Source organism: Xenopus tropicalis, chromosome 10 (genome assembly GCF_000004195.4).
Source record: "Xenopus tropicalis strain Nigerian chromosome 10, UCB_Xtro_10.0, whole genome shotgun sequence".
Lineage (NCBI taxonomy): Eukaryota > Metazoa > Chordata > Amphibia > Anura > Pipidae > Xenopus > Xenopus tropicalis.
The window spans coordinates 42,611,281-42,671,977 of NC_030686.2; the positions used below are offsets into that span (position 1 = coordinate 42,611,281).

Below are 60,697 nucleotides of genomic sequence, written 5' to 3' on the forward strand. Positions count from 1 at the left end.
GTGTCTGGGTCTGGGTTAGGTTAATATTTTGCTTATTATATTAACTGATTGAAGATCAGCACAGGGGCATAGAAGGATGAGGGTCGGGGGAAATGGAGACATAGGATTCTAGGTTAAGTAGAGGTAAGGGCTTGGATTAAGACTGCAGAAAACAGACACTGGGATAGAACAAGACTAGGACATTAAAGCAATAAAAGGATAGGTTTAAAAATAACTGTAAAAACTATAGGATAAGTGTAGGGTAAGGCTGTAATTTTAAGATTATAACTTGAAATCTATAGGTTACAAAACAGATGGGTTAATATATATATATGTGTGTGGATATATTATTGCTTCACATTTGGAACCTACACTAAATGACCATTCGGGGGGGTAGGAATACAAAGCCACTGCCCCAGTGTAAGAGGTACAAGTGGCTCCGGCCATACAATGCCATGGGTTGGAGCTCAGAAGTCAGATTGTCAATGTACGATTTCAGCTTCTCAGTGGCTTGTAAACATTCCTGTAGAAAGCTACAAATAAGTCATTATTCTGCAGTCAAATCAGCCGTTCAGGCGAGTGCATGTAAGGGTTAATTCCGTGTAACCACCTTTAATAAAACAGTATATAGTTTCAATATATTACAAAAAATGAATCACATGATTAATTGGCTCCCTATCTGAGTTAAATGCTCTCCGCATAGTCCAATCCTGGCTTCTGCTCAAACCCGTCGCTCCCCAGAGATTCTGTCACCGTCGCTGCGGAATGGCGCCCCCCCAACAAAGCAGGAGAAACCCGGTACAATCATGAGGTTTTTATTGATCTCTTGACAAGATAAACATGTTTGCATAAATAAAGAAATCTATCTGTATATATATAATATTTATAGTACCTGATCTATTATTGTATTACTGGAGGGATAAATAGATACACAGCGAGGAACACTGACAGTAGCGCGGGGGGAGGGATTAAGGCCCACTGAGGAAGGTCCCACCCAAGCCAATAGCGGCTCCTTGCCTTCATGTTGCTGCCGATTTCTGTGCCGCACTCAGCGCCGGAGCTGCAGATTTTAACTCATGAACTGAACTCCCATCCCAGGGAATACGGCGGGGGGGGGGGGGGGGGATAATGCACTGGTGGGACACAATTCTTCTGCACTCCCGCCCATTAAGCACTATGGCACCTTCTGCAAGCAATATACAACTTTCATCCCCCCCCCCCCCCCCCCCCCCCAAAAAAAAAAACCCCCGTTATTCACAGCATCAGATAGGTCACATGATCAGATTATACAGTTTGTGTGACTGTCAGAGGACAATGTTTTAATAAATGAAAAGGATATTGGCTAACTAATCAAACTAATCAGGGGCGGAGTTCTGCCTTTGATTGGCGGCTGGCACAGCCAACAGACCCTTGTAATAGAGCTTCACTGTAATAACAATACCCTGCTGTACCTCTGGGGGGCGCTGCAATAGGCGTGGGCTGAGACTCCCCTGAATATCAGGCAGCTAAGGGTCTGCAAAGCTGGAACGATCCTCTGATGAATGCAAAGTCTGCTGAATGGAAGAGCTCTATAAAATAAAGTGGATGTTATGGCATTGCCAGTGGATAAACACAAGAAGGAGATCACTAAAAACCCAAGGAAATCAAAGCAATTAAAAAAAAAGCTATTGCACTGTGGCAAAAAGCAGCAATGTAAATGTAATAAAATCCAGGAATAAAACATTTTTAAAAATCAGTGTGATTTGTGCTAATCATGTGCCGCGGGAGTTTAGGGCTGAGGCGCCAGTGTACATGTGCCGGTTCCTGCGCTAGCGGGGGGTGCTTACTTACATACAGGGGAACCCACATGAGAAGGTGCCAATGTGCTTTGGTGGCGTTTAGACTGCCCCTAACCAGAGTACAAATGGAATGTTCCACGTGCCATAGCCCTTGTGTGTGGCCTTTGCAGACCGGCTACGGCTATAAAGCCAAACTCCCACCTATCCGCTGGCACCGACTGTACAATGTTCCCTATTATAAAGTACCAACATATTCCATAGCGCTGTACAAGAGGATAATGCACGCCGTTACACTTGCCCATCAGACCCACAGAACAACATGCATTTATAAGTGTCCAACGTATTGGGATTAAAGGGAAACTGGCAGCGCTGCTTACTGCCTGCCCCCCCCAATAACTGCCTGCCCAACCAACCATTTGGCAAATCTGGGGCCCATTCAGACCAATCGCTGACTCTGCCCCACCCTGACTAGCACTTTCCTGTGGGTGCTGCAATGGCTGCAAGATCCTTATCTAACGGCAGAAGCGACTCACAGAACAAGTACAAACGGATATTGTGGGGTTCTGCTTCTTTTCCTACTGGAACCAGTGCTTAATATTGGTCCTGATCTGGGGCACAATCCACAGGTCCTTGTGCTTAGGGTCAGCCCCTGATTAAACCAACTGTAGCTACAAAGGTACCAAACGAATCCATTTGGGGAAGGGGATATATAGAAAAGCAGAGATGTGCTCTATTACCAACAAAGACCTTTGAAGATGCCAGAGGCTTTTGTGCATAATAAAATTTGCTCCCAGAATTCCTTTGGGGGTGTTTTTTTGCATTTTTGCTTCCTGGTTTCTGGCTGGAGCCAGTTGATTGGCTTTGAATACAGGAGAGAAAAATCCACGTCCTTTCCCGCCCCACTCGTACCAGCTGTAAATGGCATTTCTAGAGTTGAAGCCGGATGATAAAAGCGACTGTAGCGGTCCGTTAGCGGAGGGGAGCGGCGACTAGGTAGATAAAGGCAGACGGATATCCCCATGATCTCTTCTGCGGCGGCGACATATGCAGCCAGAGAGACGATCCCTTGCCTCCATGTTATATACAACTGTACCACAGACTGGGCCTGGCCTGCCCATCCTTGTACATTAGTGCAGTCCATGCTACTTGCTTGTTAATCAGTCAGTATGTGCACAAAGGATGCTGGGAAAACACCTCTCCTGTGTAGCTGCCCTTCAACGTAGCCATTCTGAAATGAAATCAGATGGAGAAGTGGGTTAGATGGCAGGGGCCCTCATCCCTGTGACTGGCTTGCTGATGGGGACTGAGTCACTCCAACATGGAGGACATTAGAGCTGACACTCACTACATACTCTGCGGCAGAGCTACAGGTGGAGACATAGGGAAATGGAACTGAAGACCAGACGCATGTTGTGTAGCTACAACGCCCAGCTGGCTGTCGGAGGGATGGGATGCTGAGAGATGTAGTCCTACAATATTTGGTGACCTCAGCTGCCCTTGCCTTGGTTACAGAGACAAATGAGCTCCCCCCTTGTTCTGGTTACAGTTATTGGAAGCAACACACCAGCTGGACCAGAATCGTTCCAGATACTGAAGCCCCTCCACTTACCCACCAGTTCTGATCCTCTTCATCAGTCACTACAATGATCTCTCCTGTGCTGAACGTCAGCTCGTCGTCGCGGTCTGCCTTGCAGTCGAACAGAGCCTTCACCCGCCGCAGCTTGGGCTTGCTCTTTCCACAAGCAAAGAACAAAATGGAGGAAGGGAAGGCAGGTGAGATGCAGAAGGTCATTGTGCCGGGGCAATAGTGTGTGTAGGGGGGTAAATACTCAGCTCGTAGCAGAAATGTTACTATTGGTGCTGCACAACTTTGGGTTCAGACTCTTACCAGACTCATTCGGCGAGGCATGGGCAGCGGCGGCTCTTGATTGGTTGGCGTGACGTTATACAGCTCTTGCACTGACAGTGGAGAGGTGCTGTTCCCGCGAGGAGACCTTAGGTTTCCGGACCTTGGATATCCTTCCATCCTGTGATCTGCTCAAAAGTACAGGTACTGTTTTATTATTACAGAGAAAAGGGAATCATTTAACCATTAAATAAACCCAATAGGGCTGTTCTGCCCCCAATAAGGGGTAATTATATCTTAGTTGGGATCAAGTACAGGTACTGTTTTATTATTACAGAGAAAAGGGAATCATTTAACCATTAAATAAACCCAATAGGGCTGTTCTGCCCCAATAAGGGGTAATTATATCTTAGTTGGGATCAAGTACAGGTACTGTTTTATTATTACAGAGAAAAGGGAATCATTTAACCATGAAATAAACCCAATAGGGCTGTTCTGCCCCCAATAAGGGGTAATTATATCTTAGTTGGGATCAAGTACAGGTACTGTTTTATTATTACAGAGAAAAGGGAATCATTTAACCATTAAATAAACCCAATAGGGCTGTTCTGCCCCAATAAGGGGTAATTATATCTTAGTTGGGATCAAGTACAGGTACTGTTTTATTATTACAGAGAAAAGGGAATCAGTTTTCAAATTCTAAATTATTTGATTAAAATGGAGTCTATGGAAGATGGGCTTTCTGTAATTCGGAGCTTTCTGGATAACGGGTTCCCATACCTGTACCACCATATGGCTATGTACAGCACCAAGAGGACTTTGACTACAATTTCATAAGTCTGTCCTATGATTCAATTGCATTGTGGTTGATCTGTCTAATCAGTGGGTTGACAGATGTGCAAAAATAAGACAAAACATAGCCTAACTATGCTTACTTTTTTATTCCAAAAAAGGGGAGAAGCTCTGACCCAAAATAACAGTGGGTCACGTAAGGTTGTGTGTTTCAGTCACTCCCTTCAGCTTCTGCCTAATGACCAGTACATCTATGTGTGACAAACAGGAGGTCATCCAATCGGATGTTAGTTTTTAAACAGCAGGCCTATAAATAACAATGGCTGCATCACCTCCTCCTATGAAACAAGGACTGGGTTTTCTACACGTACCTTTCGGTGGGACTTCCGGGACTTCATGGAGGCTGCTGAGCTTGGGGGAGCCAATACTGCAGAGAGAAGCAGAAGCTGTAATTATAAGAGCAGCGTCTGGATTGGTGGGGCCCCAGAATGCACCAGGACAGCAAACTGTGCATATATACAAGGCACCCCTAACTGCCCAATAGAGACACATAGAGGGTAGTGATGTACCCTCAAACTTACTGGTTGGTTCTTTTTCAGCAAACACTGGTTGCTATGGGTTACTAGACCAGGAGTAAACTAGTTTTATGTATAAGGAATGGGTGGCTGATGAGAAGCATTTACCTCGGCCTTCTAGACACAGCTTCCGACTGGAGAAACTTGGATGGCGACGTGCAGCAGGAACTGTAATCTGTAACACAGAAATAACGTGACTCCCGTGTCTGCAATGAGGCTGGATGGCCAACTGAATGGAGTATTAAGGTCTCTATGTTACAGGACCCCCATGGCTGTAGCCTTGAAAGCAGCACAAGAAGTTCTCACAAATACACAAACTAAAATATTGGTTGTCGTTTCCACACAGCTCCCTCCAAAGCTGCCCAACCCAAATCAGACTGATCCAATCAATTGGTTCTTTGATCAAACATTATTGGGGCCTATGGAGAGTCATTGGGAAAGGCCGATCCAGCCCAAGATGGCTGTTGTACAACAGGACCTGGCCAAGCTGGCAGCTATTTTGGGCCCATGTTTGGCAGCTTAAGTTCCTGCTCGACCGAGCTTAGTACAGGGATATACGGTGAGCCTATAGTACTTTATTGGTATCTCTATGTACAGGCTATGAACAAGCTCAGGGAGCATTAGACAAACACAAAGAGAAAATAAAAAGGTTATAATGTTGTATAATGTTATAATATGAAGCTCAGCATATTCTATTAGTATTTAAAGAAGAACTCCATCCAAAAACGTCTCGGAACTCCTGGCTGTGACTCCTGAGACAATGTTGCAGACTCCTTTGTACATTGTTTTTAAGAGTCAGAGCCAGACAGAAAGGGAAAAAGAAACGATGCAATTGCAGTTACATTCACACATAACTTTCATTATGCAAGAAATTAGTTTTTGGGTGGAGAGCCCCATTAAGCAGTTGGTCTCAGCCAATTGGTGGCGGTTAGAGAACATGACAAGTATGTGAGTATCACAGCGGCTATCTAGTCTGCTTGTTGGCTTGCCATATACCTTACCGAAGTGTAGACTGGCCTGACTGGAAGGACTGTGTGGAATTATGGGTACAGGCTCTGACAGGGCTCTCTTGTGCTTTGTCGTCAGAGGAGGAGTAGGTGGCGTTTTCTTGACAGGAGCAGAGGGGCTGGCTGGTGGTGGAGGCGGCGGCACATTGGGTACTGTAAAATGAGATAACAGCTGCTTTAGGGGGGAGGACAGAGCCACACAGGTGACAAAGCTAACCAACATGGCCTTATAGGAGCCAGCTTGCCCCCAAGCTTGAGGAGCCTCACTGAAGCAAAACTTGGCTCTGTTCAGGGGTTGGGGGTGCCAGTGGAAAGGGGGTGCAGCCCCAGTACGGCATTGCTCATAGTCTGACTGGCCCAATGGAATAGGCTGCAGCAGAGCCTGGAGGAGCTGATGGGACCAGTGGGCAGCAATGAGATTGGCTTTTCCCTTCCCAGTACCAAGTGAATGTTGGTAGGAAACCACTGCCTGGGGCACTGAAGTATGAGGGTCTCTGGTGCCACTCATGTGGCTACAGCCATAGGGGTCCCAGCCCCAAACCCACAATTCCCCTTAGTTTACAGTTGCTCTAAAATTGAGTTTGTTATTCATTATCTTATAAATATCTCACAAATACACAAACTAAAATCCTGGTTATGCTGTTTGTCGTTTCCACACAGCTCCCTCCAAAGCTGCCCAAACCCAAATATATATTAATATATATATACTAATACACGATACAGACACAAGGGCAGTGTGCTAAAAATAGCAAAATATTCCCCAATATTCCTTTTATTGGCACGACAGGAAACAGCCTTACATAAGGTCACCCTAAACACCCCCTACCTTCATCAATTATATATTAGATCAACTGATCCTCTTGCTGGAAGACAACATACAGAAATGTGACTTACATAGAAATGCACCCCCACGTACACACCGTCTCCAATGGATGAGAAAAAAACAGTAGATGAAAAAAAGGCGCGCCTATCAAGTTCAACATTTGTGTCTAAGTGAAGCCCCCAATTGCTGGCTGATCCACAAAAGACAAAAATGCACAGTTGAAGCCGCTCAAAGTGAGTTTGATAGCAAACTGGTATTTTTGCACTATGTAATAGTTATCAAAAGGGGGGAACCTGGTATTTGCTGTTTGATTCCCACCACCCTCTGGAACATAAACTGAGGCTCATCATCATCAGGCTGAAACTGTGGCAAGGAATACAAACATCTGAAAGCAGCTCTGAGATCCTGTGTGTACCCAGACTGGGCCTTTATCCAACAAACTAGTGCTGCTTTGACATCCTTAACCCAGCGGTTTCCCAACAATTCACACTTCCAGTCAAGTACATTAATAGAATAAGAGCTGCCTCAATCTTGGTACCATTGCGGCTGGGTCACACACCTGTGAGTTTCAGCCAACACCTAACTTGGATGTGTGCGACAGTTCTACCCTCACGGGTTTAAATGCTGGCGAAATCCCTACTGCTCATGTGAACTGAAGAAGCCACTCAGATGAGTGGTGAAATGTTTTCAAGTCTATTTGCTTAAGTCTTAAGGGCCGTGACACACAGGGAAATTAGTTGCGCTGCGATAAATCTCTGTTGTCGTGGGCGACTAATACCCCTGCAGTGCCATCCCACCAGCTAGAATGTAAACCGCCGGTGGGATGGCATACGCAGCACCGCGATTTACCAAAGTTGCCTTGAGAGGAAACTTTGGCGACAAATCATGACCCCGCGTATGCCATCCCACCGGCAATTTACATTCTAGCCAGTGGGATGGCATTGCAGGGAGACTAGTCGCCTGAGACAATGGAGATTTGTCACGGTGCGACTAATCTCCATGTGTGTCATGGCCCTAATTCTACTAGATAATGTACCTCTGATTGGGTTCCGAGGTGGCAGGGGAGGGGTGAACGTGGAAGTGGGAGTGACTGCATTCTCTGGGCTGCAATATCCCAGGCTGGACTCGTATCGCTGGTCCTGAGACGCTCGCCTTAGAAACATGCTGCTGGAGGCCATCTTGTCCACAAAGAGCGCATTGGGAGACTGGAAGCAGCTGTAGGGGCGCAGGGACCTCTCCTTCTTCACTGGGCCCAGCTGGAACATAAAGCAAAATCATTGACGGAGGGCACTCTCACAGAACATTCAGCTTCAGGGCTGACACTTTGGGGGTAACCCATTCAATCTCGGGGAGTTCTGCAGCCAACACATGTCCCACACGCATGCTTATTTAATTTTGGGCACACTTAAAACTACTGGCACTAGTACTTATTTGGTGAGACTACATGAAATCTCTACCATGTTCCTGCTGGAGTTGGCACTTTTAGCCCAGAATATTGCTATCCGGGCACATCCAGCAGTATTCAGCAGTGCATTGTGAGCTTTAGGCCTGTGCAGGTTTTCCCATGGAGAGCAGACCAACCTTTTCATCCAGATCATCGTCGCTCTCATACATGTCGTCCTCCCGCAACCGCCACTCGTATTCTACATGGACGCGCATGTTAAACTGATTGTTCTGGGCCTGGAGCAGCTAAAGAGACGGACAGAGATGAGAGAAGGGGCTGATGGGGAGGAAGAAGGAAGAGCAGAAGAAACCAAGAGAGATGGGAAAGGAGGGAAAGTTGGATGAGTGTGGGGGGGTTTGTGCCGTAGCACTGCCTCCATATAGATTGTGCCTGAGGGGCAGGAACCATACAGGCAGATTCCCTAAAGAGCCAGTACTACTGAGCTGAATTTTTCATTATTAAGGAGACCTTTCCCACATTCTGCTTCCTTACCAGCTCTTCGCACAGAGTGTGTTTGAGCCTGTTGGCGATATCCAGCGCTGTCTCACCGGCTTCATTTTCTGTGATCCAAAATAAAATGCTTTGAGACAAAGTTACAGCTCCAAAATCATTTCTAGTTACAGCTTCTGTGGCGACTGCACTCTCCATGGTTTCAACACATAAAATCAAAATACCAGAAAATGGTGGCATTTGATTGGGAGTTATTTGTGCCAGTCTGTTTACGCAAGGAAAGTTGGATACCATTGGTTGTCAGACTTAAGTGGTTTAAGAACCCTAAGATCTAAGCTTATGTCTAGGCTTATGTCTAGGCCCCACTCAGTATTTTGGATAGAGGAAAACATTGGTTTATCAGCCATTGAATAGATAGGGCAGCATCAAATTTAATCCCACATGTCAGTCTATTGACCTTCTGTATCTAGAATAGCAGGCAGGTAATCTCCCCACATCTCACCCAAATATATGTCTATGAAGGTTCTCATTCATCCAGGTCATGATATACAGTATCTTGAAAACGTTTCACCACTCCTCCGAGTGGCTTCTTCAGTTCAAATGACTGGTAGGGAATTCCCCGGTATTTAAACTCTTGATGGTAGTACAGTCACAGGCATCCAATCACAATGGTTCCATTGAACGTGCATATTTTGGACCGAGGGGACAGATGGTTTGAAAGAGGCGTGAAAGAGGCCATTTATGCTAGCCTGGAAAAACCATCCCTGAACAGAGGAGGGGGCCTGCGACACCGCTTGTCATCAACATACAGTGCCGCTTTGACATCCTTACCCCAGCGGTTTCACAACAGTTCACACTTCCAGTCACATACTTTGAAGAATTAACACCTGCATCAATGAGAATCTTGGTACCATTGTGACTGGATCATACCTTCTTACACCTGTCAGTTTCAGCCAACACCTAACAGAATAAGTTCAATGGAACCATTGTGATTGGATGTCTGTGACTGTACTACCATCAAGGGTTTTAATACCGGGGAATTCCCTACCAGTCATTTGAACTAAGCCTCGGATGAGTGGTGAAAAGTTTTCAAGAAAAACTCAGAAAAGTCCAGTTGTTTTAGACTTAATTCTACTAGATACTTTACACCCAAATATATCTACAGGCTAAGCTCCCCATATCACTACTCCAAGCCACCCCAGGGGGGCAGTCTCACACTTTAGGTACCACTGGCTTAACTTATGTTGCATCCAGCTCTGGTTAGAGGAGTCAAAGGTTAGAGACTGTCGACAAGCCCCTCTGCTAACTGGAGCCCATATTTCCACCCCACTCATTGCTATCAGTATTTTTCAAGGACAGGAACTCACTTATTTTCAGGTTGACTTTGGCTCGCAGGAAGAGTTTCATGCTCTCTGTCTTGTTGTACAGACAGCAGTAATGAAGCGCCGTGTTCCCTCTTACAGTCTGTTTCACCAGATTCCCACTATAAAACATCCGGGCCAAGAAATATCATTGCCAAGCCAGCACAAGACTATTGCTCTTATCACGGTTTCCCATATTTTTGCCCTATTGTGTTACTAAGAAAGCTTATTTCCTGGTAGAGGCTATCTACTCTCTTCCAGTGAAGGGATTTCAGCTTTCTCGGGAGAATAAATCAGAACATTTATCTATAATACACACAAATCCATTTGTAAAGCATTTTGGATCTAGAAATTGGAGAAACAGGTCCCTAAAGGAGGAATTTATAAAGAGAAGCCTGGTGCTGCCACCTGCAGGCAACACAGAGGAAGTACCGGATTTGTTGATGGAACCTTGTGTTGTTCCGTGGGAGTCCTGTCAGCTGATTTGTGACACAGGTGAGCACGTGCAATAAGGGTCACATGATACAAAATGAAACAATGCGGCCATTTAAACAGACATAAGGCCCTACCTGTTATGCACCAGAAAGTCCACTATATGCAGTGAGGTTCGGTCCGATAGCAGCACCGCCAAGTGCAGCACCGTCTCGCCGGGCTCCTGAGCAAAGCAGAGAGAAAGAGGATGAGTCCCATCCAATACAGCAATATGTGATAGGCCTACCTGTACCTGCCCAGCTGGTCACTCCCCCGGCCCAACTAACCAGGGTCTGTCACCGACACAACTGTAAGCAAAGTGACCTTGTGAGTGACACTGGGCATGGCAGACAAACAGAGTGCCCAAAGCCAGGGGGCACCTACCTGTGCTGGATGGGGCAGTGGCTCAGTCAGATCCATTTTCTCAGCATAGGCCTGAATTAAGCTATAGATGTCCTTAAACCTAACGGCCTCCTGCAGGTCATAGAGGCGCGTGAGAGCGTTAGTGCAGCCCCTCTTGGTGTAAGCCCACTGCACATATTTAGCATGAATAAAGTCTTTCCTCGTAGGCCTGCAAAATGACAAGAACCACTCTCATTGGACGAATGTTCATCCTACTGTTTCTATCAGTTGCAGGTCTGCATTAGTGCAGAGAATATGAACAACCAGATAAATATCCCTTTCTTTAGCAATAGCACTGTTTACTTTGGGAAGATTTACTCACATAGCACTATCCATCGTGGGCTTGATGGCCGGGGACAGCAGACTGGCTTCTACTATGTCATTAAATCCTGAATTTCCAACATTCCTCGCTAGCTGGAAATGAAATATTGAAGAACATGTTAGAGAAAGTGGCAGTTTCAGTGGGACAATCCCACATAAGCAATTTAAACTCACAGAGCAAAGCCCATAAACATGGCACTGCCATTAGTACACTTTGGGCCTAGGGGGGACTGAGCCCATAAACATGGCACTGCCATTAGTACACTTTGGGCCTAGGGGGGACTGAGCCCATAAACACGGCACTGCCATTAGTACACTTTGGGCCTAGGGGGGACTGAGCCCATAAACATGGCACTGCCATTAGTACACTTTGGGCCTAGGGGGGGACCGAGCCCATAAACATGGCACTGCCATTAGTACACTTTGGGCCTAGGGGGGACTGAGCCCATAAACATGGCACTGCCATTAGTACACTTTGGGCCTAGGGGGGACTGAGCCCATAAACATGGCACTGCCATTAGTACACTTTGGGCCTAGGGGGGACTGAGCCCATAAACATGGCACTGCCATTAGTACACTTTGGGCCTAGGGGGGACCGAGCCCATAAACATGGCACTGCCATTAGTACACTTTGGGCCTAGGGGGGACCGAGCCCATAAACATGGCACTGCCATTAGTACACTTTGGGCCTAGGGGGGACCGAGCCCATAAACATGGCACTGCCATTAGTACACTTTGGGCCTAGGGGGGACCGAGCCCATAAACAAGTCACTGCCATTAGTACACTTTGGGCTAAAAAACTTACTAAGAGCTCTGAGGTTCCAAGTTTGTCGAGAGAAAGAGACTGGATACGGGAGTGATGCACCCCCAGCTCTCGGTGAACCCCAGAACATTCGATGCAGGTCAGGATTCCCAGATTAATGGATAACCACATGGGATCTGAAAACAAGTGGAAACATAATGGTGAAGGTAAGGCACTGGCACTGGCAAACTGCTCAATGACACATTAAACAAACCGACAGATCCCCAGCTGCCCACTATTACCCCCACTAATGGCACAAGGGCTGCCTGCCACAAAGTGCTCAGTAGTAAGGTGAGGGGGGAATCACAAGTCGACCTGCTGTACTGTCCCCTCCAGAGCATTGGGGGGCAATTATATAAAATCCAGCAGCAAGGGCTGCACCAATTGTGTTTACTTTCCATCCAATCCATTTGCATTCAGTGCAGCCCTGCCACTTGCATTTATTATTACATCCCTGGTAACCTTACCAGCAGCACAGATGTGACTAACAGAAAGATATCCTTATTTGAACATGGAAAAGTAGGACAGGGGCAGTTAATCAGATCCCCTAGATCTCCATAGCAAATACAGTTGTTGCTCACCTGGAGACCCACAGTCACAACACACACAATTCCCAGGCATCCGCCGAATGTCTTCTATGATGGCCTTGGTGAGATCTTCTATACTGTTCTCCTCACTGGGACGTTTCTCGTGGAAAGCCATGTTCAGCGCTTCCTGCTTGCTGTTTGTCAGCACAGAGATCCAGCTGCAATGCACAAAGCGGGGCAAAAGGATAGAGGTTTCACCGGGGTAAGAACAGAGGCCATATAAACCCTAAGCTTCGGGGCCATCCCCCAATTCCCTGTCTACCCACCCGCATTGCTCTAGCACCACATTAGACATGGGGCAAACTTGCCCAGTGTTGATAAATGACCCCCATTGTGTGCTGCCATTTCTGTGCAGGTCCCACTGAGAGATCAGAATAGTTGGGTCGTATTTAAGGCTACACACACACACCAGGCTTCCTACTGACTTCTACTTACGCTGTACATTCTTGTTCATCATCTGCCAAGAAATGGTACGTGCGGTTATCTGAAATAGAAAGAAAAGGGAGGATTCCTTAAAGGGGCGGTTCACCTTCATGTTGACTTTCACTTTACAGAATGGCCTATTCAACTTTTCAACTGGTCTTCATTTTTTTTTAATTTTTTTTATAGTTTTTGAATTATTTGTCTTCCTCTTCTGACTCCTTCCAGCTTTCAAATGGGGGTCACTGACCCCGGCAGCCACAAAGCTATTGCTCAGAGAGGCTGCAAATGGATAATGGATGTTTAAATAAGGAAAATAACCATTATACAGACATTGCTATAATTGTCCAGATATCTATTGGGCAGGTCAGGTAAGAACTGTATTGGGCAGTTGATGAGGCCCTCTCCCCTATTCCAATTGTGTCTATAACTGGGCCAGGAAACTGGCAGCACGTAAATAGGGGTGAATACGTCCCCCCCATGATGGGAGAGATATATTTTAGCTATTCCTACACTGTCTTGTTTACATGGTTGAACTGCTGACAATTTTTTAGCAACCCAAAGATCCCATCCCCTAAGTTATTCACTAGTACAATAACCCAAATATCTTTCAGTTACAGCAAAACGTCAATGGGGGTTCAACTTGCACAAACCAACGGTGCATCTGCGTGTGTTCTACAAAGCATTGAAGATGCTCGTTGATCTCCTCTGCCTTGGATCTGTCCTGATGGAAATGGACCTGGCACACAGCGCAGAAACTATTGCTACAGACCCATTTTTTCTGTATTCATGGTGAGCACTCTCATGGGGGGGCGATTGGCAATTTGCCACATGAGGGACAGCCATCAATTAAAGTTGCTACAATTAGTAGGCTTCTTTCATGGCAAGTCACAAACATTCCATATCAACTGCAGCTCCTATGTCACCTCTACCTGCCAGTGCTCAGCCATGGCTACAGGACTCCCAAAGTGACTGTCCCTTTAACACTTAAGGTGGCCATACACAGGCCGATTTCAGCTGCTGTCCTTTAGATTGATTCAGCAGCTTATCTGCTCGTGTATGGCCACCACCAACAGGCCTCCCTGACCAACATTTGGGCTGAAATCGGCCAGATTTCAATCAGACAGGTTTGATTTTTCCATCAGATTGGGGGCCGCATTGGCTTGTTAATGCGGCCCCTGATCTGACGATTCCTAAGCCTTCTGTTTTAATTTGATCATTTGGCCTTAGGGCCAAATGATCAAATTAAAACAGCAGGCTTAGGCATTGTCAGTGGGCAAATCGGGAGAAGATCCACTCGCTTGGTGGGCAAATCGGGAGAAGATCCACTCGCTTGGTGGGCAAATCGGGAGAAGATCCACTCGCTTGGTGGGCAAATCGGGAGAAGATCCACTCGCTTGGTGGGCAAATCGGGAGAAGATCCACTCGCTTGGTGGGCAAATCGGGAGAAGATCCACTCGCTTGGTGGGCAAATCGGGAGAAGATCCACTCGCTTGGTGGGCAAATCGGGAGAAGACCTCACCAAAGGAACAAATCTTACGGCCAGCTATACAATAGGTTTGGGAATTAGCAACCTACGTGTGATGAGGTCAAAACATTTCTTATCCTCCATGTTTGGCTTCACTTGACACGTAAGAAGGTTCAGTTTGGCCGGAGGGCGATTGGCCTGTGGAAAACATACAAACAGATGCATTACGGAACGTCATCCAGTTCTATATAGGAAAGCTAGAGGCATTATTAAAGCCGACATAGGGGAAAACCCATTGCATTCTCCATAACTTACAATAAGAATAAAAACAAATGAAAACTTAGATTGTAAGCTCTACGGGGCAGGGACCTCCTTCCTACTGTGTCTCATACCACATGGCACTTACTCCCTGTGTATTTATACTTATTTATTGTGTTTATTATAACACTTGTCCTCCCTGTGTGTAATTGTGTATATTGTAAGACTGTACAGCGCTGCGTACCCTTGTGGCGTTTTATAAATAAAGTTATACATACATACAAAACAATACCTTTACATCTCCTTTTTTATTTATTTTGCTAAAATTAAATCTACCAGCACCACTCAGCATTTGTACTTACGCAGCCTGGTACCTACCCGTCTATTAGTGCCGATGGCACCTGTAAGTGTCGCAGCCAGTAATCATCATGTGTACGTGCTGAACTATCCTATCTGGGTATTAGGGGTTTGACTAACCCATGCAAAATAATAACTTGCTCTAGTCTCACACTGAATATGCCTTCTAGTTGCTTAGTTCATTCACCATAGCAACCATACAATACGTGGGCTGACAATCTTATTACACTGGAATCCTGGGAAAAAGCAAGTATATTCGTATGTGTTTTGGCACTTGATGCCTACATCATAGGATCCCAGAAATTATCAGCCAGTTAACAATATTCTGGTGCCAGTCTAGACACGGCAGAACTACCAGGATATTAAGTGCCAGTTCAGCCATTGGCACCAAGAGGAGCAGGGTATGAGGTCCCATTACCGTTCCATGAGCAATAGTCAGGTAACAATTCTTCACAGAGCATTTCCTCTTCTGCCAGACCCTTCGGAGCCTGTAAAGGAACAAAGGCACAAGTATTATATTGCCCAGATGGGCGTTTGTCACTGAGGATTCTGGGAAGGGAACCACAGCTGAAATAGGACCAGTTGTAGGGACATACCCGTCACTCTTCTTGTACAGGCTGCCATGTTTCTCTGTCCCGTACTGCATGTTTCCCTGTAACTGATGCATATGGTAGAGGGGCGGTTTGCTGATTGAATCCTGCAGGAATCAATGCTAGAGATCAGAATGTGCCCCAGAGAATAAACTGTTGCTTACTAAGGATTAACTGGGAGCCATGCATGTACATTAAATAAACAATGGATTTGTATTTTGCTTTGATCTGTACAAAATGAGAAGCTCTGGCAACAGGCGAAATGCAAGGTATAAAGTAAAATAGAATAAATCAGTGACTTACTCTTCTGAGCTTTGGGAAGCGAGGGGGCAAAAATGGGCAAAAAAAGAGATATTAGAGGAGTTGGCAGCCAGTAATCCCAGTCCGGGCATCAACACACACACAGTACCTACACTAGGGCAGCTGCCTCAAACCTCACCATGATGCTCACCAACCCCTTGGATGTTGCTCCCAGAGGCCCCAAAGTAGGTGCCATATATAAATCTCTGGCTTGGAGACAAGTTTTGGAAGCAGAGAGACACAGTTTAACCCCAAGCAGAGCCTCATGCAGGCCAGCAGTCCCCATGGGGCTACCCAATAGCCAATCACAGCCCTGATTTGGCACCCCCAAAAAAAATATTTTAATGCGTGTGTGGCTCACAAGTAAATGTTGGGGATTCCTGCCTTAAAGATGTAGTTCAAATGAACTTTCAGTATGTTATAGAATGGCCAGTTAATAGTAACTTTTCAGTTGATCTTCATTTTTTATTTGTTATAGTTTCTGAATGATTTGCCTTTTTCTTCCAACGCATTCCAGCTTTCAAATGGGGGTCACTGACCCCAGAAGCCAACAAATCTATTGCTCTGGGAGGCTACAATTTTGTTGTTATTATATTTTATGACTTTTCTTTCTATTCAGGGCCTCTCCTATTTATATCCCAATGCCTTACTCACACCACTGCTTGGTTGCTATGGTAATTTGTACTTGAGAGCCGCTGAACAAAAAGCAAAATAATTCAAAAACAACACAATAAAAAATGAAGACCAACTGCAAATTGTCCTGCCCCTCTACTGTCTACAATCCAAGGGCTGAATATTTCACTCCAGAAAGTGAAACCAGCCAATGAGATATTAAGCTTACAGGGAGCCGACAAATGTCAGGAGCAATGTGAGCAAGCAGAGAGGAAAGCCACGGGATAATGTGAGATCTTTACCTCTTTGGGTTCCCCGAGGGTGGGTTTGAGCAGGTCCCGCAGAGAACATAACTTCTTCTTCTCCTCCTCCTGTCGGCTCTTGATCTGCAGGGAATGAGAGGAGAGAGGGGCCTGGGTGAGCGTCTGTTGTCTTTTAATCTTCCCTCTCTCAAGCCACTCATTCCTCTCTGTAGCTAAACACCAGTTTCCCACCGAGCCTCCCTGTGTAAGGGCAGCCCCTGAGCTCTCTGTACGGCAATACCAGGCTCATCATTGCTCCGGAGGAACATTTCGGCCCTGACGGCACAAGCTTCTAACCAACAGAAAAGTATAATTACAGGGTCTGTCAGGGATAAACTAGGCTGCCTCACTCCTAGGCTAAAGGTACAAAGGTATTTTGTTTTCCTCTTATGTTGGAAATAATCTTCTCTAAAATGACTAATTACATTCTATTAGGCCCGGGAATAAGTGTTAGATGTTCCTGCAGGCTGACGATCTCAACTCCCAAAGCAAGAAGGCTGCTGACTGGACCTGTGAGACCTTGTGCCTTTATATGGTCACAGAACCCCTCAGTGACTAATATCCTTATCATTTACAGTAGGGGGTACATTATCCCTTATAATACATGAGTGATGCTCAGAGTTCCCTGTATAACTCAGCCTGCAGCCTTGTGCCTTTATATGGGCACAGAACCCCTCAGTGACTGCTAATATCCTTATCATTTACAGTAGGGGGTACATTATCCCTTATAATACATGAGTGATACTCAGAGTTCCCTGTATAACTCAGCCTGCAGTCTTGTGCCTTTATATGGGCACAGAACCCCTCAGTGACTGCTAATATCCTTATCATTTACAGTAGGGGGTACATTATCCCTTATAATACATGAGTGATACTCAGAGTTCCCTGTATAACTCAGCCTGCAGCCTTGTGCCTTTATATGGGCACAGAACCCCTCAGTGACTGCTAATATCCTTATCATTTACAGTAGGGGGTACATTATCCCTTATAATACATGAGTGATACTCAGAGTTCCCTGTATAACTCAGCCTGCAGCCTTGTGCCTTTATATGGGCACAGAACCCCTCAGTGACTGCTAATATCCTTATCATTTACAGTAGGGGGTACATAGTAGATATATGTGGATAAATTCTTGCTTCACATTTGGAACATACAGGGGGTAGGAATACAAAGCCACTGCCCCAGTGTGAGAGGTACAAGTGGCTCCGGCCATACAATGCCGTGGGTTGGGAGGACGGTACTTACAGTCTGGAGCTCAGAAGTCAGATTGTCAATGTACGATTTCAGCTTCTCAGTGGCTTGTAAACATTCCTGTAGAAAGCTACAAATAAGTCATTATTCTGCAGCCGTTCAGACGAGTGCATGCTAAGGGTTAATTCCATAAATCTTTTATTAAAAAAAAACACTATATAATAAATCATCAGACAGAGTAGCCCCTTATTTTATCTAGAAAGAAAAGTAACAACATGCTGAACTGAGTAGGAAACTCCTATAAGTTCGGGCCCTGTTTGTCCTACGACCCACCATTTGCTTAATGTACAACAGTGCAGAGTACACAAATCACTATAACCCTTTTTGAAAATTGAAATACATCATTTTGTGAAACTCTAGAGATAACCCTGCAATCCACTGTTTCCAGACACAAGTGCAAAGGGGCAGTTTAAATTGCTCTTATAGTACCGAGTCAGAAATCTACTTACTTGCACTGGGAGTTATAGTGCTTGATTAGATTCTGTAGGAGGTCAACGCCTTTCTTGCTTTTAATCTCGTTCACTTTGATCAAATACTGAAATACAGAATGTGTAAGGTAAGTATTGTGCTACAGGATGGGATCCATTATCCACAAACCCAATATCTAGAAAGCGCCAAATTATGGGAAGGCCATCTCATAGATGTCATTTTTATCAAATAATTTAAATATAAGAAAAGGATTCCCTTTTCTCTGTAATAATAAAACAGTACCTGTACTTGATCCCAACTAAGATATAATTACCCCTTATTGGGGCAGAACAGCCCTATTGGGTTTATTTAATGGTTAAATGATTCCCTTTTCTCTGTAATAATAAAACAGTACCTGTACTTGATCCCAACTAAGATATAATTACCCCTTATTGGGGCAGAACAGCCCTATTGGGTTTATTTAATGGTTAAATGATTCCCTTTTCTCTGTAATAATAAAACAGTACCTGTACTTGATCCCAACTAAGATACAATTACCCCTTATTGGGGGCAGAACAGCCCTATTGGGTTTATTTAATGGTTAAATGATTCCCTTTTCTCTGTAATAATAAAACAGTACCTGTACTTGATCCCAACTAAGATATAATTACCCCTTATTGGGTTTAATTTAATGTTTTAAATTATTTTTTAGTTGGTTTAGAGCAGCGTTTTTCAACCACTGTTCTGTGAGATGTTGCCTGGTGTGCCGTAGGCAGGGCACCAATGTACTAGGGGGGCTGGCTCTTGGCACCAATGTACTAGGGGGGCTGGCTCTTGGCACCAATGTACTAGGGGGGCACTGCTGCTGGGCACCAATGTACTAGGGGGGCTGGCTCTTGGCACCAATGTACTAGGGGGGCACTGCTGCTGGGCACCAATGTACTGGGGGGCACTGCTGCTGGGCACCAATGTACTAGGGGGGCACTGCTGCTGGGCACCAGTGTACTAGGGGGGCACTGCTCTTGGCACCAATGTACTAGGGGGGCACTGCTGCTGGGCACCAATGTACTAGGGGGGCTGGCTCTTGGCACCAATGTACTAGGGGGGCACTGCTGCTGGGCACCAATGTACTGGGGGGCACTGCTGCTGGGCACCAATGTACTAGGGGGGCACTGCTGCTGGGCACCAGTGTACTAGGGGGGCACTGCTCTTGGCACCAATGTACTAGGGGGGCACTGCTGCTGGGCACCAATGTACTAGGGGGCACTGCTCTTGGCACCAATGTACTAGGGGGGCACTGCTGCTGGGCACCAATGTACTAGGGGGCACTGCTCTTGGCACCAATGTACTAGGGGGGCACTGCTGCTGGGCACAGAGTTAAATTTTTTAACATTTTCTAATGGTGGTGTGCCTCGTGATTTTTTTTCATGAAACAAGTGTGCCTTTGCCCAAAAAAGGTTGAAAAACACTGGTTTAGAGTATGGAGATCCAAATTACAGAAAGATCCCTTATATGGAAAACCCCAGGTCCCATGTGTGATGTTGATGCTGAAAAGGCACATTGCATGTTTTTTTGCTGTAAACTGCTTAAGCCCCACATTGAGAGGTAAGTTCCATTCATGTGGGTGACAGGTGCCTAATAATAAATGCTAGGTGCACCACTGCCCTAACTTTGTATTCTATACGACTTCCTAATCAGAAAAAATGAAATTAGCAAACAGTGTGCGCTTGCGCTACTCACTCTGAATGAGAATTGCCTACAGACGCGCAGTGCAGCCAAGCGAGATGCTCTCTCTCGTTATCGCTCAGCGCTGCCTCTCAAATCCCCCGACTGCACCGAGTACCTGCAGGTGATTCTCCTTCAAAGCAAACAGGCTGCTCATTGGAGCAAAAAAGTCTCTTACTTCACACATTTGTAACTGGAACATTCTTCTCTCCTTCTCCATCTCTTCGGCAATCTCGCCCCCGGCCACCTCATTGCGCACCATGCCATACTGCTTGGCCAGCTCCCTCTTCTCTTTCTCGATTTTAGTGCTGGGAGAAACAGAAACATTCTCAGGCTACTGACCAGCGAAGGCAACACGAGCGGCTTTAGCTGCGGCAGGGAATAGGCTTCACCTACTGCTGGCAACTCTCAGGAACCATAAGAGCCTGACGTGTGTTGGGGGTTGTATTATATATGGGGGTAATGATTTATTCCAGCACGAATGCATGAATCCTTCCTTACTGCATGCAATACAAGTTGGGGGAACAAGGATTTGGAAAGATAAATTCTGTCCCAAAGTCTTGAGGTCCCCATACACATGGCTAGGTTGCCAAGCGAGCGGATTTTCACCCGATGTCCCCACCTACGGGTGGGCGATATCGGGGAAAATGTAGGCTAATCCGATAGTTTGGCCCTGGGGCCAAACGATCAAATTATAATGGCGGCAATGGGGCAATCGGTTTGTGGACTGCATCAATGAGCCAATGCGGTCCCCGATCCGACTAAAGGTCCCCATACACGGGCCGATTCTAGCTGCCGATATGGGTCCCTTGGACCAATTCGGCAGCTTATCGGCCCGTGTAGGGGCAGAACCGAGGGGCCTGGCCGACCGATATCTGGCCTGAAATTGGCCAGATATCGATCGGCCAGGTTAGAAAATCCAGTCGGATTGGGGACCGCATCGGCTCGTTGATGCGGTCCCTGAACAGACTGCCCCATTGCCACGTGCAGAATTCGCCTACATGCCTCCCCGATATCGCCACCCGTAGGTGGGGATATCGGGTGAAGATCCGCTCGCTTGGCGACATCCCTAGTTCCTGCCCCTACACAAGCCGATAAGCTGCCTCGTTCCTGCCCCTACAATCAGCCCGTGTATGGCCCCCTTTACTGTCCCCATCTCGACCCACTATACTTACTGTCCCGCATTGCTTTGGCTGCTGGTCAGTTGCTTCTGACTACGGGAGGATTTCTTTTAGGGATGCACCGAATCCAGGATTCGGTTCAGTATTTTGGCAGGATTCGGCCTTTTTAAGCAGGGTTCGGATTTGGCCGAATCCACAGCCCTGGGCGAACCGAATCCTAGCATATGCAATAATAATAATTTGGCTGAACCTGAAAACCTGGGTTGGGTGCATCCCTAATTTCTTTACAACTAGGAAGCAGACCCCATGATCCGCTATAATTATGCCAGAGAGCCATAAACACAGCAGAAGATGCTAATTCAGTATATTGCCCCAAAGAGCTTACGCTCTATTGCGCTGCATGCAGATCAGCGTTGCTATAGTTTCCCAGTCAGAATACCTGCAGCGGCGCAGCGGCTTACATAACCTACTGTACAATGTGATATAGCACCATCCCAGCAAAATCAATTTCTCTCCAAGGGATTTACAAGGGACAAGAGAAACAGTCTGGATTCAGACTTACAATTTGTTCTCGTAATCCTTCCAGGCTTTTTCAAAAGGTTTCTTCAAATCCTGCAACAAGGAAACAGTGATCTGACATGAACGTCTGGAAAACAAATGCTACGTTCCTCCTTTGTTCTCTAATCCTGTTTATATCCAACTTAAAGGGTAAATATTCCTGCTTTCTCTTTAGCGCTATACAGGGGGAGATTTATTTGCTACTAAGTGGGGATAAAATGCTGGAGCATTGCCAACTAACAATTCCAGTTTTCCGGGGGAAGCAACATGGGTAGCTTGGAATCTACTGCTGTGGCTCCAAAATATGCCCTCTTTCTGCTCAGTCATGGGTAATCCCAGCTACCCCCCAGGCACTTTGGTGGCTGCTTCTTAAAGTGACACTCCCTGCTCTGCCACAATGCTTATCCTTCCCAACAGTTGTGAAGCTGGTGCTTTAATCGGGAAGGCTAATCTCTGGGAATGCCACTACAAGAAGCCACGACCACTGTGCCAGTGCTTGTTGGGGGACAATTACAGCTTTTTTTTTTTTTATTATTAAAGGGAAACTATACCCCCAGAATGAATACGTAACCAACAGACAGTTTATATTATGTTAAATGACCTATTAAAGAATCTCACCAAACTGGAATATATATATCAGTAAATATTGCCCTTTTACATCCTTTCCCTTGAGCCGCCATTTAGTGATGGGCTGTGTGCTCCCTCAGAGATCAGCTGACAGGAAGTGATGCAGCTCTAACTGTAACAGGAAGTAGTGTGGGAGCAAAAGGCAGAACTCTGTCCATTCATTGGCTGAAGGGGCCTAGCATGTATGTTTGCCTTGGCTTGTTTGTGTGCACTGTGACTCCTATAATCCCAGGAGGCGGCCTTTAATTCTTAAAATGGCAGTTTTCTATTTAGGATTACCCAATAGCAAATACTACTAAAATAGTATATTTTTATGAAAATGTTGTATTTAGATGAAGCAGGTTTTACATATGAGCTGTTTCTGCAATATATTTTTATAGAGACCTACATTGTTAGGAAAACAATGTAATATTGCTTTTCTGAGCATATATGTAATGACATTAACTATTCCTTTATTGCCATGATATCGGCAGTTGTTCCCCGACAATATGATGATGTGAGACAGGAGCCCTCTGTTGCTTTAGTGCAGGCAGCTCCCCCTGACACATCCCTGATGAGTTCTATTGCTTTGTGAACTAAGCAGAGTGTCAAGAGACTGTATCAGGTAATGAAGCTTTTGTGGTTCTGTCCAGCTGCAGTCTCAACAGAAGGGCACTAGGAGCTCCTGTCAGGCCTGGACTGGGCTTCAAAATAGACCCTGGCATTCCAAGTACCCAGAGGCCCAAACAGTCCCCCCCAGCCCAATAAATAGTGACTGTCTATGGCACCTTACAGCAGCCCCTCTGGCATTTGCCTGAACCCACAGATTGCCAGTCTGGGCCTGGGCCCTGGCATTCCAAGTACCCAGAGGCCCAAACAGCCCCCCCAGCCCAATAAATAGTGACTATGGCACCTTACAGCAGCCCCTCTGGCATTTGCCTGAACCCACAGATTGCCAGTCTGGGCCTGGGCCCTGGCATTCCAAGTACCCAGAGGCCCAAACAGCCCCCCCAGCCCAATAAATAGTGACTGTCTATGGCATCTTACAGCAGCCCCTCTGGCATTTGCCTGAACCCACAGATTGCCAGTCTGGGCCTGGGTCCTGGCATTCCAAGTACCCAGAGTCCCAAACAGCCCCCCAGCCCAATAAATAGTGACTGTCTATGGCACCTTACAGCAGCCCCTCTGGCATTTGCCTGAACCCACAGATTGCCAGTCTGGGCCTGGGTCCTGGCATTCCCAGTACCCAGAGGCCCAAACAGCCCCCCCAGCCCAATAAATAGTGAGTGTCTATGGCACCTTACAGCAGCCCCTCTGGCATTTGCCTGAACCCACAGATTGCCAGTCTGGGCCTGGGCCCTGGCATTCCAAGTACCCAGAGGCCCAAACAGCCCCCCCAGCCCAATAAATAGTGAGTGTCTATGGCACCTTACAGCAGCCCCTCTGGCATTTGCCTGAACCCACAGATTGCCCTGATTGTCCTGTTGTACATTAAATACATTAACCATGAAAACATTTGCAATGTTAATTGCAAAAGAGCTGAGAGTAGCAGTTCTACATTGTTGCACGGCTATAGGTGCCCTTTAATAGGAAGGAAGGAAGTCACAATAAAGAGGAAACTCAATTCACCAAATAAGCAGAAATAAAGGCGATGGGTTCCAGCACAGACTATTTTGTTGCCATGGAGCAAACGACTGTCAAAAAAGTAACCAGGAAGGGACAGGGCCTCCTAACGCCTAAAAAATACCCTGAAACAGCTTCAAAACGAGTGGCTGTAGGTAGCGCTACCTGTATGTGGTACAAGCAAAGGATTGGCCTTTACTGGTGCCGGCTGGGAGACCCACTGGTATTGTGCCAGGCCTGCCCAACCTAATGGTACTACTCTGGGCGGCCCCTTACCCCTCTGGGAGCCAGTCCCACCCTGTCAGTAACTCACCCCTTTCACTTCCTTCAGGTCCCCTTTCACCAGAGAGTTGAGAAAGTAATTAATGTTGTGATTAAAGTTCTGTAACTGTAAAAAAAAAAAAAAAAAAAATACATATATATATATAAATATAAGCTTTAGATAAAAACATGAACTGCATTCTGAGCATCGACACATAATAAATAAAGGGGAGCAGATCCACCATCTGCCCTTAGAGTTTTAGAACTTTTAGTATGGATGTAGGGAGAGTAATATTCTGCGACAATTTGCAATTGGTCTTCATTTTGTATTATTTGTACTTTTTTTTAAAAATTATTTCAGTCTTTGTTCTGCAGCTCTCCAGTTTGGAGGTTCAGCAGCTATTTGGTTGCTAGGGTTCAAATTACCTTAGTAACGAGGGAGTGGTTTGACTGAAAGACTGATATATGAATAGGAGAGGGGCTGAATAGAAAAACCAGTAATAAAAATTAACAATAACACTGGAGCCTTACAGAGCAATAGGTTTTTGGCTGCCGGGGTCAGTGACCCGCGTTTGGAAGCTGCTAAGAGAAGGCGGCAAATAATTCAAAAACTATAAAAAATAATGAAGAGCAATTGAAAAGTTGCTTAGCATTGGCCTTTCTACAACATACAAAGGTGAACCACCCCCATAACCTGGAGGTTCCCCTGCTATTCACACACAGGAGATTGTATTGTATAACTTGGATTAAACATGACCCATAAGGAAAAATGCTTTGTAGGTTTTTACCCCCCCCCCCAGACACTTGTATATCCTCCAACAGGTCCGGCCCCATAATGCCAGCTCCCTCACCCGACTTCACCAACATAATGGCCACATATTTTTGTTGGTCTCACGTGGACAGATGTGGCGCTCACTCCCTGCCTATACAGAACACTTCCATATACTGTACTCAGGCCAAGGCCACAGGACATACCACGTTTCTCATCGGTGTCAAGAGCTCCTTAGATAATTCCGCGAATGCACTAAATGCCATGCTTAGCGCCTCCTCGCCATTATCCCTACAGTTTGACGACAGCTTCTCCAGTGTTGTGATGTAAACTTCCAGGTGTGTGATGTGCTCTAGAAAGATTGAAGTGTAGAAAAGGCATGTATAAATACACATATACAGAGAGGGAATGTTCTGGGCACACAATAAGCTGTACCCCCATACTGTACTGTCTAAGGGAAACACTATGGCACCTCCTACCCATATGTATAAATACAAATATACAGAGAAGGAATGTTCTGGGCACACAGTAAGCTGTACCCCCATACTGTACTGTCTAAGGGAAACACTATGGCACCCCCTACCCATATGTATAAATACAAATATACAGAGAAGGAATGTTCTGGGCACACAATAAGCTGTACCCCCATACTGTACTGTCTAAGGGAAACACTATGGCACCCCCTACCCATATGTATAAATACAAATATACAGAGAAGGAATGTTCTGGGCACACAATAAGCTGTACCCCCATACTGTACTGTCTAAGGGAAACACTATGGCACCCCTACCCATATGTATAAATACAAATATACAGAGAAGGAATGTTCTGGGCACACAATAAGCTGTCCCCCATACTGTACTGTCTAAGGGAAACACTATGGCACCTCCTACCCATATGTATAAATACAAATATACAGAGAAGGAATGTTCTGGGCACACAATAAGCTGTACCCCCATACTGTACTGTCTAAGGGAAACACTATGGCACCTCCTACCCATATGTATAAATACAAATATACAGAGAAGGAATGTTCTGGGCACACAGTAAGCTGTACCCCCATACTGTACTGTCTAAGGGAAACACTATGGCACCCCCTACCCATATGTATAAATACAAATATACAGAGAGGGAATGTTCTGGGCACACAATAAGCTGTACCCCCATACTGTACTGTCTAAGGGAAACACTATGGCACCCCCTACCCATATGTATAAATACAAATATACAGAGAAGGAATGTTCTGGGCACACAATAAGCTGTACCCCCATACTGTACTGTCTAAGGGAAACACTATGGCACCCCCTACCCATATGTATAAATACAAATATACAGAGAAGGAATGTTCTGGGCACACAATAAGCTGTACCCCCATACTGTACTGTCTAAGGGAAACACTATGGCACCTCCTACCCATATGTATAAATACAAATATACAGAGAAGGAATGTTCTGGGCACACAATAAGCTGTACCCCCATACTGTACTGTCTAAGGGAAACACTATGGCACCTCCTACCCATATGTATAAATACAAATATACAGAGAAGGAATGTTCTGGGCACACAATAAGCTGTACCCCCATACTGTACTGTCTAAGGGAAACACTATGGCACCTCCTACCCATATGTACAAATACAAATATACAGAGAAGGAATGTTCTGAGCTATACCCTCATACTGTACTAGTTACATTTACCAAGTGAAAAATGCAGAATGCTCCATAGGCCTTAGAGAAACAAAAGGAAAGATCCACCATAATTATACACAGAATATACTTTCCCTTTAATTCAAAGCAATTACTCCTCCATCTGCACGAGACAATGAGTCACCGTGGGAACATGTCAGTTACACGGCTTGGGTGGGTGGGTGGATGGAGGAGTCACAGCAGCATGAACCTGAATCCTGAGTATATTTAAACTCATGCCATTAAATGTCTCCTTGAGCCTGACAGCAGAAAATACCCAATATAGTAAGGGAAGCAAAGGCATAATCACTGGGGGGGGGTTACCAATTTGTTAGAAACCCCCCTACGGTGATTATAAATCACTTACTTGAAACCCCGGGGGCCAGTGCCCCTGTGTGCAGCCAATCAGCCCCAGGCACTACTGTAGGAGCACCATGTGGTATGTCATGGGGAATGGGGTTTGGCCTCTGGGCCTGTAATGCTGGTTATGGCAAATGACTACCTCCCCCCCCCCAACCATGAGGCTCCCACAGGTCAACTATGACAAGGAGTGATGCAAGATAGAAGGCTGTAGGTTGCAGTTCAGCCATTTAGGTAGGGTTGCTCTCTATACTGGATGCCTTCCAGCTAACTGGCACCTCTATCCATTTAACATACATATATAAAGACAAGCCATTTCCTGCTTTCTCACAGAGGTCCCGCACTTGTTTATCAGCCGGCAGATCTAGGACACCACAGAACGTCTACATAGTAATTATTTTTGACAGTAACCTAGAGACATTACAGCCTTCAGCGCAGTCAGAGGAGGGGACCCAGCTGCTGCCTCTAAAATGACCCAAAAAAAAATAATGCATTAGAGCTGCCCGACCTTACAGCACCATTTTCTGCCGCTCACGCTGGGAATTATATAAATACATGTCACCTTATCAACATCTTGCACTTCAGGCATTGTGAGCCCAGGCAGAACGTGGTGCCGTCCCGATGTGACAGCAGGGGGCGAGCTGAGACTCTAATCTTTATATCAACACTGTCATGGTTTGTCTGCCGCTGCGCCTTCCCAGCAAGTAAAGGGGCACGACACTGCATTGCTACTGGATAGAAGTATTACAGGTATGGGATCCCTTATCTGGAAACCCATTATCCAGAAAGTTCTGAATTACGGAAAGGCCATCTCCCATAGACTCTATTATAAGCAAACAATTCTAATTTTTAAAAATGATTCCCTTTTCTCCGTAATTATAAAACAGTACCTGTACTTGATCCCAACTAAGATATAATTACCCCTTATTGGGGGCAGAACAGCCCTATTGGGTTTATTTAATGGTTAAATGATTCCCTTTTCTCTGTAATAATAAAACAGTACCTGTACTTGATCCCAACTAAGATATAATTACCCCTTATTGGGGGCAGAACAGCCCTATTGGATTTATTCAATATTTAAATGATTTTTAGCAGACTTAAGTTATGGAGATCCAAATTACGGAAAGATCCCTTATCCAGAAAACCCCAAGTCCCGAGCATTCTGGATCACGGGCCCCATACCTGTTATTGAGAAGTAGCTTGTAACCCTTCTCTAACTCAAACTCATTCTTAATAAATTGTTAATGATTGTGAATACCATTCAGCATTCAGTTCAGACTGGGATGTTGCCCTATGAGGCCACTGTACCGTACCCAGTGTATTTTGCTCAGTAACTTACCTTCTCCTGTGCTGTGCTGGGACTTGGATGCTTTTTTCATCTTGGTGAGCACAATGCGGTCAGCATCCAGCTCCTGAAACACACAATGAGGCATCATTAGGGCAAGCAAACTCCATTTACGTGATAGTAACAGGGATACACACACAGCAGCCATTCATATGTGTTACTGTACATATTCTATACGATATATAATGAAATCTGAAGCCCTGCTCAAGTATTACCATTATATTATTATGTTACATGGGCAGAGTTCTGAACTGCTTCTCACAGACACCTTTATCTGCCATGGGGCTATGGGCTGGTAAGGCCGGTAAGTCCCAGAATTGGCCTAATCAAAATGCACCACAATAGCCAATCTCTCCTAATGGTGTCAGTATGGACGGCCCCAGAGTAACTGTCACTTTTCTGTATTTTTCTATAGGGTATGGAAAAAGAGGGCCAGTATTATGTTAGGGGACACAATTGTGTGGTAGGCAGAGGCGCACGCGTGTGAGTGACACATCTTTACACTGGCTTATTGGCTCTCCTGCCTGCGTCAGCTGCTCTGTATCCACCACTAACTCTTTCTGACACAGTTAAATGGTGGGACCTTGGGGTGATGCAGATAGTCTACCTTGCCTTGGGGGCCAAAGCTTCTCAAAACAACCAATCAGATGCTTTCTTTGGTTATTCTGACAGTACTACTAACTGCTGTCTTATTGGGTACAGGAAAGGAAACACATCTTGGCCAATCAGAATCTCATCTAAAAGTATTGAGACTGTAAACTGGCCATACATGGGGCGACAATTATTGCCATTGCTTATCAAGCCACACAGGGGGCCCTTCCTTATCAATATCCCCAGATATCGGTCAGGCAAAGAGTGCCGACGTGGTGCTTTTTAGACAGGTCTCCATAGGCCCCCTGTATGATCCGACATTTGACCCCCCAGAACAACTTCACTTGGTTCGACCCGGACAAAGCCACACTTGGGTCAAACCAATGTTAATGACAGTAATAAAAGCACAAGTCGCTGCTTTCGTTACATTAATGACGCATCTCTGAACGCTTGGAACGAGCTCCTTTTGATACTCTCTCCCCTTTACACAAATAACAGCAAAATGTCACTGGAAACATTCCACCTCTCTCCCTCTCCAGCGCTACACAGCGAGCCCAGCTCCGACAAGCTGCCGGCCATCTGTTGCTACTTCTCATTACGGTTATTTTTTGCAGATGAATATGATCACAGATTAATCAAAGAGAAGTGACTGATAATTTATTCCCAAGGGAGACGACAAAATGGAACCTTCGGGCACAATCTGGCCTTTGCGCCTGGTTTGATAATGAGCCCCAGTGTGCCCGCTGCTTTAGAACAACAACAGGGTGAATACGGTGATGAGAGGGATGAAAAAGTAAATGCAGAAAACATTTAGAGTTAAGGCTTAAGGCACTCGGGGAGTTTAGGCAAAGCACCCAGTCTGCCACAGGCTAAATGTAAAGGTGGCCATACACCGGCCAGAAAAATACATTAACCCTAATGATAAACAATATACTGTACTGACTGTACATATGGGCAGCGCTGTATCTATGAGGAGTGGGGGCGGGCACAGGAAATGCATTTGGCTGTTGTGGGAATTCACTCAAATGGCAAACTTGGTACAGGTATAGGACCCATTATCCAGAATGCTCAGGACCAAGGGTATTCCGGATAAGGGGTCTTTCCGTAATTTGGATCTCCATACCTTAAGTCTACTAAAAAATCAGTAAAGCATTATTTAAACCCAATAGGATTGTTTTGCATCCAATAAGGATTATTTATATTTTAGTTGGGATCAATTACAAGGTACTGTTTTATTATTACAGAGAAAAGGGAATCATTTAACCATTAAATAAACCCAATAGGGCTGTTCTGCCCCCAATAAGGGGTAATTATATCTTAGTTGGGATCAAGTACAGGTACTGTTTTATTATTACAGAGAAAAGGGAATCATTTAACCATTAAATAAACCCAATAGGGCTGTTCTGCCCCCAATAAGGGGTAATTATATCTTAGTTGGGATCAAGTACAGGTACTGTTTTATTATTACAGAGAAAAGGGAATCATTTAACCATTAAATAAACCCAATAGGGCTGTTCTGCCCCAATAAGGGGTAATTATATCTTAGTTGGGATCAAGTACAGGTACTGTTTTATTATTACAGAGAAAAAGGAAATCAGTTTTAAAATTCTGTATTATTTGATTAAAATGGAGTCTATGGAAGACGGGAAGTTTCCGGATAAGGGATCCCATACCAGTAATACATTTTCCAAAGTGAAAGCAAGGAATAAACCAAATCCTTCTATTTTAGTCACAGCATGGTCCCCCCCCCAACTAGAGAGGGGGCACAGGGCATGGGTAGTGATTATATGCTTTAAAAAGGAATGTTTTTTAGACATTTTTTTCATTAAGCATATTAGGCTATTTTTGGGCTACTCTCAAAGTGGGTTTTGGCTAGTTTTGGGCTGGTTTCAGAACTGACCACTCCCTTTTCCCAGGTGCTGGCTAATTAATTCCATCCCTTGCCCCTTATTCTCCTCAACTGCGGTGTCTCGCAGAGCATTGTGGGAGAGACATACATGATGTAGAGCAGGGATCCCCAACCTTTAATACCCGTGAGCCACATTTAAATAGAAAAAGTGTTGGGGAGCAACACAAGCATGGAAAAGGTTCCTAGGGGTAGAAATGAGAGCTTTAATTGGCTATTTAATTGCCCCTATGTGGACTGTCAGCCTACAGAAGGTTCTGTTTGGCATAATACTTGGTTTTTATGTAACCAAAACTTGCCTCCTAACCAGAAATTAAAAAATAAGCACATACTTTGAGGCCACTGGGAGCAAAACATGTTGCTCACGAGCCACTGGTTGAGGAACACTGATGTAGAGGGATATTGCAGTCACTGTGTATCCACAGGTGATGGGAGTTAAGCGGGTATATGGAGCGGGCACTGCACAATATGACTAGGGTTGCTACTTGCAATAAACGTAACACTTGGTGCCGATGGTATTAGTATGGAATAGGAGAGCCACCCTAAACATGAATGAATGGAATGGATTTCTCCAGGCAGGGCCCTGTGACTGAGCCCACTGCATGGCACCCACCCTGCCAACGCACATAACTGCACCCATACATGAATAGGTGGGTTGGCTAGGGGCCCAATAAACCCAGAGGACCTTATGAAAGGGTTTGTTGGAGTTGTAGAGAAGCACAAAAATAAGAGCACCTAAATACTCATCTTCTAAATAAGACGTATATATGTAGTTATATAGGACCATATCAATAAATCCAATTTGTGCCTGTATGTTACAGCCACTTAGATTGTAAGCTCTACGGGGCAGGGACCTCCTTCCTTCTGTGTCTCATACCACATGGCACTTACTCCCTGTGTATTTATACTTATTTATTGTATTTATTATAACACTTCTCCTCCCTGTGTGTAATTGTGTATATTGTAAGATTGTACAGTGCTGCGTACCCTTGTAGCGCTTTATAAATAAAGTTATACATACATAAAATATTAAAAATATGAAAAGGTGGAAATATTTCTTTCTGATACCAATTCCATCTTCCTTTCTCCTGTCTATGGAGATCTTGGCCACGCTGGAATCCATTAAAAGCCCTCAAAGAGCCACCTGCCTCCCGTTGGACAGCCCTGATTTAGCGCATTACAATTTTTGGCAATCCCGACTGGCGAGATGTGACTGACAGCTGCGGTTCCGCCGGTAAGAGAAGCAAATAAGGCCGCTATTCACTGCTCACACCTGCGAGCACACATGCCTACATTCCACGCTCATCAGCCAGTCTATTGTGATCAGCAGGTCAATTACTCTGTGGAAGATTGAGCGACTGAAACGGTGCCACACGTGGGCGATGCCAAGCTTCCGAGGCCTACGTTCTGTTATTTAAATGTCCCTGGAATCCATACTGTTGGTCCAGAACTGGTCAGAGGCTGAACCCCTACAGGAAGAAGATGCGCGTTGGCTCTTTAACACCCCCGACTAGCCCATTCGGTTAAACTAGCAGCATTAAAGGGCCAGTATTCTAACGCATAATATCTCCTCCGCTCTCTGATACACGCCGGGGCCTATCAGCAGCTCCGACGCCCAACCTGCGCAGGTTCATAAACGCACAATGTCAATCACTTTGAGAAGCGCTCGGCAGCTGGCAGCGGAAGGGGTTTCCAAGGAGACAGGCATCCGAATAATGATGAGAGAGCCTTGGAAAGTAAATAGCAATTATTCCCCGCTTCATTCATTTGCATTGTTCGCTACTGATTCCCCCCACAAAGAGCTGTTTGTGGCCTCCACAAAGTCTTGCTGGAGTGAGAGGAAAAAGGCCTGGTTATGCTTTGTTAGTGATTAAAGGGCCGACTGGTAAAATATAACCTTTAATTTGTATTTTTAGGCATGCAGTTTGTACAATGTGCCTGGAGTTCCATCTTGCTAGCTGTGTAGTCAGCCTCTAAAGGTGCCCATACACGGGCAGATTTCAGATGCTGATTCGGGTCCTTCAGACCAATTAGGAAGTTTATCTGCCTGTGTATGGGCCTACCTGACTGATATCTGGTCAAATCTCATTTGGGCAGGTTTGAGTTTCCTTTCAGATCAGGGACTTCATTGGCTCATTGATGGAGTCCTTGGTCCCATTTACTCGCCATTTTAAAGGAACAGTAACAACCAAAAAATGAAAGTGTATAAAAGTAACTAAAATATAATGTGCTGCTGCCCTGCACTGGTAAAAGTTGTGCGTTTACTTCAGAAATTCTACTATAATTTATATAATTGAGCTGCTGTGTAGCCATGGGGGCAGCCATTCAAAGGAGAAAAGGCACAGACACATAGCAGATAAAACACCATTGTATTCTACAGCGCTTATCTGTTACCTGCTATGTAACCTGTGCCTTTTCTCCTTTTTTCCAGCTTGAATGGCTGCCCCCATGGCTACACAGCAGCTTATTATATAAATTATAGTAGTGTTACTGTAGCAAACACACCAGTTTTACCAGTGCAGGGCAACAGTGCATTATATTTTTATTACTTTAAAGCTCTTTCATTTTTTGGTGTTACTGTTCCTTTAATTTACACATTTGGGCTAGGGCAAAACAATGGAATTAGCCCCATATCGCCCACCGTAGATGGCGAGGTTGTGCATGGCCACCTTTACTGGCTGTGGCCCATCAACCAGCCAAACAACTGAAAATCATCCAGATATCTATTGGGTAGATCTAAAAATCCTGTTGCAAAAGAACCACATTGGCACAGGTGGGCCCAGGACAAGGTTCAGATCAAACCAATTTGGCCCAGAGCGTGGGTGGTCACAACTGGGAGAGATCTACTTGTTTAGTGACCTTGCCATAAGAGTGGCTTTCTCTGTGCATGGCCAGCTTGCCAGGCTGGGGGTAGGAAGGGGTAGATTATGTAGTATGTCTACAATGTCCTATTCTTAGCAACTTTTCTCTTGGTCTTGCATTTTTATAGCTTTTGAATTATTTGCTCCAACTTTGCAATAGTGGTGAGGGTCATGGACCCCGGCAACCCAAATACTAAAAGGTTAAAATGTTATTGTAACTCTTAATTACTTATCTTTCAATTCAGGCCTCTCCTATTCCTCACACTGGGTTAAGATTGGACCCTAGCAACCAGATGGCTGCTAAAATCCCAAACTGGAGAGTTGCTGAACACAGAAAAACCTAAGTAGAAAACCATACAAAAATAATAAATGAGGACCAGTTGCTCACCGTCTCAGAATATCCCTGTCTAAATTGAAGGGTACGTCAATTCTACAAAATTAAATGTACTGTATCTGATTTTATTTTATTTCAAAGTGGTATTTTCACACTCTTTGCTCCCCCATCCTCCAAGATGCCCAGCTCTGCTGCCAGCCTCACCGCTCACAACGTTGCTCAGAGCTTTGCATTCCAAACAGTTGGGAGCCCCTGAGAGACAGCTTGATTAACACTCGGCACTGCATGAAGCAGTCGCTTTCATTTCGGAGATTAGAGGCAGACAGATGATGGTTTGAAAAAATTCCAAAGGAGGATACAGTGTTTATCTGTAAAAAGTGACCAACAGAAAAACAAGTCGCAACAGAAAACAAGTTGCCGAAAATCCCTTGGAAGAACCTCCTTTGCTCTCATTGATCAGTAAGTATCCAATCAAAACACATCTTTGCCAAATATACAGAGCCGCCATCAGGGGGGCACAGGGGGGACAATCGTCCTGGGCATTTTTAGCTTTAAAGGGGGCCCGGCCGGGCCGCGCTAAAGTTTTCTTAGCTCGGGCCCACTTTAATCAAGTCCGGGCCCTCACTTCCTCCGGCTCTAGCAGTGTCCTCCGCTATGTGCCGCTACTTCTCCGCTTTTATAAGGTTGCGCCCGTGCGTGCTGACATCACACACACACGGGGCGCAACCTTATAAAAGCGCAGAAGTAGCAGGGAGCCGCGGCACATATCGGAGGACACCGCGGCAGCCAGCAGGCCCTGAGTGAAGCTAGAGAATGCTTTGGGGGGGGGGGGGCCTGAGTGAAGCTGGAGAATGCTTTGGGGTGGGGGCCTGGGGGAAGCTGGAGAATGCTTTGTGGGGGGGGGGCCTGGGGGAAGCTGGAGAATGCTTTGGGGTGGGGGCCTGGGGGAAGCTGGAGAATGCTTTGTGGGGGGGGGGGGGCCTGGGGGAAGCTGGAGAATGCTTTGTGGGGGGGGGCCTGGGGGAAGCTGGAGAATGCTTTGTGGTGGGGGGGCCTGGGGGAAGCTGGAGAATGCTTTGGGGTGGGGGGCCTGGGTGAAGCTGGAGAATGCTTTGGGGTGGGGGCCTGGGGGAAGCTGGAGAATGCTTTGTGGGGGGGGGGGGGCCTGGGGGAAGCTGGAGAATGCTTTGGGGTGGGGGGGGCCTGGGGGAAGCTGGAGAATGCTTTGTGGGGGGGGGGCCTGGGGGAAACTGGAGAATGCGTTGGGGGGGCCTGTTTAGGGGGGCACTGGCTACCAAAGTTTTAGGGGGCCCTAGGCTGGCTAGCAATAATTTAGGGGGTACATGCCCTGGCACCAATGCAAAATGTAACTACTGGACACCAATGTTTTAGGGGGCCCTGATGGGAGGGGCCATTGGGGGTGTGGGAGGAGGGGGGGCCCAGAAAACTTTATTGTGAGGGGCCCCATGATTTCTGATGGCGGCCCTGCAAATATATGCCCATGACTTTAGACGTCATATAGAGATCAACCTGATATAATAGCTTTCCATCCCCCAAACCTATGTTACTAGGGCTTGGAATGTGGGGCAGTTTTTGGGGAAGAATTACAGTTGTCGCCCCCCCAGAGTTGTAACAATTGCAAGTCAGAAGTTGCTGGGGAGGCCCAGAACATGAGTCTTTGTTGTGAGAACTCTATACTGGGTAGGGTAGTAGCACAAACCAGAAGGAGGCCAAGTACCCAGTGCCATGCAGATATTGGGCAGGTAGCTGAATACAAGTGCAGGCTTAGGCACTACAGAGATGGGTAGACTCCGATTATCGCCCTATATAAACTTGTAGAGGCAGCAGGAGTTGATGCTTACTCCTATGATGAAGCCAAGTAGGTCAAATGCATAGGGCAAGGTGCCATAGGTGGACTGTGGCCTTTGGAATAACCAACACAAGTCCATGGCTAGGTGGGATCCAAATGAGACTCAGGTCGGTGGAATAAATGAGCATTATCCCTTTACAAATACGTTGGAGTAACCCGAGTATGGGTCTCCTGAGGGAATGTGTACCACCAGATTTCTAGTAGGGTTCCCCTCCATTAAATCTTTACTGTTTGGTGTAGCTTCTTGTCTGCCCTAATCTTTCTGTTTCAATGTGGGCGGTGGGTTATGAGTCAAATTAAAGTGGTCATAATTATGTTTTCTCTAGTAACATTAAGAGCAGAATCATGAGATATGCTGGTAGAAACAAAATAATTCTACCTCTGACAATTCAGCATTAGCATTGTGCCTATGTATGGACACCTGAAAGGCACCTGATCATTTTTTGAACTGATATATAAAACTTTTGCCGATGTCGGTTGCCTCGCCTCCCACCATACATGCACCGAATATTGTACAAAACCGCAGCGTGTGTATGGCCACCTTAAGGGTCCATCCAATCATCACACAATATTAATATATCCAGTGTTTAGGTGAGTGCCTGCTGCAAAGAACAAGGGCAAGAACACATGTTGGGGTTACTGAAGACCCAGAAAGTCCATTTGGCGACAGATGTTTCAACCTCACTAGGTCTCATCAGCATTCAGACACCATGGAGTAGACAGTAGCGGGTAGGAAGAAGAATACACTCCCTTCATTGAATATTACCTAGCAAAGAATAAGAAATCCCATAGACAGCATGAATCCTGCTCCAAGCAATGTATAATCTTCTTGCCTCTTCCGTAAGCAATTTGATGTTTGAATTGCTGCCCCCACTGGAGAGCTACAAAAGTAATTACCAGAACATTTTCGGCAGCGGCCGGTGCTATTATGTGTTGAGCGTTCTCGTCCATTTGTGATGGATCGATCCTCAGTTGTCTTGCCGGCTTCCCCACCTACTCCTGCTCTCAGGCACACAGCTATAGTAGATAATAGCACCCACGGCTCCCCAGGGGCTAGGTAGGAGTCTGCCTTATCATTGTGGCGGAAAGACATGGCTGCGGATGAAAAGCAATTACTGCAGGGTGAAGGCCTAGGATACAGACCAGCACACTCTTTATAAAAGGAATGTGACCAATGGCATTTGGCTGAAGAGTTCAATCTATCCCTGTGTGGCTGAACTATAACCCGTGGGGGGCATTAGGAGTAAGAACTTGTGTAGAACAGGTTGTAGATACTGGCTCCTGATGGTCTGGAGTTAAGGTTGTATGTACATTTACACTATTGATTTACAAGTTATTGAGCCAATCACAACACTGAAAACTAAACATACCTCGGCCAATGACAACACCAAGCCTTCATGCAAAGAGCTGCTCTCACCAACATGCAACATGGGGTCGGTTACCATCTAGCACTTTCCTGACGCTTTCCCCCTAAAATCATCCCCAATGCCAAAGCTGGAAAAGCATGGTGGCCATACCTATGAGGGAACAAGGGCCAGTGGTTGGAGCTATAGATGCAACGTTTGAGGTGTAGAATTCATGCAGAGGACAAAGGCCTGTAAGTTATTTAGCGAACACAAGGAGTGCCTAGATATTGGATGCTTTACATGGCAGTGGGGCGGAAGAATAGTGAGGATAATAAGTCACTTCTGATCTAATATATGATCCTTAGTCCTATGTGTTTAGTGCTGTAATAATGTGCTGTATGTATGGCATGCCCTTGGGATTCCATCTGTATCTATGGCGATATATGTGAAGAATATAACAATACGTATAATAGTGCTTGCTACATACCATGCTATAGCCGTGCCTTAGTGATGAAAGGGAAGATAAAGCACAATCCAACACTTGCAACTCCCAGAATCCCCAGCCGTCAACTAAACCTGCTGGGTACCACTTAGCAGAAGCCATAGGCTAACGCTGGCTTGTCTCTCCGAGTTGCCTTTGGCTTAGTCCTCCCTGGCTTTGGCTTGTGCAAGCTTCACTATATCATCCAGTCAAAGCCGAAGGGTGATTACAGCAATGTTCTCTCCACTAAGCAATAAATCATGGAATTGTCTCTCCTACAGCTGATTGTACATTTTGGTTATTAATGGACACCTAGCCTGATCTTTCTCAGGAAAGCCTAATTGCAGGGAAAACCAGACATCAATCCTTGGCAAGCACTCTGATGAAAAGATAATTGCCTTTCTAACCCCCCCCCCCCTCCCCGGTGGCTTGTAATTCTAGTGTCCTGGTTTCACACTATCCCTGGCTCTGGAAAGAAACAACAATCAAATCCTGCTGCATGGGACGGTGGGCTAGGGATAGGCCCCAAGAGTGTCGGCGGGCTAGCGGCAGGCCACCGGGGGTGTAGTGGGCTAGAGGCAGGCCACCGGGGGTGTAGTGGGCTAGTGGCAGGCAAAGTGGGCTAAAGGCAGGCCACCGGGGGTGTAGTGGGCTAGCCGGCAGGCCACCGGGGGTGTAGTGGGCTAGCCGGCAGGCCACCGGGGGTGTAGTGGGCTAGCCGGCAGGCCACCGGGGGTGTAGTGGGCTAGCCGGCAGGCCACCGGGGGTGTAGTGGGCTAGCCGGCAGGCCACCGGGGGTGTAGTGGGCTAGCCGGCAGGCCACCGGGGGTGTAGTGGGCTAGCCGGCAGGCCACCGGGGGTGTAGTGGGCTAAGCAGGCCACCGGGGTAGGGGCTAGCCGCAGGCCACCGGGGTGTAGTGGGCTAGCCGGCAGGCCACCGGGGGTGTAGTGGGCTAGCCGGCAGGCCACCGGGGGTGTAGTGGGCTAGCCGGCAGGCCACCGGGGTGTAGTGGGCTAGCCGGCAGGCCACCGGGGTGTAGTGGGCTAGCCGGCAGGCCACCGGGGTGTAGTGGGCTAGCCGGCAGGCCACCGGGGGTGTAGTGGGCTAGCCGGCAGGCCACCGGGGGTGTAGTGGGCTAGCCGGCAGGCCACCGGGGGTGTAGTGGGCTAGCCGGCAGGCCACCGGGGGTGTAGTGGGCTAGCCGGCAGGCCACCGGGGGTGTAGTGGGCTAGCCGGCAGGCCACCGGGGGTGTAGTGGGCTAGCCGGCAGGCCACCGGGGGTGTAGTGGGCTAGCCGGCAGGCCACCGGGGGTGTAGTGGGCTAGTCTGCTCCTGCATTATTCAGTTTAACCTAGGGATGCACCGAATCCTGGATTTGGGCCAAATCCAGCCTTTGTTTTTTTTTTTTTTTTTTTTAAGTATTCGGTTTCGGCCAAATGCACAGTCCCGCCCAAACCAAATCCGAATTATCATAAATTTGCATATGCTAATAAGCATTTTAAAGGGTTAAATGTTAGAATTTTTCTGCTGCTAATTAGGATTCAGGTTTGGTTCGGGATTTGGCTGAATCCATCGGGGTGGGTTCGGTGCATCCCTAGATTAACCAAAATATCCAAGATTTGTTTGGCAGCTCCAACCTGACAAAACCCCATGTTCGCGGGCGACTAAGGGTCGCCCTAGGGGTGAAGACACACTGAGCTACTAGTAGCAGCTATTTTTTTAAGGCTACTAAACTCCAGAAAATCCCCTGCCATAGACAATACTGAGAATTGCCTCTGCTAAAACACACACAGAGACAATTATCAGTAAATGATCAGCATTGTCTGTTTTAGTAGCCGTGACAAGTAGCTGCTACTAGTAGCCCTGTGTGTCTTCACCCTAAGGGAAACTTGTTGAAGGTAAAGCAACTGGAGCAACTACTGGAACAATGGTCGTCCACATGAAGTGCCAATGTGATGCCAGCTCTGAGGGATGCTATGTATGAAAGCTGCTTACATAACTCTGTAACTAGGGGGCGCTGGTAGGAAGAGTAAGAAATAGAAATGGGTTGCACTATACATCCCACAATAATAATGAATATAATTTGGAAAGGCAGGTCCCTTCCCTTATGCCCCACTCCCAGGTTTAATAGCCAAATCAGGTCTTTGGGAACTTTTCTAATTCCCCTGCAGCAGCTCTATGAGCCAGATAATGGCACCAACAGCGCATACACACAGCAGCTTTATGGGTGCAACTGGCTGAGCCAGATAATGGCACCAACAGCGCATACGCACATCAGCTCTATGGGTGCAACTGGCTGAGCCAGATAATGGCACCAACAGCGCATACACACAGCAGCTCTATGAGCCAGATAATGGCACCAACAGCGCATACACACAGCAGCTCTATGAGCCAGATAATGGCACCAACAGCGCATACACACAGCAGCTCTATGAGCCAGATAATGGCACCAACAGCGCATACACACAGCAGCTCTATGGGTGCAACTGGCTGAGCCAGATAATGGCACCAACAGCGCATACACACAGCAGCTCTATGAGCCAGATAATGGCACCAACAGCGCATACACACAGCAGCTCTATGAGCCAGATAATGGCACCAACAGCGCATACACACAGCAGCTCTATGGGTGCAACTGGCTGAGCCAGATAATGGCACCAACAGCGCATACACACAGCAGCTCTATGAGCCAGATAATGGCACCAACAGCGCATACACACAGCAGCACTAATGGGAGGAAAATACTTGCACTGGGGCTTCAGGCAGCAGGAAATGCAAGCTCTATATTCCCATTTACATTCAGTTATACAGTTTATAAGAAGCAGAATTAATCAAACAATACTGCCTGCAGTTCAGCTGTATGCACCGCGGTACCCACCAGGGCTGCTAATAAACATAAATACATGATGCATTTCACCCTCCTCACATAGGGGCTTTATCAAAACGCGCGTCAGGCACTTTTTAGCTTTGGATAGGCCATAGTCAGGCCCACTACTGAGAGTATAACGCTTTGTCACATCATTAGATGCCCAGCTATACTTGGCTATCTAACTACCCCAGTCCTGGAAAGAACCTAATTATATGCCAATTTTGTGGCTTATAAGGCCACTTTTACATAAAAGACACAAAGTCAGCCAGACAATATATACAACGGGCAAAGAAGTGATTTATATTGACTTATTGTAGTTTTAGTGTTGGACTGGGATGCCAGGGGCCCACCAGAAAATCACAGACCTAAGGCCCACCCTCCCAGCTATTATTTCCCCTATCCTCACACATTATCCTAATTCTCCTAGCAGAACAGTAACAGAACTGCCAATCACTGGGCAGAGCTACCGATCAACAGGGGAGGGGTTAATCTAATCAAAAAGACTTAAAGCTGCCAATGATGGAAACCCATTGGAATTGGTTGAAAATGGTGGAAAATGGCGGAACAGTACTTCGCGGCTTAGAAAGGAAAAGGAGCAGCAGGGGTAACAAAAACCAATTCCCTGTATCTGGGGGCTTCTAAAGATCCTAAGATTCCAAGGGGATATCTATGTCTAGTGAGCTCCCTGGCTGATATGACTGAAATGTGGGTGCTGGGTTTACTTGGAAGGGTTGAACTTGATGGACTCTGGTCTTATTTCAACCCTATGTAACTATATGAAATGAACCTGCATTGGAGTATGTGGCCCTCCAACCTCAGCAGCTGTAGTTCAACAACACCCGGCCAGCCTGTGCTTGTTCATGATTGGACCTGAGCTTAGGAGCGGATAATAAGGACCATCATGTTAAGCTTCTACATATTGAAAACAGCGGTTAAAAAAAAAAAAAAAATCAATGATCCCACAGATCTGTAATAAACCGCCCGCTTCTCTAATTACAAGGAGATGATCTGCTAAAGAGACAGGCCGGGCTAAAGACCAATCAAAGTCCCTCTAAGCGCTTGCCTTCTGGTTAAACGTTCACTCTTTTCTGCTGCATTAAAATCAATGTATTCCTCCCTGAAACACAGAGACGGGGGGGAAATCAATGGCGTTTAGTGCCGTCACCGGCTGCTGCGGATAGAGATGTTCCATCGGAAGGTTCTCTAAATTGCTTCTTCTCTGTACAGGACTTCCCATAAGGCGGCTGCCTGGCCCACGGAACGCTCCATTACATCTTTAGCAGATTATATCTTCTCCACTATCCCATTACTCTGAGAGGGGAAACATTTGGGGGGCAGATCCCCTTAACAATCCTGCTCCTCTGCAAACAGAACTAAATGTGCAACGCCTGAGCACCAACAATTCAATACCAAGTCAACAACAAGATTTTGAACTTTATTCTAAATGGAGTCAGATTTTGGACTTTATTCTAAATTCTAAGGGGAACTCTGGCTTCCAAACCTATGTTACAGAGCCCCACACAACACAGAAACCCCTAATATCCCTATCCCTGTCATCTGTTCATTCAAAAAGTCTGAATACATATCATTTGTATATGCTGAAATCCAGCTGCAAAACAGTTCCTCACTTTCTGCATCATTTGGAATCCTGGCAGGGGAGGAGGGACTAAAACATTGATGTTACAAATCATACCAACTTCTCTACAGCTTACAGACAGCATGCAGGAACTACATAACCCACAATGCATTGCACTGATCCTTATTGTTCCTTACCTTATTGACATCACGTGTGCAGGGGATTGTGGGATTGGGAGGAGGCAGGCTGAAGGCTGAGGGCAGGCGACTACTGTTACATTTTCTTTGAGTCACAAAGTAGTCAGCCAGATCAGCAGGGGAACAGGGGGCGGGGCTTAGGGAACTGTTCCAAACAGTCCAAACATATTATTACATTAACAATCATGGAAAGGTTGCATATTCTTTAATTGATGTATATTGTAGTTGCTTGAAATGATGTTTACTTTTCAAAAAGCTTAAGTTTTACATAGCATAACATAGTAAGTTAGGTTGAAAAAAGACACACATCCATCACATTCAACCATAATGCCTATATATAACCTGCCTAACTTCTAGTTGACTCAGAGGAAGGCAAAAACCCCAACTGAAGCCTCTCTAATTTGCCGCAGAGGGGAAAAAATTCCTTCCTGACTCCAAGATGGCAATCGGACCAGTCCCTGGATCAACTAGTACTGAGAGCTCCCCTACCCCTGTATTCCCTCACTTGTACTGAGAGCTATCTCCCATACCCCTGTATTCCCTCACTTGTACTGAGAGCTATCCCCCCTACCCCTGTATTCCCTCACTTGTACTGAGAGCTATCCTCCCTACCCCTGTATTCCCTCACTTGTACTGAGAGCTATCTCCCCTACCCCTGTATTCCCTCACTTGTACTGAGAGCTATCCCCCCTACCCCTGTATTCCCTCACTTGTACTGAGAGCTATCTCCCCATACCCCTGTATTCCCTCACTTGTACTGAGAGCTATCCCCCCTACCCCTGTATTCCCTCCCTTGTACTGAGAGCTATCTCCCCTACCCCTGTATTCCCTCACTTGTACTGAGAGCTATCTCCCCTACCCCTGTATTCCCTCACTTGTACTGAGAGCTATCCCCCCTACCCCTGTATTCCCTCACTTGTACTGAGAGCTATCCCCCCTACCCCTGTATTCCCTCACTTGTACTGAGAGCTATCCCCCCTACCCCTGTATTCCCTCACTTGTACTGAGAGCTATCCCCCCTACCCCTGTATTCCCTCACTTGTACTGAGAGCTATCCTCCCTACCCCTGTATTCCCTCCCTTGTACTGAGAGCTATCTCCCCTACCCCTGTATTCTCTCACTTGTACTGAGAGCTATCTCCCCTACCCCTGTATTCCCTCCCTTGTACTGAGAGCTATCTCCCCTACCCCTGTATTCCCTCCCTTGTACTGAGAGCTATCTCCCCTACCCCTGTATTCCCTCCCTTGTACTGAGAGCTATCTCCCCTACCCCTGTATTCCCTCCCTTGTACTGAGAGCTATCCCCCCTACCCCTGTATTCCCTCACTTGTACTGAGAGCTATCTCCCCTACCCCTGTATTCCCTCCCTTGTACTGAGAGCTATCCCCCCTACCCCTGTATTCCCTCCCTTGTACTGAGAGCTATCTCCCCTACCCCTGTATTCCCTCACTTGTACTGAGAGCTATCTCCCCTACCCCTGTATTCCCTCACTTGTACTGAGAGCTATCTCCCATACCCCTGTATTCCCTCACTTGTACTGAGAGCTATCTCCCCTACCCCTGTATTCCCTCACTTGTACTGAGAGCTATCTCCCCTACCCCTGTATTCCCTCACTTGTACTGAGAGCTATCCCCCCTACCCCTGTATTCCCTCACTTGTACTGAGAGCTATCCCCCCTACCCCTGTATTCCCTCACTTGTACTGAGAGCTATCTCCCCTACCCCTGTATTCCCTCACTTGTACTGAGAGCTATCTCCCCTACCCCTGTATTCCCTCACTTGTACTGAGAGCTATCTCCCCTACCCCTGTATTCCCTCACTTGTACTGAGAGCTATCTCCCCTACCCCTGTATTCCCTCACTTGTACTGAGAGCTATCTCCCCTACCCCTGTATTCCCTCCCTTGTACTGAGAGCTATCCCCCCTACCCCTGTATTCCCTCACTTGTACTGAGAGCTATCTCCCCTACCCCTGTATTCCCTCACTTGTACTGAGAGCTATCTCCCCTACCCCTGTATTCCCTCCCTTGTACTGAGAGCTATCCCCCATACCCCTGTATTCCCTCACTTGTACTGAGAGCTATCTCCCCTACCCCTGTATTCCCTCACTTGTACTGAGAGCTATCCCCCCTACCCCTGTATTCCCTCACTTGTACTGAGAGCTATCTCCCCTACCCCTGTATTCCCTCACTTGTACTGAGAGCTATCTCCCCTACCCCTGTATTCCCTCACTTGTACTGAGAGCTATCCTCCCTACCCCTGTATTCCCTCACTTGTACTGAGAGCTATCTCCCCTACCCCTGTATTCCCTCACTTGTACTGAGAGCTATCCTCCCTACCCCTGTATTCCCTCACTTGTACTGAGAGCTATCCCCCCTACCCCTGTATTCCCTCACTTGTACTTAGAGCTATCTCCCCTACCCCTGTATTCCCTCACTTGTACTGAGAGCTATCCCCCCTACCCCTGTATTCCCTCACTTGTACTGAGAGCTATCTCCCCTACCCCTGTATTCCCTCCCTTGTACTGAGAGCTATCTCCCCTACCCCTGTATTCCCTCCCTTGTACTGAGAGCTATCCCCCCTACCCCTGTATTCCCTCACTTGTACTGAGAGCTATCTCCCCTACCCCTGTATTCCCTCACTTGTACTGAGAGCTATCCTCCCTACCCCTGTATTCCCTCACTTGTACTGAGAGCTATCCCCCCTACCCCTGTATTCCCTCACTTGTACTTAGAGCTATCTCCCCTACCCCTGTATTCCCTCACTTGTACTGAGAGCTATCCCCCCTACCCCTGTATTCCCTCACTTGTACTGAGAGCTATCTCCCCTACCCCTGTATTCCCTCCCTTGTACTGAGAGCTATCTCCCCTACCCCTGTATTCCCTCCCTTGTACTGAGAGCTATCCCCCCTACCCCTGTATTCCCTCACTTGTACTGAGTGCTATCTCCCCTACCCCTGTATTCCCTCACTTGTACTGAGAGCTATCTCCCATAACCCTGTATTCCCTCACTTGTACTGAGAGCTATCTCCCCTACCCCTGTATTCCCTCCCTTGTACTGAGAGCTATCTCCCCTACCCCTGTATTCCCTCACTTGTACTGAGAGCTATCTCCCCTACCCCTGTATTCCCTCCCTTGTACTGAGAGCTATCTCCCCTACCCCTGTATTCCCTCACTTGTACTGAGTGCTATCTCCCCTACCCCTGTATTCCCTCACTTGTACTGAGAGCTATCTCCCATAACCCTGTATTCCCTCACTTGTACTGAGAGCTATCTCCCCTACCCCTGTATTCCCTCCCTTGTACTGAGAGCTATCCCCCATACCCCTGTATTCCCTCACTTGTACTGAGAGCTATCCCCCCTACCCCTGTATTCCCTCACTTGTACTTAGAGCTATCTCCCCTACCCCTGTATTCCCTCACTTGTACTGAGAGTGTTACCCAAATTGTCTATCCCACAAGTCAACAGCCCCTTGAAACCCACATGGAAACAGTATGAGCCCTTTATGACAGAAAGTGAGCCTGACCAGCTTGATAGAAAGGATTTATAGCACTGATAAGAAGACGAGCAGCTTGTTCCAGTTGCACTTATACTAGCACATCCAGAGCAAGGGACAGAACTCACAGCTACCCCACCCCTTTAGTGATTCCATTGTGTAGGGATTATAAGGCCCATCAGGTGCCACAGAAGATCAGTTTAGGCTGGGGGTAATTTTCACAGTTACTGAAATTTACCCTTGTCCACCAACAGTTCAGTTGCCTATAAGCAGGCCCGGACTGGCAATCTGTGGGTTCAGGCAAATGCCAGAGGGGCTGCTGTAAGGTGCCATAGACACTCACTATTTATTGGGCTGGGGGGGCTGTTTGGGCCTCTGGGTACTTGGAATGCCAGGACCCAGGCCCAGACTGGCAATCTGTGGGTTCAGGCAAATGCCAGAGGGGCTGCTGTAAGGTGCCATAGACACTCACTATTTATTGGGCTGGGGGGGGCTGTTTGGGCCTCTGGGTACTTGGAATGCCAGGGCCCAGGCCCAGACTGGCAATCTGTGGGTTCAGGCAAGTGTCAGAGGGGCTGCTGTAAGGTGCCATAGACAGTCACTATTTATTGGGCTGGGGGGGCTGTTTGGGCCTCTGGGTACTTGGAATGCCAGGACCCAGGCCCAGACTGGCAATCTGTGGGTTCAGGCAAGTGTCAGAGGGGCTGCTGTAAGGTGCCATAGACAGTCACTATTTATTGGGCTGGGGGGGGGGGGGTTGTTTGGGCCTCTGGGTGCTTGGAATCCCAGTCTGGATGTGCCTTTTGACCCCCACTCTGTGTATCTAAGGGGAGGCCCTGGAATATGCCTTGTGTGCCATTAGCCTAACAGGACACTCACAGAGAGTAAGCTCTTCATCTCTACCAAATTTCAATCCTGCAACAGCTCAGAGTTCCCGTTTGGAGTAACTGAATCATGGGAACGAAAATCTCCCAGATAACGAGCTGGACTTCATTATACACAAAGCCTGGCTGTGGTTCTTGGCTGCATTCTCTCCTCTGAATCATTAAGGTCGTTCACAAAAGCCAAAGAAGAGAAGCGATTACAGAATTGTTCTCTAACCTGAGGAATAAATCATACATCTGGCTCAGCTATCATTGCCGGTAATTATGGAACAGTAAAAAGGGGTTTAAAGGAAAAGCGAACATAAAAATGGAACTTAATTCATATTGCGAGTTTAATTATGTTGCTATTACGTGTTCACTCAAGGTATCATACTTGAGTATTAAAATGGATACTGTACCCCCTACTGTAAATGATAAGGATATTAGCAGTCACTGAGGGGTTCTGTGCCCCCCATATAAAGGCACAAGGCTGCAGGCTGAGTTATACAGGGAACTCTGAGTATCACTCATGTATTATAATGGATAATGTACCCCCTACTGTAAATGATAAGGATATTAGCAGTCACTGAGGGGTTCTGTGCCCATATAAAGGCACAAGGCTGCAGGCTGAGTTATACAGGGAACTCTGAGTATCACTCATGTATTATAAGGGATAATGTACCCCCTGCTGTAAATGATAAGGATATTAGCAGTCACTGAGGGGTTCTGTGCCCATATAAAGGCACAAGGCTGCAGGCTGAGTTATACAGGGAACTCTGAGTATCACTCATGTATTATAAGGGATAATGTACCCCCTACTGTAAATGATAAGGATATTAGCAGTCACTGAGGGGTTCTGTGCCCATATAAAGGCACAAGGCTGCAGGCTGAGTTATACAGGGAACTCTGAGTATCACTCATGTATTATAAGGGATAATGTACCCCCTACTGTAAATGATAAGGATATTAGCAGTCACTGAGGGGTTCTGTGCCCATATAAAGGCACAAGGCTGCAGGCTGAGTTATACAGGGAGCTCTGAGTATCACTCATGTATTATAAGGGATAATGTACCCCCTACTGTAAATGATAAGGATATTAGCAGTCACTGAGGGGTTCTGTGCCCATATAAAGGCACAAGGCTGCAGGCTGAGTTATACAGAGAACTCTGAGTATCACTCATGTATTATAAGGGATAATGTACCCCCTACTGTAAATGATAAGGATATTAGCAGTCACTGAAAAGGAGTCAGTAGCACCAAGAAATTAAAAACACTGGCACTTTTGGATATTATGCTTCTTTCAGAAAAACATGTTACTTTTATTTAAAAACACCTTTTGCTAATGTTGGGTAGGGTTTTGGAGGCAACCAATAAAAGACAAGTTATGCCTGTGTTTAGGTGTCTCTTCCACTTAACATTATTTTCATGTGTTAAACTTACCTTTATATCCCATAGATAAAACCCCAATCCACCACTAAGTAGAACTAGCCCACTTCTACTATTAGTAATCTTGTCTTCCTCCTTGTTTTCAGTTGCTGCTCCAGCCCTGCAGCTCGTCTGCTTTGGTTAAACTAACACAGGCTGTGGGGTTTGGTACTACCAGTGCCGCCACTGCACCCACATACCAATGCCAACCAGAACCCCTACACCAATCCCAGTACCAAACAATAATGAGCAGTTTGTTTATTGGACGCAGGGAGTTCTCCTCAGTGGCATTATCAAGGGGGTAACTGGGATACAAAATAGTCCCTGGCATTCCAAGTACCCAGAGGCCCAAACAGCCCCCCCAGCCCAATAAATAGTGACTATGGCACCTTACAGCAGCCCCTCTGGCATTTGCCTGAACCCACAGATTTTCAGTCTGGGCCTGGGTCCTGGCATTCCAAGTACCCAGAGGCCCAAACAGCCCCCCCAGCCCAATAAATAGTGTCTATGGCACCTTACAGCAGCCCCTCTGGCATTTGCCTGAACCCACAGATTGCCAGTCTGGGCCTGGGTCCTGGCATTCCAAGTACCCAGAGGCCCAAACAGCCCCCCCAGCCCAATAAATAGTGGGTGTCTATGGCACCTTACAGCAGCCCCTCTGGCATTTGCCTGAACCCACAGATTGCCAGTCTGGGCCTGGGCCCTGGCATTCCAAGTACCCAGAGGCACAAACAGCCCCCCCCAGCCCAATAAATAGTGACTATGGCACCTTACAGCAGCCCCTCTGGCATTTGCCTGAACCCACAGATTGCCAGTCCGGGCCTGATGCCCAGGGCAGATGTCACTGCCCATAGAGTGACTGATCCCATAGGGCAAGTAAAAAGGAGAAGCAAAGGAAGTAAATATGTGATAATACAATTTCGGAAGCACGCGTGTTTCTCAATACCCCGCTGAAGCGGTTAGAAGCTCCCTACGATGCCTGACAGGCTGAATAACTGTATCTAATACGGAAGGAGAAGTGCTGCTTCTCTTTTATTACTAACTCCTTACACACAGCATGTGACTGGTGGCGTGGCGCTGCCACGTGGCAGGGTAGGTGAGGCAGCACCGTCTCTGGGGCAGTGATCTGATACATGTATCTAAAGGAGACCATACAAGGTAAGGTTTGCTGGTTAGGCAAGGTCGCCAAATGAGTGAATCTTTCCCCTGATCGCGCCCAAGGTGGGCATGTGATATTGCGCTAATGCAGGGGTGGGCAAACTTTTTGGCTCACGGGCCACATTTACTCACCCCCGGGCCGGGCCGGACCGGGCCAGGGCGGGCCCCCTTCTCTCTTTAATTCCGGCACGCCAATGACACAAAGTCTCGCGGGATGAGACTTGGCGTCGTCGGCGGGCCGGATTAAAAAGGCAAAGGGGCCAGATGTGGCCCGCGGGCCGTAGTTTGCCCACCCCTGCGCTAATGCCATCGTTTGGCCCGGTGGCACATTACAATGACCCGATGTGGTCCCCAATCCAACAAACCTGCCCAATTGTTATCTGCCCGATTTTTGCAAAGACGTCGGTCAGGGAGGCCCATTGGAGGGCCCCATACATGGGCAGATAAGCTGCCAGATCGGTTGGAAGGACCCATATCTGCCCGTGTATGGCCGCTTTAATACCTGCAGATTCCTCTTCTGTTCCCTTTCCCTGACAGCAGGCAGCAGTGAGCGGAGATTTAGCCGAGGCAGCACCAACAACCCTGTTCTACGCAGAATAAGCAGCAGGTTACTCCCCGGTGTCTCTTTAGTGATGTCTTGTTAAGGGAGACACGCGCCTTCCGGCATTCTGTAACTACACACAGACTCTGTATTTCCCTTCAGTCACTGTGCCCTCTGCCTACTGCTCATCCATAACAGCCCTACAGATATAGGATCTTTTATCCAGAATACTTGGGACCTGGGGTTTCCTGGATAAGTGGAATTTGGATCCACATACCTTAAGCCTAGTAAAACACATTTAAACATTAAAGGGGAACTCCGGCTTCTGAACCAAAATGTGTTAAAGAGCCCCACACAGCACAGAAACCCCTAATATCCCTATCACTGTAATCTGTTCCTTCAAAAAGTAGGAATAAATACCATTTGTATATGCTGAAATCCAGCTGCAAAACAGTTCTTCTCTTTCGGCATCATTTGGAATCCTGGTAGGGGAGAAGGGACTAAAACATTGATGTTACAAATCCTAACAGCTTACAGACAGCATGCAGGAACTACATAACCCACAATGCATTGCACTGTGATGTTCCTTTCCTTATTGACATCACGTGTGCAGGGGATTGTGGGATTGGGAGGATGCCGGCTGAAGGCAGGATGAGGACAGGTGATTACAATTACTTTTTCTTTGAGTCACAAAGTAGTCAGCCAGATCAGCAGGGGAACAGGGGGCGGGGCTTAGGGAACTGTTCCAAACCAGATTATTACATTAAACATCATGAAAAGGCTGCGTATTTTGTAATTGATGTATATTGCAAAGTTGCTTGAAATGATGTTTACTTTTCAAAAGGCTTAAGTTGTGTTTGGGTGGAGTTTCCTTTTAAATAACCCTTATAATTTGCAATTGATCCTTTTTTGTGTGTTCTTTTTGTTCAGCAGCTATCCAGTTTGGAATTTCAGCAGGGGCTAAGTTGCTAGGGTACAATATACCCTAGCAACCAGGCAGTGGATTGAACGAGAGGAAGAGAACAAGAGAGAGGCTTAATAAAAATATAAGTAATAGAAAATAAAAAAAATACAATAAGATCATCATATTAAGTAATAATATTTCGGCCATATGAGGTGGCAAAACAAGTCAACAACTATAAAAAAAAATGAAGACCAATTGAAAGGTTGCTATGACCAGGCCATAATATGTGTGTTTTTTGGCAGGCAATATGTAACAACTGCTGAGAACTGTCACAACCTCTGTTACCTCACACTGACCAACTACACTTCCTTAGGGCTGCCACTTTATAGGGGGAAGTGCTGAAATAAGGAAACGGGTTACACAAGAAACAAAATATATTATATTTGCAAAGTTCATGTATCATGAAAAAGCCCATATATGGGCAGAGCTGTGAGCAGAGAGACCAGAGTGTCCCCCCACAGCTGGGAAACTTCACCCCCAACCCCACAAAGTCACACTTGCTCCAATGGATCGGGGTGATGTTCCTGCAAATCTTTTCCATATAAATCAATAGGACAGCGCCCCCTATGCAAAAGCACTAGCAGAACATTGTTTGCAATGCAATAAAACCTCTAATATTCATATGTTAAGCCAGTGGGAGAAGGGCAACCAAGAGACCTGTGCATCATCCCAGGCACTAGTCCATGGACAGTGGAACTGACTTCCAGGGTCCCGCAACGACTAACCCTCCATGCCAGGGACCACCCCTCACCTCCCTGTCCACCACCATAGACAACCCAGGCCCTGCCCACTGCCTCCCATTACACCGCTGCCTACATACCTGCAGCACTAACCCAGTGTCCCATTGGGCCAGTCCTTAGTTGCTTAAACTGAGAGTACAGCCCTATGTGTACATAAAGGGATAGAGAATGAATGCTCTATGTATAAAATGTGCTATTGGGCCTCTGTGTACTTGGAATGCCAGGACCCAGGCCCAGACTGGTAATCTGTGGGTTCAGGCAAATGCCAGAGGGGCTGCTGTAAGATGCCATAGACAGTCACTATTTATTGGGCTGGGGGGGCTGTTTGGGCCTCTGGGTACTTGGAATGCCAGGACCCAGGCCCAGACTGGCAATCTGTGGGTTCAGGCAAATGCCAGAGGGGCTGCTGTAAGGTGCCATAGACACTCACTATTTATTGGGCTGGGGGGGGGGGGCTGTTTGGGCCTCTGGGTACTTGGAATGCCAGGACCCAGGCCCAGACTGGCAATCTGTGGGTTCAGGCAAATGCCAGAGGGGCTGCTGTAAGATGCCATAGACAGTCACTATTTATTGGGCAGGAGGGGGGCTGTTTGGGCCTCTGGGTACTTGGAATGCCAGGACCCAGGCCCAGACTGGCAATCTGTGGGTTCAGACAAATGCCAGAGGGGCTGCTGTAAGATGCCATAGTCACTCACTATTTATTGGGCAGGAGGGGGGCTGTTTGGGTCTCTGGGTACTTGGAATGCCAGGACCCAGGCCCAGACTGGCAATCTGTGGGTTCAGACAAATGCCAGAGGGGCTGCTGTAAGATGCCATAGACAGTCACTATTTATTGGGCAGGAGGGGGGCTGTTTGGGTCTCTGGGTACTTGGAATGCCAGGACCCAGGCCCAGACTGGCAATCTGTGGGTTCAGACAAATGCCAGAGGGGCTGCTGTAAGGTGCCATAGACAGTCACTATTTATTGGGCTGGGGGGGCTGTTTGTGCCTCTGGGTACTTGGAATGCCAGGACCCAGGCCCAGACTGGCAATCTGTGGGTTCAGACAAATGCCAGAGGGGCTGCTGTAAGATGCCATAGACACTCACTATTTATTGGGCTTGGGGGGGGGGGGGGCTGTTTGGGCCTCTGGGTACTTGGAATGCCAGGGCCTATTTTGACTCCAAACCTGCCCGTATATATAAATACAAACAAAAGGAACGTTTTGGGCACCAAAAAGTTAGAACCCCTATACTGTACTGTATATGGGAAACATGATGGCAGCTCCCACCAATAGGTATAAATACAAATAAACAGTGCACAAAAACTATACCCTCATACTTCAGCTGCTATGGGTGCTGAGATCTGTAATTCAACAACATCTGGGAGACAGCAGGCCATAAGTATGTGTTTGGAGTCCAGCAATAAAATAGTCTGGCGCGTTTACAATGTGATCCAAACATTCTTGATTCATTTGCACACATTAATACAGTGCTCCTGCGTGCATCTCTTTCATTATAATATATCATATCCTGTAATAGGTCAGATCTACTGGGAACGCTCCGTCACCACTGAATGAGTAAGCCTTAGCTCCATACAGAAAGGACACACTGTGCCTTCAGCCCTGGGAATCACTAAACTCATTCTGACAAGCCGCCCTTAGTGTAAAGGTCCAAGCAAATGCAACTCATGGACACAGAATTGTAGGTGAAAGTGACTGTGCCAATGGGAAGGGACTGGGGCTGTGGGATAGCAGGTATAGTAGGGAGAGATGGTGCCTATAGTAGCAGTGGGATAATAGCCTCTGGGAAGGGACTGGGGCTGTGGGATAGCAGGTATAGTAGGGAGAGATGGTGCCTATAGTAGCAGTGGGGGGATAATAGCCTCTGGGAAGGGACTGGGGCTGTGGGATAGCAGGTATAGTAGGGAGAGATGGTGCCTATAGTAGCAGTGGGGGGATAATAGCCTCTGGGAAGGGACTGGGGCTGTGGGATAGCAGGTTTAGTAGGGAGAGATGGTGCCTATAGTAGCAGTGGGATAATAGCCTCTGGGAAGGGACTGGGGCTGTGGGATAGCAGGTATAGTAGGGAGAGATGGTGCCTATAGTAGCAGTGGGGGGGGGGGGATAATAGCCTCTGGGAAGGGACTGGGGCTGTGGGATAGCAGGTATAGTAGGGAGAGATGGTGCCTATAGTAGCAGTGGGGGGATAATAGCCTCTGGGAAGGGACTGGGGCTGTGGGATAGCAGGTATAGTAGGGAGAGATGGTGCCTATAGTAGCAGTGGGGGGATAATAGCCTCTGGGAAGGGACTGGGGCTGTGGGATAGCAGGTATAGTAGGGAGAGATGGTGCCTATAGTAGCAGTGGGATAATAGCCTCTGGGAAGGGACTGGGGCTGTGGGATAGCAGGTATAGTAGGGAGAGATGGTACCTATAGTAGCAGTGGGGGATAATAGCCTCTGGGAAGGGACTGGGGCTGTGGGATAGCAGGTATAGTAGGGAGAGATGGTACCTATAGTAGCAGTGGGGGGATAATAGCCTCTGGGAAGGGACTGGGGCTGTGGGATAGCAGGTATAGTAGGGAGAGATGGTGCCTATAGTAGCAGTGGGATAATAGCCTCTGGGAAGGGACTGGGGCTGTGGGATAGCAGGTATAGTAGGGAGAGATGGTGCCTATAGTAGCAGTGGGGGGATAATAGCCTCTGGGAAGGGACTGGGGCTGTGGGATAGCAGGTATAGTAGGGAGAGATGGTGCCTATAGTAGCAGTGGGGGGATAATAGCCTCTGGGAAGGGACTGGGGCTGTGGGATAGCAGGTATAGTAGGGAGAGATGGTGCCTATAGTAGCAGTGGGGGGATAATAGCCTCTGGGAAGGGACTGGGGCTGTGGGATAGCAGGTATAGTAGGGAGAGATGGTGCCTATAGTAGCAGTGGGATAATAGCCTCTGGGAAGGGACTGGGGCTGTGGGATAGCAGGTATAGTAGGGAGAGATGGTGCCTATAGTAGCAGTGGGGGGATAATAGCCTCTGGGAAGGGACTGGGGCTGTGGGATAGCAGGTATAGTAGGGAGAGATGGTGCCTATAGTAGCAGTGGGGGGATAATAGCCTCTGGGAAGGGACTGGGGCTGTGGGATAGCAGGTATAGTAGGGAGAGATGGTGCCTATAGTAGCAGTGGGATAATAGCCTCTGGGAAGGAACCCAATTCCTAATGGAAATGAAATTTGGGGGCTGTATGAGCTCAGTGCAGTCCCGGTTTCCTATCAGTACAATGCTGGTGTCTGTCCCGCTGGGCGGCTGTTTATCCTGTATCAGTATATTTAATGGAGCGCCACTCCGAGTGATTAACACCCAACAGGGATTATGGTTGCCGTTTCCCATAAGCCCCTAAGACTAAGAGCAGAGAGCGACACTGCAGATGCACAAAGTGCTGTGTGAGCCATAAAGGCCGAGGGGTTTTTGCAGAGAAAACAGGGTTCTGTTACCGCTTCCCTTTCTGAGCGCACTGGGGCTGGGGGGATGGAAAAGGCTTTTACGTATATGTTTAAAGAGGGTCCTATGTGTGTGGGAGCAAAGCTAGCTACCTGGCTGGGGCTGCACTATGCTGGGGCCTCCTTGGGGATCAGAATGGGACACCTGCAGCTGCGGGACAGGGTGATACGGTCAGTTCTGTACAGAATTCAGCTGCCGATTGGGGTCCTTATCTGCCCGTGTATGGGCACCCTAGGTGGGCTACCCGACTGACATCTGGGCTGAAATTAAAATTACTTTTTATTATTTATTTTTCTATTCAATCCCTCTCCTGTTCATAAACATATCCCTTTCAATCCTCTGCCTGGTTGCTAGGTTAAATTGGAACCTAGCAACCAGCTGCTGAAATTCCACACTGGGGAACTGCTGCACAAAAAGCTAAATAATTCAAAAACCGCAAACAAAAAATGAAGACCAACTGCAAACTGTCTCAAAATAGCATTCTCTATATCATCTAAAGGTAAACAACCCCTTTAAACCCTTATTCGCTCCCCCCCCCCATGAGAAACCTTAGCTCTACACTTGCTTGGGGGCATTTTGGCTGTACACCCCCCCCCTCCACATAGTCTTGCATAAAAGCATAAATAAATGTCTTGAGTCAGGACCAGGGATTTCCAGTTCTCTCTGCTACTGTGCAGAGGGGAATCAGGAGGGGGAGGAGCATGAGAATGGAATAATATACTATAATCTTCCATCACAATATTCGCCCCCGTGGCCCCCAGTGACGGCGATATTGGTTATGTGGCGCCACATTGAGCTGCATTTTTATTTCTTAATGTGGTTTGGTGGAAAAGCCGCACATAATGGGCATAAATAGGAGCAGTTATGTGTCAGAACTGCATGGGGGGGGGGGGTACCTAGGTACTTCCTCGCACAGCCACTTGCCCTGGATTCCCCTTTGTTGCCCCCATAACAGGCTTCTCATACAGAACAAGCTAATAAATGGAAGCGCAGCACTTTCCAGGCCCATAAGCCCCCTCTTAGATTGTAAGCTCTACTAGCCAGGCACCTCCCTCCTCCTTTGTACCTAACTAACTGTGTATGGGACCTGTTATACAGAATGCTCAGGACCTGGGGTTTTCCAGATATTGGGTCTTTTGGTAACTTGGAACAACATCAACTAAAAAAAATGATTTACACATGTTGTCTGGATAATGGATCCCATCACATATATTAAGTACAGTACTGTGTATACAAGGGCCAGTGTGGATATTTAAGGCTAAGGTACCCTGCACTGTGGATATTTAAGGCTAAGGTACCCTGCACTGTGGATATTTAAGGCTAAGGTACCCTGCACTGTGGATATTTAAGGCTAAGGTACCCTGCACTGTGGATATTTAAGGCTAAGGTACCCTGCACTGTGGATATTTAAGGCTAAGGTACCCTGCAGTGTGGATATTTAAGGCTAAGGTACCCTGCAGTGTGGGTATTTAAGGCTAAGGTACCCTGCAGTGTGGGTATTTAAGGCTAAGGTACCCTGCAGTGTGGGTATTTAAGGCTAAGGTACCCTGCAGTGTGGATATTTAAGGCTAAGGTACCCTGCAGTGTGGATATTTAAGGCTAAGGTACCCTGCAGTGTGGATATTTAAGGCTAAGGTACCCTGCACGTGCCAGCACAGAGCGGAAGGCAAGCAGCGGGCAAGAAAAAGAAGGAAGAGACCACAAGCAAAGAGGAGTGTCAGCAGTATGCCCGCTCCTTCAGCAGAGCCACCAACACCTTCTGTTTATGGTAATTCAACTGTGTAATCCTACGGTCACGGCCACCTTCCCAGAGTGGGACCTGCACTGCAGGGATAGACCCATCGGCAGGGAAGCAAAACGCATCTACATTTACACAGCAGCCTATGGCACACAGGGAGTGTTCTGTATCAATGGCTTTTTCCAGTTGCCGCTGGTGTCCCAGTTGAGGGCTACTATCTCTGAAAGCTTGTGCCAGTCTGTAAAAGGTTAAATAGCAGGCATAACAGGCAGCAACTTTTATACAACAGTCCACCCATACACCCTCTCTGTGCATCAGTGCTGCCCTGCTGATTGGTGGGCACAATGTACCAATCCCCACCAACCTAATCCTGCCACAGCGCCCAACATGCCCCAGCCCAGCTGCAGTCAGGGTAAAACCAGCAGAGCCTTAGGCCAAGTGTAGAGGTAATGGGAAGGTGCATCAGCAATGGAGCTGGCGCCATGCAAGGGTTAACTATCAGTCACTCCCCCTCCCCAGATATCAACTCTAATTCCAATCACCTGAGCTGTTAATTAGCCCCAGTTTGGGCGGCCATGTTTGGGCTACAGTGGAAGGTTGCAGAACTTACAGTCAGACCCCCCCCCACTGTCACTGGGCCCTGTAAGGGGAGGGGAAGACCCAAGTGGCATGAATTAAAGGCGTATTTACACGGTAATGGCTGCCATTTTGTTACCCCACTACCCAGGGTGGGCAAAATACTCAATATTGCCCCCCAGTCCAAATGAATGGGAAATGCCCCTATGCACCAGGGGTGTATCCCTCGCTGCACTAGTGTGCATTAGACACTTGTCACTCCATACGCCCCCCTGGCGCATAGCGGTGACTCCCCATCACCGTGAGTGGGACAAACTGCTAGCAATCATGCAGTGAGCCATTAGCCGCCAAGGGCCCTCTGCGTAATAACCATCTTGCTTTGTGGGGACACAAAACCTGAGAAGCAGCCACTGCACTAGTTTTCCGCCAGCAGCGGCGCCAGTTACACCATTACTTAATGCCACATTAGTACTGGCAGAAGCAATTGACGTCCATGGCAGATTTAGGTGGCAAAGAAATAAGTGGCACTTACGCCTACATAGCTGCTTTAAAAATATGTGAGACTTTACATGGCATACTGTAATGCGCTGGGATATAAATCTGCCCCAGGGGAGGGTACTACTCCTGTGTATGCCCCATGGTGTGGGCACCTCTGCCCATCAATCTAGAGTACAGCTTTTTAACCTCTTCAGTGCCATGACCTGTCTTTGGTCTAACACTGACCCCAGCCTGGCCACTGCCACACTCACCCCTATGGCACGTTTGCCCAGTGTTTAACACTTGCAATGCCAAGTTCACTCAACTCAAATATCTCTGCAAACCAAACAGTAAAACCCATTATTTAGTTACTGTATCCATAGCTGGGGGGGGGGGTCACACCAGCAGCACAAAGTGTTGGCACCTAAGGGATTACACTAGCACAGCACCTTATGCACTCCCACCTGCACCCCAGGGTTAACTCCATATGTACCAAAATGAGCACAACAACACACCTCTACCCCCCAAATGCAACACAGGGATTAACTACTTTGTTGCCAACATGGCCAAAACATAACTGCCACCCTAGCAGTCAGCACAATCACAGCAAGGCTGCAATCCATGTACACTACCTGGGTTAACCCTTCAGTTGTCATCATGGGCACAGCTTTAACTCTATAGATGCCACACAGCATATCCACATTCTAACCTGTAGTCCAGGTGTAACCCACTAACTGCCAGCCCAAGCACGGCATAACTAGGATTAACTATTAGAAGGCAGCAATAGCTTATCGTAAATCAGAGCACCCAAAAAATATGCTTACAGTTAACCACTTTGTTGCCAATACGCCCACAGCATACAGGGCAACATACACTTATAGCCCAGATCAACCCTTTAGTAGCCAACACAAACCTTCCCTGTCTGCACCTGTTGACAAAAGGGGTTAACCCCTAGCTGACCATTGGGGGGAGCTTTATAGCGGTATCATGCTGGCACTCCCCCTAATGCACAGCTAGTGGTTAACCACTTGTTTGCCAAGGCAAACACAGAGTCTCTGCTGCCAGAAAGGTGGCATCTGAGGTGGCAACAGAGTGGGGAAATTGCCCCCCTACCCTATTGCTTCTGCCAAAATGAATGTAAAAGCCCAGGTACCTCCTCAATGCCTGCCACTGTGTTCCTGCAGCTTCCCATTCTCTTGTTGAAAGAAGAAGTAGTGGGGGAGCTGTGGTCTTCCAGGGTCTCCGAGATGAACTCGCTGACTGTGATGAGGTCGGGCATGGTGGGTGCTGGGGTGCTACAGGCAAGGCTACAGCAGCTGGGTGCAGGCTCTGGCTGTGCAGTATGGGGGCTGCTGTACGCTGCGCAGTGTAAATAGCAATGCAGTGCAAATGGCAATGTCTATCCGTGCAGCTAGAGAGGCACCCAGTTGGCTCTGTATATAGGCACTGTGTATAGGCAGCAGCAGTGGGGACAGAGATCAGCTGGGAGCTCCTAACTGTGCATCCTCCCTGCGCAGCTCAATGAAAAGGGAACTGAGCGGCGCAGGCGCAGAGCGCACCAGAGGGGGTTGCACCAGTGCCGGGGAGAGAGGGGTGAGAGTGAGGGAGATGTGAGGAAGAGACTATTCTCAGCAGCGGGGGGGGCATGTAGGGGCTGAGGAACGGGGCTATGGAATGCGGCGTGGGGAATAGAAGTGATGGGGAAACGGCAGAGAGAGATGTGGGGCTGATAAATACCCCCCCCCCCTTATCACCAAACCCCCCTACAACCCATATCGTGTATGGATAATTAGCCATTCATTTAGGTGCATGCTGCGAACTGCGCTGAATTCTGTGTAGCCATGCGGTAAATTCGCTTCTAATTGGCGTTTGTATTTGTGTGTGTGTATTTGTGTGTGTATGTATTTGTGTGTGTATGTATTTGTGTGTGTATGTATTTGTGTGTGTATCTGTGTGTGTATTTGTATGTGTATTTGTGTGTGTATGTATTTGTGTGTGTATTTGTATGTGTGTATTTGTGTATGTGTATGTATGTATGTGTGTGTGTGTATTTGTGTGTGTGTGTTTGTGGATGTATTTGTGGATGTGTATGTGTATTTGTGGATGTGTATGTATGTGTGTTTGTGTATGTGTATTTGTGGATGTGTATGTGTGTGTTTGTGGATGTGTATTTGTATGTGTGTATTTGTGGATGTGGATGTGTATTTGTATGTGTGTATTTGTGTGTGTGTATTTGTGGATGTGTATGTGTGTGTGTTTGTGGATGTGTATGTGTATTTGTGTGTGTGTGTGTGTGTGGATGTGTCATGTGGATGTGTATTTATGGGTGTGTATTTATGTGCATGTATTTGTGGATGTGTGTGTATTTGTGTATGTGTGTAAGTGCTGAGAGTGGAACAGGGGACTAGTAATAATGATAAGGAAGGGCCAGAAGGGGGAATGTGGGGTTACCTGCCGCTTTAACCCTTGTCATATGCACCTAAATGACTGTAGGTACTTGTGGCTTTTGTGTGTCTCTGGTTCTTATTGGCTAAATCCCATTCACTTTTAGTAGTGACATCCTAAGAC

At 47.0% G+C, this 60,697-nt stretch overlaps 1 protein-coding gene across 3 annotated transcripts; it reads right to left on the bottom strand.

Moving 5' to 3' along the window:
* Positions 1 to 778: 778 nt before the first annotated feature.
* On the bottom strand, positions 779 to 59,761 carry LOC100489773 (arf-GAP with SH3 domain, ANK repeat and PH domain-containing protein 2-like). Of its 3 annotated transcripts, XM_004918506.4 has the most exons (29): positions 59,283 to 59,760; positions 28,651 to 28,723; positions 25,474 to 25,619; positions 24,551 to 24,625; positions 22,013 to 22,062; positions 20,508 to 20,637; positions 18,646 to 18,731; positions 18,191 to 18,266; positions 16,946 to 17,029; positions 16,035 to 16,043; positions 15,738 to 15,838; positions 15,560 to 15,629; positions 14,637 to 14,724; positions 13,074 to 13,122; positions 12,633 to 12,796; positions 12,055 to 12,188; positions 11,251 to 11,342; positions 10,911 to 11,097; positions 10,625 to 10,710; positions 10,062 to 10,177; positions 8,737 to 8,804; positions 8,382 to 8,489; positions 7,837 to 8,056; positions 5,972 to 6,130; positions 5,079 to 5,145; positions 4,767 to 4,822; positions 3,646 to 3,791; positions 3,367 to 3,489; positions 779 to 2,985 (listed from the first exon to the last, which is right to left on the bottom strand). In XM_004918506.4, exons 1-29 carry the CDS (start codon positions 59,406 to 59,408, stop codon positions 2,911 to 2,913), a joined length of 2,964 nt encoding a protein of 987 aa, XP_004918563.1. In that variant the 5' UTR covers positions 59,409 to 59,760; the 3' UTR covers positions 779 to 2,910. The 3 variants fall into 3 exon arrangements, with proteins under 3 accessions (XP_004918563.1, XP_012808098.1, XP_004918564.1); XM_012952644.3 differs by lacking the exon at positions 5,972 to 6,130 and having other exon boundaries at positions 59,283 to 59,761; XM_004918507.4 differs by lacking the exon at positions 16,035 to 16,043 and having other exon boundaries at positions 59,283 to 59,758.
* Between the last annotated feature and the right edge of the window lie 936 nt (positions 59,762 to 60,697).

Excerpts from the sequence above, each read along its gene's own strand:
- LOC100489773 (XM_004918506.4), bottom strand. The coding sequence starts at position 59,408 with ATGCCCGACCTCATCACAGTCAGCGAGTTCATCTCGGAGACCCTGGAA. Across the intron at positions 6,131-7,836 it reads ACCTCGGAACCCAATCAGAG|TACCCAATGTGCCGCCGCCT; the intron begins GTACATTATCTA and ends CTCATTTTACAG. Across the intron at positions 4,823-5,078 it reads GCTGTGTCTAGAAGGCCGAG|TATTGGCTCCCCCAAGCTCA; the intron begins GTAAATGCTTCT and ends TTCTCTCTGCAG.